At 39.4% G+C, this 72,089-nt stretch overlaps 2 protein-coding genes across 2 annotated transcripts; both read right to left on the bottom strand.

The window, feature by feature from the left end:
- Positions 1 to 41,803: 41,803 nt before the first annotated feature.
- LOC129235394 (uncharacterized) lies at positions 41,804 to 50,737 on the bottom strand. The gene is made up of 7 exons (XM_054869209.1): positions 50,479 to 50,737; positions 46,188 to 46,360; positions 45,376 to 46,113; positions 44,953 to 45,186; positions 44,419 to 44,863; positions 42,996 to 44,348; positions 41,804 to 42,931 (listed from the first exon to the last, which is right to left on the bottom strand). The coding sequence occupies exons 1-7, from the start codon at positions 50,516 to 50,518 to the stop codon at positions 42,126 to 42,128; spliced, it is 3,789 nt and encodes a 1,262-aa protein (XP_054725184.1). The 5' UTR covers positions 50,519 to 50,737; the 3' UTR covers positions 41,804 to 42,125.
- Positions 50,738 to 63,441: 12,704 nt separating this feature from the next.
- LOC129236066 (uncharacterized) lies at positions 63,442 to 67,772 on the bottom strand. Its single transcript, XM_054870254.1, has 7 exons — positions 67,733 to 67,772; positions 67,486 to 67,658; positions 66,674 to 67,411; positions 66,292 to 66,525; positions 65,758 to 66,202; positions 64,335 to 65,687; positions 63,442 to 64,265 (listed from the first exon to the last, which is right to left on the bottom strand). The coding sequence occupies exons 1-7, from the start codon at positions 67,770 to 67,772 to the stop codon at positions 63,460 to 63,462; spliced, it is 3,789 nt and encodes a 1,262-aa protein (XP_054726229.1). The 3' UTR covers positions 63,442 to 63,459.
- Positions 67,773 to 72,089: the final 4,317 nt, after the last annotated feature.

Genomic DNA, 72,089 nt, shown 5'->3' with positions numbered 1-72,089 from the left:
AGCAACGGCACAAATTATCGCAAGGCATCGTTCCCTCGACAGTCGGTTCTACGTTACCGGAACGACCCGGATTTATATCCAGCCAAGGATTGTCACTTCAGCAGCATTCTCCACATATATATGGGGAATGTTTATGCTGCTACAACAACAACAAAAACCGCAAGGCAATACCAATAAATCCGACGCCGGAATGGATAGCACTTTCTAGTACGCACAAGCACTACCCAGGAAACGGAATTAAGCGCCAAAAAGTAGGCACCAAATGAAAACGCCAAAAAATTGGGACCAAAAAACCCCCCTAACAGTAGGCACCAAAAATCTATTTCTTACAAGTTTGCTCCAACAAACAAGCGCCAAAGAGTAGGCAGTGTTATGTCTCACTTGAAATTAGCAACCACAAAGAAAAATTCAGGAAAAATAGTCTAAAGTGTATCTAAGATATATACAAGGTATAGCTTTCTCTCTCTCCTTTTCTTCTGCGCTATATCTTTTTTCTCTCTCGCCGAACGAAAATGCCCAAAACGTAGCATGACCTTGAAATTTTACTCTCCATTCACGCTCGTCCATCGACGCCGAAGAAGTTTTACTTCAAAAAATCTGCAAAAAGGTTACTTATTTTTTGTATGTTCGACAATAATTCTCCCAAATAACGAAACTTATCCGGAATTTCGATGCTTTTCTTTTTGACCGCTTGAAACTGCTAAAAAGTTTTACTATTTTCGCTTATACCACTCACTACTTTAGAAATGTAGGTCTAATTTTTTTTGCAATCGGTACTGTGGTTTTTTTTGCGCACTCTATAAGTGGGGCTTACTCAACATTTCGTTTGCTTAGAATCTGCTGAGAGGGCTGAGGGAGCTGAGGAGAGCTGCAATCCGATATATAGAGTTTTTTTATTATGTGTCCCTCTGCAAATGTTGATCTGTTGAAACAAAATGATTACAAAAAGTATTTGCCTACTGCACTCTTTTGAAGCTCCAACTTTTAAAAATACCAGTCTTTCCAGTTTACATAATCGACAACCTGTGCTGGCCGTGCCACTTGGTGTAAATGCTTTAGAACTAAGTTACAGGTAACACCAAATATTTTAAGCTCAACTGAGTGGAAAAACAAAAAACCAGCTGGCTAACCACATTTATGTGCGCAAATGAATGAGAATGTTAAATACATATGCACACATCTACATGCGAGTACCTACAAATGCAAAAAACATTTTATCTTTCATTTATTTAATATTCTTTTGCACATTCTTCCATAGCATTTCTTTGAATTTAAACAATCATTCTTCACATTCTTCTGCACGAATTCGGCAAATTGAGGTCCTAATTGGTGCAATGCAATTTATGTTAGCCTTTTTTAAATATGCATTACCCAACATTCACCACATTGCTTATTTCAATAATTTTCTCCCTTTCTAATGAAATTTTCGTGCATATTTTCTTTTTATTTTATGTTTGGGTTTCGTGTTTATGAACAAAGCATTTCAATTCACTAAGAGGGTCGGCATTTAGGCGCGCGGTTGGCGGAAGTCACACATGTGCACTGAAGGCAAATCCGCTTCCTTGAATTTTTGTTAGAGCTATGAATATTTTTTTTTTTGGTCTGTCTGGTGAATAATGAAGGAAAAAATAGTTCATGATTTTTCGCTTTTACTTCAGTAATTTTGTTGCTTTCTACAGATGTATAATTCTACATATTTTCCGAAAATTATTGATGAATGTTTATTTATTATTACTCAATCACCATTCAGCGTTTTTGAAAAAAAAATTCTTTGTAAAAGTTTTAATAGATAGTTAATGGTTTACATCCATCTTGGATGTTTGGCCAAGCTCCTCCAGCTACCGTCTTTTTCCGAAAATAAGACTCTGTCTTACTTTCTTTTTTGGCCCAAAATACACGCTAGGGCAAAAATAAAAGTATATTTATTTATTTTTTATTTAATATTTATTTTGCACAGAATACAGAAATTTAACTTTATTCAATTGCAGCCATGCCATCTTCTTCTGCAACATCGTCATAAATAAAATTCTGAATTGTGTTCTGATTTTCCTCGAAATCCATTTCCTATTGAATCATTGGTTCCAATCTCTCATATATTGCGTTATAGCTATCGTTAAATGAATATTTCTTGTCTAAGTAGCCTGTTCGTACTGCATTGGAAGCATCACTAGCAGTTATTTTGTCCCATGCATTTTTTACCCAATTCAAAACTTCTTGTAAGCTTGGTTTTACAAAACTACAATATCTCAATAATTTTTCACCATTTTTTTTTCAATATACTCATTAATTTCCATCCGCAAATGATCCTTGAATGGCTTGTTTATTGCAATGTCAAGTGTCTGGAGGTAACCAGTCATTCCTGCCGGAATCATTATTTGATCAGTCTTCTGCTCAGCAAGAAAGTGTTTCATGTCTTTAGCGCGATGAGTACTGGCTGAATCCCAAACTAGCCTATTCCGACCCTTTAACAGTGGTGGCAGCATAAAATCAACCCACTTTCTTATAACTGCTTCGGTACACCAGGCTTTTTCACTTTCAATGAAATAAATTCCTGAAACTCGCCGCATCTGGTATTTATTACCTTTCGTGATTAAAAATGGCGATACTTTCTTGCCATCTAGACGATCGTACATCGTAACATCGTTACCGGTAGAAGGAACGTAAATTGACGAAGAAGCTTTGTGGTGAACTGTCGTTTGAGCTCCTTGGCTTAGGAATACCGGAATACTTGGAGAGTTGATATTTCGAAAAATCGATGCCATCAACAAAAAGTGCACGCTTAACAACTTCATTGTCTTCCAGTTTAAACAATGTGGTTGATCTCCTTAGAGACAGTTTATATCGTTTAATGCTTTAAATTCTTCTGTGGATGTATCAAATTTAATTGCTGTTTCAAGGGCACATTTTTTAATATCAGCCCTGCGCACAACCAAAGCCATTGCTCTCCTTCCTGCAATCCATTCCCAGATGCAATCTTCCAACTCAGAAAATAACGGCTGTCGACCTGATCCAACTCTGCGTTTGTTCTCATTTCCTAGGTCCACCAGTTGACACTGGTAATCGTAGTCTGCATGCATTTACGAACCATACAGATATCCAGCATCTTCTCTTTACAGAATGCTAATGCAAATCTATTCACTTTATTTTTAAATAAAACCACTTATGAGGAAATAATCAGACTTACAAGGCTGAAATGAATGAACGTTGTATCCCTGCACTGTCGCTTAATGTAGACTGCTGCCTTATATTGTGTTTTGAAGATAAATTCCAAGAATTCATTTAAAACGAGCTGTACAAATAAACAATTAATTTCTCGGAATATTTTGTTTCTAACATTTCTATGAAATACGAGTATTAGGAAAGCTAAATATATTATTACTTATGCTTAATAAATACACAACTTTTTTAACGAATTCTTTTTGTCACATTATTTTAACTAGGGCTTATTTTCGGAGGATGTCTTACTTTCGGAAAAATACGGTATGTAATGGTGTTATGGTGTCTCGATTTTTATGAGGTGCTTTTTCATGGCAGAAGTACTCTGGAGGTACAAATAATGAATAACCAACCCAAACTCAAATTAATAAGCTCCTCATAAAAAATATTTACCGCTCGGTGTCAGCTTAAAACTGCAGGTTCTTCCATCTGTGGAACATCATCAAGACGCCCACCACAAATAGGACGAGGAGCTCGGCCAAACACCCAACAGAAGTGTATGCGCCAATTATTTATTTATTTTATTTTCTAGGTTTGGGAAGGATTGTAACACGCCAAGTAGCGCTGTAGTTGAAACACTCCAAAAAATCGATTCGTTCTTAGGCTGAATATAAGCGAGTAAAGCGAATGGGCCTGATTGTGAATGAGGGCAAAACGAAGTATCTGCTGTCATGTTGACCTTCACGTCACTGTTGACGAAATAAATCAAATTAGATTCGTAACTGATTATACATTCCATAAATAAAATTACATCGTTCTTGCTCAACTATGGCTTAATTTAAGTATTTTATTATGCTTGTTTTTCATATCCTCCGACATGTCTGTCGGTTGCAGTAAAAAAACGATTTTAATAATATTTTCATTTACTTTTATTTATAGCCACAATCTCCCACTCATCCAGCTAAAATGTAATGTAAAAATAAAACAATTTTTAAAATGTCTATGATACTCTTTGATGGAGTGCCACTTGAGGATATTTTACTCTGCCTTCCGAGTTGAAAACAAAAACTCGTGCTTTGGGGTTTTCTCCAAAAGCGTTACTGTTTTTGCTGTTCCCTCTCTTGCTTTTAGTTGCTCGATTGTTTCTAAAATTTCCGTCATACTCGTTTATGAAATTTCGTGTTTATATTATTTGAGTACTTTGACAAAAAAACGTAAAATAAAAAAAAGTAAAATAAAAAAAAAGTAAAATAAAAAAAAAGTTAAGTAAAAAATAAGTAAAATAAATGAAATAATAAAACTTTTATATTTGCCATTTTGCAAAACTCTTCTTCTTCAACTTTTTCGCGTTTTCCCCTAAGCGTTCGTCTCACATTTGTTTATATTTGCGGGAATTCCGACAACGACTGTTGTAGGTATACCTTCGCCGCTCTACAGCTCTCGCCATCGACCACACGGTAGGCGAACGCCATCAAGCGTAAAATTTCTTCTAAGTTTGCCAATTTCAAGTTCAAGTAGCCATGCCAGCCAACCTGTAGCTTGTTAAGGTTTTTGTTATTTTGTTGTTGGTTTTACTTGAGTTATTTTCTTATTGAGTTATTGTTGCTACTTGGTTGGTTGGCGGTGACACGTTGTTATTACAAGTAAAAAAAAAAAAAATGTTGAAGTATTTTCGCAAAATATTTAGTTGTTAGGTTTGTGGGTACTTTCATAAAACTTTTTAATTGGAAATGAAGAAAAAAAAAAAACATTTTTTGTATACGTTGAATTGTTTGCTTGTTACTTTAGCGGTCGGTGCCATTATTGCTTATTTTGAAAAAGTTCACAATCGTTCAAAGATTTAGATAAAATGATATTTTATACTTAATATTCCTTTGCAAGTGCTGTTTTCAATTGAAAAATGTCGGTACGGAAATTCACGTTTTGTAATCAAAATTAATTACTGCGTTTTCTTTCTATTTACGCTATAAAATTTTTTTTTTATAAAATTAACTAAGACTGCGCCAGATGCCAGATAAAGAAATAACGCAATATGCATTATTTGATTTTTCACATATCTTTGAATCCGAAATAATATTTTTTTTTTAAATAAAAAAAAAAAAAATGATTTTAAATGCTTTAAAAAATGGAACTTCTGACAACAAATCATTTGCAAATCGCGATATTACCCATATAGCTAAAACAAAAAATAATTGGCGCACAAACTTCTGTTTGGTGTTTGGCCGAGCTCCTCCTACTATTTGTTGTGTATGTCATGATGTTGCGCCACAAATACTTTTATGGAGAGATTTTTCATGGCAGGAATGCACAAACGCCATTGCTTGCCGAGGGGCGACCGCTATTAGAAAAAACTTTTCCTTCAATTTTGTGTTTCATGCGCGGAGATTCAAACCCACGGCCTACTAATGCAATATAGCTACAAGAATTTACATATAATCGTGTTAGATACCCACTTATATGCTGTTCTGAGTACCAAACTAAAATAGGCGTGAACCGATTGTGTTGCTCACTTCACTATTGACTATGGGCTATTGTGATCACCATAATAAATTTTAAGATACCTAAATGCAGCGAAAAATGTAAAATCGTGGAATTTTTCATTGAAAACACAATTAACGAAGCTGATTTTCAGAAATGTAACGCATATATGATAGTATTAGCATTAAAATTCGATTTGACATTTGGTTTTTTACATCATCACTGAGAATATTTGCAATAGGGCTTCAGTGTAGCAAATTTTGTCAAGATTTTCAAAAAAATATCTACCACGAGTTTTGTTGTTGAAAAAGAAATTATATGCGACGTAGCGACTTCACACCTTTAATGCATCCTATTATACATTTTTCGTTAACATCATAAAGTTTTTCTGCCGCATGCAAGGTTACTAATATTGTAGCCGTGGCGAAAAAGTTAAGGCAACACAACGTGTTGATTTTGGGTCTATTAGTAATAGGCCAACTTTATGAAAGGTTTTCGAAAAGCCCTTGTTAGGGGATGGAAAGTTGGCATTGTGTGCTGAGGAGTGTTCAATATTAGCAAAAACTGAAGGGGTCCCGGTGGTCTAGTGCTTGAAAATTTAGGGTATTTTCAGGAATTTTTTTTACAATAAAAAAATGAAAAACAATATTTAAAGTTTTAAGGCTTATTATTTAACTTCTTTTACATACAAAAATGCAAACAAAAATTTATATGAATAATTTAAAAAATGGCGCTGAAGTTGACCCTCCCGTAAAATTGGACCTAGACGGTGTTGTCCATGACACACAAAGACGAAAAAAATTATTAATCACTATATGTAGTTATGCCCTGTATTAGAATAAAAAAAAATTGACGAAATGGCGCGATTTGGAATTTGACACTCTAAAAATCGATTTATTTTTTAATACAAAAAAAAAACACGAAATAATTGAAATAATATTATGATTCTAGTACGGGCGATAGCCATTGACGTTGTGAATAACATATATATATATATATATATATAATTGGCGCGTACACCCTTTTTGGGTGATTGGCCGAACTCCTCATCCAATATGTGGTGTGCGCCTTGATGTTGTTCCACAAATGGAATATCATACATATTACAATTTCGGACGATTCGGTTAAAATTTTTATTTTTTTTTATAACACCAGGCCGAAAAAAGTAGTTTTGAGATAATTGAGTTTAAAGTTTTGAGAGTGGATATTTTCCATTGATGCCGCCGCGTGACGAATTTGACTCTATCTGCTAAAACGGCTGTACCATCGAAAATACTGGGAATACCCTTCCAAAAATTTGACAGTGTATTCCTAAAAGCTGTGAAAATGACAAAAAACAACAATTGAGTTTTTGAAAATTCTAGACCACCGGGACTTTTTAATACATCATTTGATGTCAGAGTGAGCGTCGAGCCCGGTAGTTACTCACACCTAGCGAAAGGTAGTCACGCACAAACACATTTGGCTTGATTTCATTTCTGGGGTTGCCTCGGCTAGTTGTGCGCGAAGTAGTGCCAAATTTTTCAAGGTCGTATTGATAATTTTTGATCCAAACCGTCTCTGAGTTATAAGAGATTTATCGTAAGAACAAGTTTATTGTTTTCAGAATCATTAAAATGCTTTCCCTTTGGCATTTTGATAAAAATATTTAAAAGCTTATTATTAAAATAATTTGTTACTTGAATTGTTAAAAACAACTGAACTAAAAACCAGTTATTTTTTAGCCACTTGAATGTTTTCGGCTTGCTTATTCAGGTGTGTTTAAATTCAACGATTTATGTATAACAACAACAACGAAACTTGAGTTTTTCATGCAATCTAAATTTCCGTTAGTTCGACAAACCATATGAGTTTGAAGTTGATGTGAACAATGCATTGAGACAATAGCGAGAAGGTAGTAAAGCTAAAATCAAGAGTGCGCGTATACGAATATGTGGCGTTGTATATTGAGAAGAAGAAGTAAACCTCTCTGACTGATATGGAGGACATTACCATCTTAGATTTCTTAAGCGAAGTGCCTCGGAATGAGGCGTGATCACAATAGACCTCTCGCCTAAAATCGAAGTGTATACCTCTCTTTCACATTTAACAACGCGTGATCAGATTGGAGGTACTTTTCCCAATAGGGTTGTTTTGAAAGATCACGAGTTAACGCTATCAAACTAAGTACATAGTTTTTTTCATCATCAGTATTTATTGACATTTCATCATGGTAAAACTTACGTCTCAACAACGAAAATTGTAAAATTGTACTACAAAAATCAACGCTCTGTAAAAAGTGTTCATCACGCGCTCAGGACAACTTATGGTGTTTAGCGAAACTGCCATATTTGAGTTGAAGAGCACTAAGAACCTATTTCCGAACAGCCATTACACCCATTGAAAACAACCGTTTGGTGCGACCTATGAGCTGGAGGAATCATCGGCCCATATTTCTTCAAAGACGAGGCTGAAGCCAATCTAACAGTGAATCCCGAACGCTATCGCGCCATGTTCAACGACTTTTTGTTGCCGGAAATTGAAACTCGTTATCTGCACAACATTTGGTAGAAACAAGACGGCGCTACTTGCCATACAGCCTGTGAAATAATGGATTTACTGTATCGTCGATTCGGTGTAAAATTTATCTTGAATCTGTGGATTCGCCACCAAGATCGAGTGTATCTCACCTTTGGATTTTTATTTGTGGGGGTATGTAAAGTTCAAATACTTTGTAGATAAAACAGCTTCGGTTGAGGTATTGGAAGTTAACATTACTAAAGTTATGCACAAGATACCAGATACTGACCGAAGCCCTCCAGCGAGTAATTCAATATCGGTGTTTACGAATGGCCGAATCACGGCGCAGTTGCGGCCAACATTTGAAAGTGATTATCTTTAAAAAGTAAATGCCATGAATGGTTCTACACAAAAATAATAAATATTGCCCAATAAATTTGAATTTTCGTTATTTATTTCAATTTAAAACCCAAAACCTCTAAGTTAATCACCCTTTAGCATCGGTATTCGGTCCACCATGTAGAGAATACCTCCTGAAAGTGTTTCAAAAGTTAATAACCTCCTACTGCTTGATATTAAAACATTCGACATAAAAGCAAAATGGAATAATGCAGCAAAAATTGTTAAAATTTTCAGCCAATTCCTGCACACTTTTTGGCTTTGCCGTTAAGCTCATTCGGCAACCACTTTTGCGATGTCAAATTGTTTTTAATACTTTAAGACCTCTTAATTATTAAATAAACGAATAAAACCTGGGCACAAATACAACGAAATATGAAGCATATATTTGTATGTAAGAGCGACCAATGCGACAATACAATAAAAACATAAAAACACGAGAAACAAGCGCTGGAGCAACAACGAACAACAAACAACTTGAACAAATTTGAAATCCTTTCCTCCAGAGAATTTATTTTCTTTCCATAAGTATAAGAGTGAGGAGCAAAACAAAAACCAAAAAAAAAAAAAAATAATAATAATAATAATAATGTCGCCTGTTGTGAGCAGGGGAATTTTTGTGTTTGATTGTATTTCGTCTCAAGTGCTGCTTAGAAAAAGTGGAAGCAGAAGAAGTCATTGATTGCTTGAGAACCGATTTAATTTCCTTCGATTTTGCTAGATTTCATTTTGTGCATATTTGTGGTTTTATTTGTATGTGTGTCGAAGCGGCTGGTTGCGAGTTTTCTTTGATTGCGATAATTTAGTCAACAATCAAATTTAACAAAAAAGAAAAAGTTTCAGTAAATAAATATAAAAATCAATAATACAAGCACAGGCAACAATGGCGGCAATTGTTGCAAATGTGGCAGCAAATTTGGGCAACGACAATAATTTTTCTGTTGCGCTTGTTGAGCCGGCGGACTAAATGACGTGTACGAGAGAAGGTGAGTATAAAGAAATGGCAAAAAACCGTTCTAAGGCTAACAACCTGTGAGTTGGTGAGAGCAGCATGAGGTTATTGGGGGCCTCTTTTGTTATATATTTTTTATGAAAATGAATGGTAGGCATAGAAAATTAAACTTAAACGATAAGGTATACTTTTTTGTTGAAATTTCTCGCACAAATTATTTCATTTTATTTAAAAATTTGAAGCACACCGCTTAAATTTGACGTTAGGAAATAAATATTCATATTTATATATGTGGTTGTAAGCAATAATCACTTAAATCGATGGCAATCACAGATAAAAATATTTTTTTTTTTTTTTTTTAAAACCTTCCAAATTAGATCTATACTTTCCTAACTATTCAACAGAAATTTGAAATTTTTCCAGAAATATGGAAAAAATGAAAAGTAGTACTAATCAGTAAGGGAAAGGGAGAACCAACATTAGCGTCCACTTATAGACCGCTATGTATGCTGGATAGCGCAGGTAAACTCTTTGAGAAACTGATAAAGCATAGACTTAGTAAAACCGTGGAGAACAGTGGCGGCCTGTCCGACAGTTCGCATGGTTTTAGAAATGGCAGATCTACCTTAGTAGCCATCCAAGATGTAATGGCTAGCGTAGAACATGCTCAGGCAGATAATCGGTACTCCAAACGGTTATTACTACTAGCCACACTGGTTATTAGAAATGCTTTCAACAGTTTAAATTGGGACGACGTAATAGAAGCCTTAAAGGTAAAATTCGAGATCCCGAATAATCTATTGAAGATTATTCGTAGCTATCTAAGGAATCGCGTGCTCTTATACGAAACTCGAGAAGGATGCAAGACTAAAATAATAACAGCAGTTGCGGCCTAATGATCAATACTCGGACCTGAACTTTGAAATATAAGTTACGACGAAATCCTTCGAACGGAGATGCCTGAGGATGTGCATTTAGTGGAGTACGCAGATGACATTGCAGCTGTAATAATCACCCAAAACACTGACGAAGCCAAAAGGAAGTTAAATCAGGTGATGATCCGAGTTCAGACATGGTTAGAAGACCATGGATTAAAGCTGGCCACAAAGAAAATAGAGCTAACCCTTCTAACGAACAGACGTATCCCATTAGAAGTAGACATACAAGTACTCAATGCCACTTTATCGATAAAAAGAGTGATCAAATACCTAGGATTGCAATTAGACACAAGGCTAACTTACTGGGCGCACATAAACCATGCTGCCACAAGAGCTGCCAAGTAAGCGGCATGTTAAGTAAGCTCATAGCAAATCTTGGAGGTCCAACGCAGAACAAGTGAAAACTTTTAATGGACACGACGAGCTCGATTCTCTTATACGGATGCGAAATATGGGTAGATTCGCTAAGGGTGCAATGCCGGTGGAAAACTCTGCAATCTGTGCAACCACCTGCGCTCTCAGAGTGGCTTCTTCATATAGAACTGTATCTGAAGCAGCGGTTTTAGTTATCAGCGGAACCATCCCCATAGATATTCTAGCACAAGAGCGCAAACGGAGATGGGAGGCAAAAATCTCAGGAATCTCATTACCACACTTCTCCGATATCAGAGTTCAAACGCTCACAATGGAACTCTGAACGGCATGGTAGATGGACAGCGAGACTAATACCTGATCTAAGAAAAGGGGTAGAAAGAAAGCACGGTGATGTTAACTATTACCTCACACGGTTTTTGTCCGGACATGGTTCCTTTCGCAAGAATTTGTGGCGAATGGGAAAAGTGAGCCTACCAAACTGAATATATAGAGATACTGAGTATGATGATGCGGTGCACACCTTCTTTAAATGAGAGAGGTGGAACATAGAGAGTACAGGTCTGCAACGAGCTATTGGAGTATGCATCTACACCTGAAAAAATAATCGAGAAAATAATGATAGGCGAAAAAAAGGAACGTGAAATGGAAAGTTATGCTGAAGAGCATTGAGCATGGGTTTCTCAAAACAGGTGACCCTGGTCGCAGGGTGAGGAAGTAAGTGCCCTTCTTAGGACGACGTCTTGGACGTTTACCTCGAAGCAATGCGGAAGCAGTCCCGGGGTGAAGGGAAAAGTCCAATAGAAAAGGAGGGATATTTTTAGTATAATCACCACACAGCGACGGATACTATATGGTGCGAAGGCATTTTTAACCCAACCTCACCTCCAAAAAAAAGCCAGAAATTTGTGATAATTTGCTATTTGTACAAATTAAAATTCAGATGGTAACACTTGAATAAACAAAACATTGTTTTTGGACTTTTCCTTGATGTTCATGTTGCTACATTTATGCCAATTTTTTATTAAATTCCTTTTTCTAAACTTATGAAAATTTCCACAATTCGAAAGCGTTGTTCTGAAAAGTGCTAAGCGTTAAAGTGGCGAATGGAAGGCCGCAGACGAGCCACCACTCAAAAAATCGCGTTTGGAGAAATAAAAAACCAGTTGACGTTCATTTGTTTTTGAAGGACGATCCAGTCAATGATCTGAAACACTCTTTCGCTAAGCTTTTAGATCACGCAAAAAAGTGTATCGAGATCAGGGGCGACTATTTTGAATAAATAAATTCGAAATTATCAAAACAAAGCTCATGTTGTTTCTATTTTAGCTCAGTCTTGTTTATTTTGGACTTCACCTTGTATAACTGGCTTGCTTGTGAAGCAATGAAATAACCTGTGGAATAAGAATTAAAACTCATATTAATATCAAAATATGACTACAAAACTTTATACTATAGATCTTGCTACTGCAACTGCAACTGCTCATATTTTTCACAGAATTTTTTCACAGAATTCAAAGATTCGAGAGTCAAAATATGACAGAATGGGCAAAACATTATTGCCTGCTAACTTTCTTGGCAAAAGTTGTGATTTTTGTGCTTCTGAGTACTTCTTCTTTAGAATTTGCTCTGAAATGAAAAATAGCCTTTCCAAGAGAATATTACGGACAGGGCGAAAAGTAGACAACTTAAAAAATAAATACAAAATAAGCAACTTACATCACCTGTAATTATCGCTTCATTGGTTTTGATTTACATTTACAAATTTTTCCTAATAATCTTAATTTAATTTGTAGTTCCAAACAATATTTCGCAAGGTGTTTCCATTTTGAAATGCTTCTTACATACCTTTTCCATTTACTAAAGATTTCTCCTACGCTGCCTTCGACTCATTCGGGCGCTTTTCCTAACTGATACAGATCGTCTGATACAGATGTCCGCTAATAAATTCAGCATAAATGAAACAACAATTCCACTACAGCTGGACGAAAGCATTTTGAGGTATATCATTTAATATTTTACTGCCAAGACGGCGCAAACAATGCCACATTGAAGCCAGTCATGCATGGAGTAACGGTAGTAGCTGTGTTGAAATTGCTGAAGCAAATATTTGGTGGTAATTTGTTGGTGGCTAATGAATGTGAAAAAGCGCGCTTGCTATTTCATTTCATACATAAATAACTATTATAAATTGGTGGCAAGCAGTGCGACGTGTGTGGCAAGCAGCAACGCAACTGCTCAAGTACTAATGGCTGTGAAGCGAAATTGAATGAAATGCTACAGATGATTTGGTTATTTCTGCGGAGAATTGCGCACAGACTGCTGAGTGTTGATGATGAGTTGATGACTTGCTTGGTTGTTGGTGGGTTGGTGGTGATGCCTTTGCATTTTGTATATTTAAGAAAGTCAGTGCGCTCTTAGCAACTCCTTAATTTGTTAGTTACTTAAAAGTTGCCGTGCTGCTGAACATTAACGATTTCCGTCGGAATTTAGTGCGTTTAATGGAAAGCTTCACACTCGTCAGCCATGCATTCCCAAATATTTCGCTTCGTAACCCTATCCTTTTCAATTTCCATTATCAAAAGCGCCTCAAGCTTCTTTAAGGTAGCTTGAGAGTTGTGCCATATTCGGTGGTCTGTGGAGGAGGCAATTCGAATTGGTATATCGTCCGTGCTTAATTGCCTGAGGAAGAGCGTACTTCTACTTTTCGCACGCCATGTCCTCATGCGGTTTACTCAGTACTCTAGAATACTTTGTTGTCTAATAATTCTTGCGCCGGCAGCAGCAAACTAGTGTGGGAAGAAAATTCAAGTTATTTGTTGTGTTTTTGACGTTGTTTGCATTTCGACGCGAAAATATTTTTCAGTTAATTATGATGGAATTTCATAACGTGATCGTCAAGTCAACGGGAGTTTACACGGAAACAAAAACAAAAAGCAAAACACGATAAATTGGCTTACTTCGTAGAGTGTGTTCGTGTATTTGTGGCAGTAACGTTGCTTGTATCCTAAATGACTGTTGAAGGAGTGTTGGCTATGCAAACAAATTATTGCCTCTTCGTGTGCATCTGAGTTGGTCTGGTCATTGTTATTTTGTTATGATTATTAAGTTGGAATTTTCGCAAATATTTTTGTAATTCTGGCCTGAAATGTCTGCTTGCGTAAGTTATTTTCATTGTTTATTTGACTATAGCTGAATAATAGTTGTTGAAATTATTTCAATGCGTTCTCACTCTGTCGAAAATAATTAAGATAGAAGAAGGCTTCTAGTATTTCAATAGCTGTGTGGGTTGGTGCGGACTACCATTCGGAGTTTAGAGAGAATATTGGTTCGAATCTAGGTGAAACACCAAAATGAAGAAAAAGTTTTTTTCTAATAGCGGTCGTCCCTCGGTAGGCAATGGCAAACCTCACAGTGAATTTCTGCCATGAAAAAGCTCCTCATAAAAAATATCGACCGGTCGGGGTCGGCTTAAAACTGTAGGTTCCTCCATTTGTGGAACTTCAAGACGCACACCACAAATAGGAGGAGGAGCTCGGCCAAACACCCCGAAGGGTGTACGCGCCAACAATATATTATATATTAGGTGCGCAACTATAATAAGTTCTTGCTGTTTTTTTTTATGAAAATATAACTCTATTCTGAAAAAATAGTTTCAAGTGAATCATTAAAAATATTTTCCATTGCTGGCTACTACTTTTTCCCATCTTTCTGGTTGATCTCATATACCGTCGCGGTAAGACTGTTCATCTTTTGGGGCTACCCATGGATCAAGTCATTTTTTGATGTCTTCATATGAATGGAACTGCTGGTCAACTATGTAGACTATGTGCCATCCATCGGAACAGGTGATAATCGGACGACGCAATATCTGGAGAATATGGCGAGTGGGGTAGTATTTCCCATTTCAGTGTTTCCAGGTAGGTTTTAACGGGTTTGGCAACGTGAGGCCAAGCGTTGTCATGCTGAAGAATCACTTTTTCATGCCCCTCCGCGTATTGCGGCCGCTTCTCGCGCAGTGCTCGGCTCAATCGCATCAATTGAAGTCAATACCGATCTTCAGTGATGGTTTCGCTTGGTTTTAACAGTTCATAATAAATGACACCAACTTGGACCCACCAAATACATAGTATAACCTTCGCAGCGTGAATATTCGGCCGAGGCGACGGCGTAGAAGCGTGACCAAGCAGTCTCCATGACTTTCTTCTCTTTGGATTGCTGTAATGGATCCATTTTTCATCACCCTTCACGATGCGATGAAGAAAACCCTTCCTTTTTTGCCCTGGAGCAGTTGTTCATAGGCGAAAAAACGACGTTCAACATCCCTTGGTTTTAACTCATAAGGAGCCCAAGTCCCCTATTTCTGAATTATTTCCAAAGCATACCATCGCTTGGAAATGGATTGGCGGGTAACTCCTAATACTAAAGCAAGCTTTTCCTGCGTTGAACACAGATCCACATTGAGCAATTCCTCCAAGTCAGCGTCTTCGGAGGTTTTTGGCCTTCCTTCACGCGGACGGACATCAACGTTAAAATCACCGTTTTTGAAGAGACAGAATCAATCTCGGCACGTTGTTTCACTTAAAGGAGCATCTCCATAAACTTTTTGTAGCTCTCGATGCGCTTCAGCCGCCGTTTTTTTTTAATCAAAGAGGAAAATCAATACTTCCCGCAAATGACGACTATTCGGCACAAAATCAGACATTTTCACAAAACCAAAAGTATATGATACCAAGTCGAAGTGGAGAGTAAAATAAAGTATCTGCTGCCAACTGACAAAGGGACCTCGCATCTTGGACAACACGTCACTGTTGGCAATCACGAATTTGAAGTGATGAAGAACTTTGTTTATTTATGTAGGTACCCGGGTTGACAGCCAGAACTATGTCAGCTTAGAGATTTCAGGAAGGATAACTCTTGCCAACAGATGCTACTTCGGGCGCAGTAGGCAATTGGGAAGTAGAGCCCTCTCTAACAAAACGAAAGCAACGAGGTAGAAAAGCCTTATCATCCCCATCCTCTTAGAAGCTTTGACGCTGAAGACAACTGATGAGACAGCACTGGGAGCGTTCGAGAGAAAACATTTCTAAAAAATCTTTGGTCTTCTTCGCGTAGGCGAGCATGAATTCCGTATTCGACGGAACAGCGAGCTGTATGAGCTATACCGAGATGTGGACACAGTGAAGCGTATTAAAATACAGCGGCTGTGCTGGCCGGACCTACAGTTTTAAGCCAACTACGAACGACAAATATTTTTTTGAAAAGCTTTTTCATGGCAGAAATACACTCGGAGGTTTGCCATTGCCTGCCGAGTGCGACCGCTATTAGAAAAAACTTTTTCTTCATTTTTGGAATAAGAGGATGAGATAGTAGGGAGTAGTATAGAGAAAAATAGTGAGGTAGCCTAAGCTCAACACAATGCTTGACTGGGTTTATGGGTTAGATTAGATAAGGATAAATGGCTGCTCTCTAAAGGCCTCCTTGGGCAAATAATCAAAATTCGTCCATTGTGATGCCACACCTAGGAAAACAGAGAGAAAAGAACCAGACAGAGAGGAAAAGGCAGAAGAGGCTTTGCATTGGAGGGCGACGACCAAGCTACTGATGAAATTCACTAGGTGTGTTTTATTTTAACCAGCTATGTTCGCATATGTAGCAAAAAAGTGAGAACCCAGATGACTCAATCTTAGCCTGATGGAAGTGAGGCAGCTGAGAAGAAGGTGCTGAGATGATCCCACCTAATCCTCCAGACAGCTTCTGCAGAAACGACTTGAAGAAATTCCTAGTCTCATGACATGGATACCTAACGGACAATGCCCTGAAATGACACCCACCAAATTCAAATTCATAATTCATTCATAAAACTTCTCTTGAGTGCCCCGTAGCCAGAAGGATATAGCTACTTTGCACGTTTGGGTCGTAGCCCAGCGTTCGCTGAGTTGACGCGAGTCCTGCCTTTCCAGTAGTAGATCAACAGTTCTCAAGGCAAGCACAGTCCTCTCAGTTCGCAGTTAACCCGCATCTAGGGTCACCTGCCTTGCCAGCTGATTAGCTCAGCAGCTTCCCGTTATGACACTGTGACCGGGAAGTTTGGGTTACTAATTATTAAACTTCTACTGGTTGAGATTGTCATTAGTTTGGCCGGCTTAAATTTAGAAACAGCAGTAGAGATCCCACGTGCGGCAGGCCGAAGCTCACAAAGAGCTGTGGTGCCAAAGATGATGATGATGTTCCCACTCGGAGGCTGCCATAGCCGAATGGGTTGGTGCGTAATTAAAATTCGGAAGCGCAAGTGTTTGAAACCCCGGGCTCGAAACATTAAACGATAAAAAAAAACCTTTTTAATAGCGGTCGCCCCTCGGCACGCATAGCAAACATTCGAGTGTATTTCTGCCTTATTCCTTATAAGAATATCTGCCCTTCGGAGTCGGTTTGAAACTGTAGCCCCTCTATTTGTGGAACGACATCAAGATGTATTCCACTAATAGGAGGAGGAGCTCGGACAAACCCTCAATAAAGGGTATAAGCGCCATTTATTTTTACAAAATATTGTCACTAAATACTCCATTACAAGAGTAGAATAATTTAATGAGAAAGAGGAATGAAGCCTCTGAAGATCATTTTGTAGTAGTGATGATATCCTGCACCTAAAACGCATTAAAATAAGGCAGTTCACTACAATTTTTCCACTTAGTTTTAATAATCTAAGATGGATTACTTAATTTGTATAGGGCATAGGCATAGCGTCCCAAACCTACTTGTTGAAATTACTTTCGAAATAGTTTTAAGGTTAGATTTGATTTTTGTGGCAGTTGACTCACTTAGGCCATGAAGGTCCGTTGTGCTACCACTGTGTTTATTCCAACACCGAATAATTCCGTAAGAGAGTTAAAATAGTGTTTTCTTATCAACCTTACTGAGGAAGTATTTTACTGTTTCTTCCTCTGGCACGTCTCTACAACTTTTGCAGAGTTCGTGAGAAAATACTCCTAGCCTAGAATAGTGCCTACGTAATACCCAATGAGCAGTAACACAAGACACGACCTTCGAAATATTGTTTTTTGAGAGGTTGAGAAATTCCCCAGACTATTTGCAGTCAAATTAGCCTGGTTGTACCACAAGAATTTTCTTCTCTCCACGACCTAGTGGACTCCTGGAGAATATTATTTTTTATGCCTAATTTGCAAGTTGCCATAGGAGTTCCAATATTGCCTCTGTTCTCAAGCGGTAGAAGATTAGTACCCTTCAGGCTATTTCATCGCTCTTGTGATTTCCTTCAATATCTCTATGTCCCGGAACTCATATAAGGCTGACCTTGAAGACGGTGCTAATATCAGTTAGTGCTGCCAGGCATTCCTGAGCAATCTTTGATCTTAGTATAACTGCCTCTATTGATTTGATGATCGCCTGGCAAAGCCGATGGGAGACTGAACCGAGTGGCAGATGGACGGCGAAACTTATTCCATCAATTGACAAATAGGTCCAAAGGAACTTCGGGGAAGTGAACTACTTCTTAACTCAGTTCCTCCCGGGCCACGAATACTTCCGGATATACCTGTACCGCATGGACAAGGTAACCGATTCCAAGTGCATATACTGCGAAGCGCTGAGCGATGACGCTGAACACACATTTTTTAGTTGTAACAGATGGCTCGCGGAAAGAAATGCTCTAAGGGAGCAGATTGGCGAGATCGCACCGAGCAATATAATCAGCAAAATCCTCGAACGCGGGGACAGCTGGAGCGCGATAAAGAAATACATCGAAAAAAGTTTGACCTCGGCAGAATGCAACAAAGTGAAGCCGCACAGATAAAGACACAAGAAGACGAGCTTATAGCATGAAAGCTGGCTACAAATATGGTGGACCCAGACATGGGTGAATAGCATTGGTCCTTTATGGATGCCGTTCTAGGCCCTCCCGAAGTAATATAGGAAGGAGAGGAGGGAAGGAGAGGAGGGATCGTTTTAGTGGTCACATCACACGACGAAGTAGATGACGGTCGCTTTAAGTGCGAAGGCATTTTGAACCCTACGCAGTTTTTAAACGGCTTTTGCAAGCAGTGTCTGGCTGAGGCAGTGGTCGTCCTTTCTGTTAGGTAGCTGCCAGTGCACTCTGTTAACATGCAGGATTATGAATATTTGAAGCTAAGAATTTTAAAATGAAAGCAATGACGAGCACCTGTTAAAGTGAGCTAATCGAGGTAATGTACGATTATCTAAGAACTTCAAATGGAAAAGAATGGGAACCTATAAGTGGCTTCGTTCGGTAACCTAAGAAGTGAACTTTGCACTTTCAAATTGACATATGCCACAGCACAGATTCATGTCATCTTTTCATTCGAATTGGAGCCCTGATTAATTGTATTGTAAAGTTCCGTTTAACAACTTCTTTTACAGGCTCATTTATTCCTGGTTTTGCATTCAATATTCGCTTATTCACTGAAACTAGATTCTATTTCATAAGTTCTGTGCAAAATAATGAACTGTGTGCGGAATTTCGGCTATAAACTGGGCATTTTATTAACGCCAGTAGAAATTTTGTAATTTAAATGCAAATTGACGAGCAAATGACAAACAAGACAATTAATGTGCGAATGCGTGCTTTTAACTCCATGAGCATGTGTTGGTGTCGTAAACAAGTGGGGACATAATAACGTCGCAATCGTGTATTTACTCGGTAGGCTAGTTGGACAAAAAGGCCTCACACTGACACTACTAAACCTGATGGTTGGCCAGGTGCACCAAAAGAGGCAAACGGGTGGGTTAACAAAAATTGAAGGCAACGAGAGCACAAAGCGGGATAATAGTGTAAACAGAACAACAAAAACAATAATTGCAGTAATGCTACCAACTGTGAGGGAAAGTAAGCGTGTGAACGGCATGGGAAGGGGCGTAGAGTGCTTTGGAGCGTTTTCAAGTGGAATTAACTGGTGAAAAATATCCATACCATTACAGGGGAGCTGCGGTCTGAATTTCAGAGGCTCTGGCACGCGTGTGCGGACTTGAGTGCGAGACAATGCAATGCCCATACAACAAAGCAGGAAGAATTGATTGGGAGCTGTAAGACAAATTAAATATAAACATTAAACAAATAAGCGCAACAAACAAAAACAATATATTTACTAGTTATAAAAAAAGTTACTATAATAAAGCTAAATGTACAACAATGTTAAGGAGTCTTCCCAGAAATGGGTTGGGTGTTGCGGAAGGAAATTGCGGCATGTCCTTGCCAAAAGAGAAAGCAAACTCAATGGACCATACAATTTATTTGCTCACTCAGTTGACGAACCTTACCCCAATGTTGTTATTGTTAATATTTATTTGTCACACTTTTTGTGTCTATTTTCGCTCTGATGAACGTTGATGAGGTGACGAACGGAAAGTAGGCAGCGAAAGTAGAATAGGCAAACAAAAGCAAGTACCCAAAGCAAAGGCAATGAAACCGACGAAAAGTGCTAATTATGTTAATTAATGACTGTCAAAGCGACAGCTGAGTGATTCATTAAGGAAGCGAGGATACGGTAAGTATTTGAGAGCAGTCAGCCCTTGAAGTAACCGCTCGACCGGCTCAGGGGACAAGAGATGAAGGAGAAGTGATAAAAATGAAATGAAATCAAAAGTGAAGGAATATATAAATATATGAGCCGCGTAACCGGTTGATAATAATACTGGGCGCGGTTGCTTTGAAGTAGATGAAAGCTGGTAGGGACACAAAATTGGATAAAGTAGTAAACTAAATTGAAGGCAAGTCTAAAGGTTCAAACATTTATGTGAACCGTATGTGGAATGTAAGTGGAACGTGAGGTAAAACTCAAAGGCGGTGTAATTTAAAGCGCACCCATACATAACGACGACAATTTAAGATGTGGAACCTAAGTAGCCACTCTAAAATTACGCACCGAGGCCCCAGGTATTGATAAATAATGACTGGAAATTGGTTGGATTTTTAGTTGTGGGCCACATGTGGAGTTCAAGTGATTTACGTGAGAATTCTCTCTACAAAATTAAGCACATCCAAATAAACGCAACTGTATGCACTAAAACACCTTTAAACCTATGTGGAACATGAGAGATTTTTTGCATAAAGCATAGAGTTTGCGCATTGCCAAACAAAAGTTTTCTTTGGAAACTTTTACTTCCACTTCCAATTGAGCGAGTTGCAGGCAATCAATACGCTTCCTAAGCTTTTACTCAAAGTACTCACCGAACTTGTGGATTTCGTTTTTAAAAGCCTTGTGCCATACACCGCTGCCTGCCCTGTGGATACCGAAAAGCAACATGCCTAAAGGCGCAACTGCTCGTTGAATAGCTTTGGTTGACTTTCCCATATTGCTGACTGCTGCTATTTGGCTTTCATCCTTGTTGTTGTTGTTGTAAATGCTTTGACTTTTCTTTTTTAAGTGCCAATGCGGCAGTGATTGACCCACAGAGCGCGGCATATGACAGTCTGCTGACGAAGTTCAGACAACGGCTCTGTTATAGTGAGGTTAAAGGCTACCGGCAGCGCTTAAGAGTGAGCTGTGTGTGTGGTGTCGGTGTTATTGCTGCTTGACGCTCTTGGGTAAAATTTAGTCTGCATGGGAAAGCCGTTGCATGAGTTTCTATAATAGTAAACGTATGTACATATGTGTATGTATGTATATACAGTAAGAACTTGATAATCGATAATAATAAAGAGAACTCGAAGCATTTGCGGCTTGTAAGGATTTCAAAAGATTTATATAAAAAGAAGCCTTTTATGAAAGAATTTTCTTCATCAAAAATATTTGTTTCGTTTGGCTACACAGCTTTATTTGCTATGAATTTTTAATAGCAGTCGCTCGAAACTCCTTTAGAAAATTCATGCAAAGGCTACATAAATGTGGTCCTATGTTATAGGGGATTAAGACGAAATGAATGTTTGGACCTTTCTTTAATTTTCTTGAAGTAAAATATGAAAAATGATAGATTTATGTTTATTAAGAAAACATAAGCCCCTATGGCATACGACCCCTTACATATCAGGCCAGTCCATAAGTTCGTGCGTTTTTTAAAGGTGTTTTTAAAGTTAATAAAAAAGATGTTTAAAGTATTTATTAATCAATAATATATTCTCCTTCATTATTTACAATGTCTTCCCAACGTTTTGGCAAATTTTTAATTCCTTGCTCAAAAAATTGTTTGTCATTGGAGCCAAAATACGCTTGGATATCCCTTTTAATAGCTTCTTTTGAGGAGTAGTTCTTGTTACTCATTTGTGATTGAAGTCCACGGAAAAGGTGATAATCACAAGGTGCAATATCCGGAGAGTATGGTGGATGCGGCATTAGCTCCGATCTGAGCTCGTTCAGCTTGCCTAATGTTTGCCTTGCGTTATGAGGTCTTGCGTTGTCGTGGTGAAACAAAACTTTGCCTCTATTCACTAAAGACGGTCGATTTTTTTAAGTGTCTCAGTCAGGTTTCGTAGCTGATGGGAATAATAATCAGCAGTTATCATCTGGTTTGGTTCCAGAAGTTCATAATAAACAATACCGGCCATATCCCACCAAATAGACAGGAGAATTTTCTTGGGGTGAAGGTCATCTCTAGGCGGTGGTGTTTTATCTTTATCTAACCATTGGCGTTTGCGAACAGGGTTATTGTAAAGGACCCATTTTTCATCACCAGTAACCATACGGTTCAAAAAACTTTCATTTTCAAGCCGTTGCAGCAGCTGAGAACACACATTCACTCCCTGCTGAAGGTTGGCGACGGAAGTTGCAGTTATCGAGATCTCACTGTATATTTCACATAGTTGAGGGTGTGTGTGTGTGTGTGTGTGCTTACTTCAATGTTTTATATGTACGTATTTCATTGTTTGTCTTTACGGCATCGATTTTCATCTTAGGTAATTGTGTTGTTGCTTTTATGGCCAGGATTTTAATTGAAATTCTCTGCCATAAGCTCGAGAACGGTAATCTATCTTTATCTCTCGTTTGAAAATTATGCGGCTTTCCTTTCGACAGATTATAATTACGATGCGCATATTTCATAAAAGTATGTAACGGTATACTTACATACGTATGTAAGTGTGTATTACATCTATTTACATAGTAGCCAAGTACGTGTTGGGATCTATGCTTGTGTTCGTTTATAAATCTAAGGGCCATAAAATTGTTGCTGAATAAAATTTGATAGTTTAAATATATCGTGTGTATGTGTATGTGCATGCATGTATGTATGCTCTGTTCACGAAGCTGCTTGTTTGGTGGGTTGCCGCCAATGAAATTGATTTTGTTGCCTTCTACGTATTTGGAAGTTTATAAAATGTTTTATTGGATTTTTGGGAATAATGAAAAAAGGATTTAGATTCTTATGAATCACAAGTAAACTACTTAGTGCGGTTCATTGCCTTAAATGTTTACATAAATTGAAGAAAAAAAGCAAAAGCAAAGCAAACCCACCGCAGGCAATGACTTTTAATTGGCTTAATTTAAGTTCTTTAAGATTACACCGTAAAGCACAAAAAAAAAAAACTAGTAAAAAAAAATAATAACAAAAATAAAATAAATAATACCAAGATTCCGGTAAAGGATTGTGGTAGAAAGGAGTAAAAAAAAATTATATATGTACGTGAAAATTTGAATTTTTTAGAGGAATGAATTGAATTTTGTACTTTCTTATATTTCATTTATTGATTTAATTCTTACGAACCTTACAGACTCATATGTATCGAAATATTATTATTTACTTAAAAATAATTCTTAAACGCTAGAACACGAGAGAGCTTCTGGATTATGAATAGTGAGACGCAATTCTCTAATGGAAAAGAAATAATTGCATAATAAAATGTAGTTACAGAGGGCTGTAAATACTATTTAACTAAATAAGAAGGATAGTAAATGGATATGAAATAAAATTTTAAAGTTTTGTGAAAAATATTGAATCCAATCTGCCAAGAACTTCGGGACAATCCACAAAACCATAAATAACGTGAGAAACAAACACCAAGGACAATGGGTGTACGCAGGTATGGGCACAAGCGCCCTCCCTAACTTCCAAAATTTCATTTTAAGGGTCTATGTATTTTGTTATCAATTTCCCATTCCCAAATTAATGCATTAAATGAAAACTTTAAAACTTTTTCAACAATGCTCTAGAGCCATTGGTTAGACCTGGGAACTGAAATTTGCTGTGGTTCTGTGGATATACCCAGTCCTTATCAGACCAATCATCGTTTATGCCTATACAGTGTTACTGACAGGCAGGTTGCACTAAAGGCCCTGGAGAACGCACAGCAAACCTCAAAGATTGTTCAAGAATTTAAGAAGAAGCTTAGGTCTGCTGCAAGACCGAGATGTGAAATTGCCGATGAATTGGAGTACTGCGGATCAGCGGTTACCTCATGGGGACCAGATCCAATAATGGGAATCAGTTCTGTAGGAATAATGCATTGGATCACCCATTATGCACATGTGCAATTTTCATAAAAATACTAAAACACTGCAGAGCAGCAAAATATTTTGTGACAAGTCCGAACAGAAAACTGTCAAACTTTCTTCTAAAACTTGCTAGAAAAGATGTTCGGTTGCTGTTCGGTTTTATTACAGAACCCAACCCATGGAGTCAGCATATGACCACCATTGGAATCATTAAGGACCCAATGTGCCTGTCTTGCCTGCGCGAGTCCTGCCTTTGCTAGATCAAAGCTTGATATTTTGGGTTCCGATGTCATATAAATGAGTAAAATTCGTTCTCTCAAACTGGAGGATATTTACAGATTTGCCTACGAATCCGGAACTAGGACTAGCTATATTTTTCTCTGTTTCTATTCCTATCTCTTTCTTTCTGTTACTGCTCTTTTTGACGATCAACCCTTTTACTTCGAATACAATGAGTTTTTTAGCTTGGGTGATTTAGGAGCCTCCAAATCTCTCGGTGTTACTTTGCTCATCGTTTTCAAATTTCAATAATTTTTTTTTTAAATGTGCTAAAGGAAATTAAAATCACAAGAAAAAATAAATCAGTAAATTAAAACAAATTGTGCCAGCAGAAAAAGAATTAAACGAGTATTTTATAAAAGATAGTCCATGAGCCACCTGTTTATGGCCTCGCATACCAAACGAGCTGATTAACATAATAAAAAGAGCGCCTGCTTACTGGCTGATGAAACTGCTGGTATTACTGGAGTAGAGCAACTATTAATTGGTATACAATTTTGTAACGAAAATGGAATAAATGTGAACGAACTGTGTGATTAACTCTGCATCGAACTTAAGTCTCCAAGGACTGGCAGTAGGTAAAATCGGAAATCCACCCGTAACCACTCGTACTCTTTGCAAGCATCACTTACACCTCGATTCAGTGCTGCAAGTTCAATTGCTGTTTTGCTGGAGTACCTTCATCCATAATCTGGCATCACAATTTTTTTCACTAATCAGTAAAAAAATATTTTTACTGCAATTTTTTTCAGTAATCAGTACAAGTTGCAAATTAAATTTCATTATCAATAAAATTTTACTGATTACTGCTATTTGTAATGCAGTAAATTTAAAATGCAGTGTGCCCATCTTATTGAGTCTCGTGGCCGCCGTGGCCGAATGGGTTGGTGCGTGACTACCATTCGGAATTCAGAGAGAGAACGTCGGTTCGAATCTAGGAGGAGGAGCTCGGCCAAATACCCAAAAAGGATATTGAGTCTCGTGGCACACTGGACTCCTCTCGTAAGTAGTTTTTCTCTGAGAGAAGTTTAACAACATACATTGCAACACACAGGTTATATATTATTAGGAGCATTCACTGATAGTCGCTTACCGTCTTCATGAGCTCTTGGTCCCCGAATGTCGTTATCGGAGTCTAACCAACCAGACGAAGAGCTTCAGCTGCTTCGTGAGACACGCGTTCTTCTTCTTTTTTTATTCGCGCGATAACCGCTTTGGCGATTTTGGTCGAGCTTAGTGAAGCGTGCCAATTGTTTCTGTCTCGTACTAACCAGCGCCAGTTGGAAAAACCAAGTGACGCCAAGTCCTTCTCCATTTGATTTTTCCAACGGAGAGGAGCCCTTCCTCTCTACCACCAACTGGTACCGCATCGAATAATTTCAGAACCAGAGCGTTTGTATTCATTCGATCGACGTGACACAGCACACGAAACCCGTGAATCTTTATTCGCTGGCTACGTCTATGCCGTCGTAAAGCTCATACAGCTCATTACTTCATCACGTGCGATACTGGTCATCATCAACGTACAAAGGTCCAAAAATCTTCCGTAAAATCTGTCTGTCAAGCACTCCAAGTGACGTCTCATCGGACATTGTCGTCGTCCAAGCTTCTGCTCCAGACGTTAGGACGGGCATGATGAGAGCCTTATTGAGAGTTACTATTGTTCGTCCAGATAAGACTTTAAGACTCAGTAGCACTTGTTGACAAAAGAGGAGGAGGATGGTTCCATATGTAGAAGTTCACGCAAGTGGGGAAAGCCTCTGATAGCCATTCACTAGGGAACATGGGACCCACCACGTAAACATCCTGCCCAATGAAAACGAAGTATTGGATTAACTATCTATACTGATGAGCACCACATGAACCTCCGCTTCACTTGCCCACTTAGAAACACTCATCTAATATCCCTTTTTCTCAGGTTCCATTCTGCGGAAGCGGCCTGTTTCTTGGGTCTACCGGTAGATGAGATGGCTTCACTGCACTTGACTTGGGCTTGCGAACTCCTACTACGACAACAACGGATCCATTACTTATGGAGAGCCGTCTGAGTTAAAATCAATATGCTAGAAAGAGTACTAAGCTAAGAGGTTTGAACGTTCCAGACATGGCTTCATATATGGCGACAACTGACAAGTAGGTTGAGAGAGCCTAATATCTGGAGGTCAGCCAAGTACGAGCAAAGGACAATAGCGGCGGCTCGACCTACGGAGGGAAGTGTTTTCATAGCAGAAATACACTCGACTGGAGATCATTGTCACAGCGGAAAGCAACTGCCTTTGATTTTTTTTTTAATTTTTTACCAAGCCTCGAACCCACTTTGTTTGGATTAACACTCAGTAAACACACAAACAAGCACTCACAGCTATGGCAGGCGTATTTCGCAGCCATTAACTTTATCAACTTTAACCATCTCAGATTTATCTCATTTCTTATAAGTGGCGTTTAAGTTTCATCAATAAACGCGCCATTCCCCCACTTTCGCACTGCTTATATGGCACACGAGAACTGCAATAGTGCGTTGCCTTCCCCGCATATGCTGGTGCTAAAATAAACATGAAATGTAGTGAGCAAAAATAAAGTTTTCAACTTAAAAAATGAAAATGAGTGCAATAAGAAATAAGAAAACCGTTAAGTGCCTCACAGGCTTGCTGGGGGTTAATAGGAAAGGCTTGCCTCTACATACGTTGAAAATGCTGCTAAGGTATTAAATAAGGTTATTTTTATCCATTCAACTATCAGTGACTTTTCTTAACCAACATTTCGCGCAGCAACATTTTCCAACGGGGTGACCTCATTAGTTAACCTCGTCGCATGCGTTGCGCAATATGTTTGTTGGTGTAATATGAAAATACGGTAAGTAAAAAGTTTGCTAAACGTCTGACTGAGGCTGGTGAAGAGTTTCGGAAAGGGTTGAACGCAAAAACGTCATTACACCAATACGTGCACACTGCCAGTTGCAGCTGCTGCTGCTGCTGCTGGTACATTTTATAGCCGCTATTAAATTTTATAAAATGAAATTAAATAAAATGAAATCACAACATTGGAAAGAATTTGCAACTGACAGCAAACAACATCAAAGGGATGAAAGAGGTAAAAACTCTAAACGAAACGGAAACGGACACATAAAATGGGGGAACCTGGTGATAAAAATGAAAATACGTCAATGCGTGCGAATGAGCGCCAGTCACACAACTATGTACGAGCATGCACACACAAGCATTCAGAGAAATACAAAAATAGTTGTTAATCGTTAAAAAAGTGCAAAAGGGACGAGCAAGAAGTCGCAGCAGTTGTAGCAACGTTCGAATGAAGCCTCAGTGGCAGCGTTGTGCTAATGCAATACATCCGCATTAAACGCATTACTGCCACTTTCTGGCTTCCAACTTCCACTCTCGTGATTTCCTTTGCTCTCCCGCCCATTTTGCGCATCCGCCCCTTTTCGCCGCCTCACGCTAAGTGGCACACGCATCAATTTTTGCTGTATCATGTCAAGAATTTACAGAAACGTTGCTTTTAACGACCGAAAGTAAAGCCAACTAAGGACTGGGTGAAACAGGCAGACAGCCCATGGAAGCGAGGCGTATGATTTTGCGTGCTGTACATACTTGTATTTACCTACGTATTCCTACATATATTTTTGTACGCACTTGGCTTGCAGGAAGCTTATTCGTAGACATATTGCAACAACATAAAAGCAACAAACACATCAGCGCAAATGGAATGTTTAGAAAGGTGGAAGTTTCTACTGAAGCTATGGGCAAAAAGCAGAGGTTGTAACCCCGACTAGACCGCTACGTATGTATGTAAAAACTATCGGCGCCGGGTTTAATAACGAGAGCGTGATTAATGTTTAATTTTAAATGAGATATTTAGTATGTAATAAAGCAATTTAGAAGTTTATTCAATTTCTAGTTCCGAAGTAGTTAATAAATCTGGTAACCCGCTTATCAAACCGGATCTGTGGCGTCCGGCCACCGTGTACTACAATATGATGCCAAAGACCCACTGCGCTGCACTTTAGGAATTTTTGAAATTGTCGACAATATAATGGAAACCGTCCTTCAAACCGTCATATAAGCACTTCTTCTTTTCCAGGTTGCTACACTGGATAATGCAATAAGCCACATGGACCAAATCTCTATCTGCGAATCGGAGTAAAAACGACACATTTCTGAACCGGATGATGCCTGGTTACAAATATTGGGTGACTTACGACAGGCAACAGTGGCATTGGTTGAATCGCGGTAAGCCGGAGGAAGCTGTGGTCAAGAAAGGATTGACGAGTAGGTATGCTGTTCGTTTGGTGGGATTGGCAAAGAGTTATCTACTATGAGCTAATTTTCCACCATCCAACGCTTAATTCGCATCTATATGGCCAACAGATAGATCGCCTGAAGAAAACAATCGTCTAAAACGGGCAGCTGTAGCCAATGGGAGAGAGATTATTGCCATCCAATAGCATAACGCCAGAGCAACACATAGATTGTGACTTCGGTAAAAGCTCCGGCAGCATAGTTGGGAAGTTTTTGTGCCTTTAACTCATAATCTGGTTGTGACAGAGGCTCTTGTCCATGAGGCACGATTTTTCTGGTAAAAATTTTTCTCAAGAGAAACTTTCGAAATTGCTTCAGAAGTTCACTCGAGTGTCTTCAGTCCATGTGCGACCAGACGAAGAGCGCGGCCATTCATGTTGTCCCATTTTTTTTTTGTTTTTGTTTTTTTTTTTGGAAGAAGGTTGAAATCAAAATGTCAGAAACATCTCAGAGGTGCCATTACACCAATGGTATGTGGGACACGCTCCCATTAATACTTTAACAATCTTTCACCTCGGCTAATTCTACCATGGGACCACAAAAGTATAACTTCTGGGTACAGCTGCGTTATAAATATCCGAAGGCACAACAGGTCCAATTTCCTCTCCTGCAGCCATATGTAGGGTATACACTGTCGATAGTCCCAATTGCTCCCACTGAGTTTATAGGTGGTTCCAATGTAAAGGAGACATCGCAAAAGTTGAAGTAGTGTTATACGAGGGGTGCCTTTTATATTTCGGGATTAGAGAACAAAAACAAATTTTAATCCTCGAAAATCACTTTATTGTGTTTCAAAATATTCTCCATGAAGATCTATACACTTTTGCATGAGTTTGAACCAATTGTCGAAGCACTTTTGCCACTCTAAATGAGGTACCTCCAAAACATGCATTCTGAATGCCGCAACCGCTTCTTCAGGTGTCTCAGTTTGTTTTTTACGTACGGGAATAAAAAGAAGTCATTTGGTGCCAAGTCAGGACTATACGGCGGATGACCCATTAATTCGATGTTTTGGGTGCTCAAAAATGCAGTTGTTTGAGCCGATGTGTGAGAGCTCGCATTGTCCTGGTGAAGAGTGAACCGTCTTTGGCGATTGGTTTTCCTAATTTCTTGGAAGACAACTGGCAAACAAATGGTTGTGTACCACTCAGAATTTACTGTTCTGCGTTGTTATAGTGGTACGGTTGCGACATGTCCAGTTTTTCCGAAAAAACAGGCGACCATTTGCTTGGAAGTGCTTCTTGCGCGAAACACCTTTTGTTGGATTTGGCTCATCTTGAAACACCCATACAGTCGACTGCTATTTACTTTCGGGCTCATACGCGTAAATCCATGATTCATCACCTGTCACGATGTCATAGGCGTGTTTCGGAGCCCCGCGATCGTATTTTTTGAGCATTTCTTTCGACCAATCGACACGAGCCTTTTTTTGAGCGATTGACAAATTGTGTGGGATCCAACGCGAACAAATTTTTTTGACAGTGAAATGTTTATGCAATATAGAATGTATGCTGGTCCGACTAATGCCTAAGATTGTCTCAATCTCACGATAGGTCACATGACGATCTTGCAATATCAGTTCGTCTTGGAGTGAACTACGACCACGATTGAATTCACCATACCATCGATAAACACTGGTCCTTGATGGAGCTTCATCGCCAAAAAATGAATTAATTCATCCATGCAATGTTGCTGAGTTAATCCACGTCGAAAGTTGTAAAAAATAATCGCACGAAAATGTTCACGATTTAATTCCATTTTTGGACCGAGATGAATCTTTTAAGTTACTGTAAACAACACAAATAGCGCTGGTATTTCAAAACGTTCTGAGTACGTAAAAGCCAAAAAATGTCAAACTTTGCGATACGGCTGTCGGTACCAGATTGCAACACCAGGGTTGCCAAATCCTGCCAAATAAAAGGCACCCCTCGTATTAACTCACTACTGTCTTGTGTTCTTTACGATACTGAATTAAGTGTTTCACTCAAACGTCTGTGCTTGTTGTCGGTTCGTCAGAAACTGTCTGCCTTCTCTGTTGCTGCATCGCTTTGCGTTCCCAATCAATATGGCAAAACCGCGTCAGGATTTTACCTGCAAACGTTTGCGCTGCCTTCCACTTACCGCTGGTTGCGCACATATCTCGTAAGAGGGTGCTGGCGGATGGTTGATGACCCAGGGCTTGTTCCAGGATAGCTCGTTCCTCCCTCAAGCAGTCGCAATAAAACATTACGTGTTCTGTGTTTTCGTCAGTATTCGGGCAGTTTGGACAGCCTTCCTGAAAACAGCCTTGTCCGCTGAGCAACTGCGAGAGGGCGATAGTCGGTGTCTCCATGTTAACCACTCATCAACACGTGGTATGAGTTTGTAGGTCCAACGTCCGCTTTGTGACTCATCCCACCACTGCTGCCACCGGCCTACTTTCAGCCGTCGTCCAGCTGCTTTTTGTAGTGGTGTGGGACGCGCTCCTGAAATATTTCATCTGTCAAGAGGTTCAGATATATCTTTCTGGCTATTACGCAGATTGCATCATCAGACATCGTTCTATATGCACAAGCTGCACGCAGCGCCCCTTGTATGTCTGCGTGACTTGCCGCAGATTAGACTTTTTGGTCCCCTATCGCTCACTGAGTTGACGTGAAGCCCACATTTCCAAGAACAGACCGCGGTAATTAAAGTAAGCGAGCCTCTTCAGCCCAGAAGCTTCCGGTAGTGCTACTGTGTCCAGGTGTCCTTTCGAGGTTTATGTATATTCGGAAGTGACCGAAATGGAAGTCAGGCATTTTCCGACTAGCTTCGAGCGCACCCTGAGCTCACTGACGCTTGTTGTTGTAAACTTCTTATTTATTTGGTTTTTTTGGATCAATCTTTAAATCAAAAATATGTCGGCCAGGAAGGAGATACATCGAAAGGCGTCTGCTTTTTGCGTCGCCAAACTGGCTCAATATCTTGCAAAAGAAGAAGTAAGCCATTGAGATATGCCGTGGTAAGTTAAGCAAAAAGAGAAGTGAAAGCACTGGAGAATATAAAAACTATTCGCAAATGTAAACCAACTTACCGCAAAGACTATATAAAAATGTAAAATACTTACAGCTATGTGACGTTCATCATAATATTCAAAAACTTTTTGGAAGGAGTAACATCTGCCACTACCGCTTTCGAAGTACCAAGGGAAAAGTCGGAAGTCGCATTTGGCGGTTTGGATTGTTGCCCAAAATGAGTTGCTGATGGGTGATAGCCGATGGCTGCCGCTGATGGGGCGTGTTGATGTGCCGCTGCCTTCGCGTGATTGAAGTTGTTACTGCAAGAGTTGCACCCCAAAACAAGCCACTCACGGGAATATTATAAAATATTGTAAGTCAGCTGATGCGTGCAATCGCAGCCGTCGTCGTAGTTGCCGCTGTTAATGCTGTTGCTATTTTTCTTCTTTCTGGAAGCCGTAATGCGCCGTAATCATAGTGTTGCGACGCTGCAAGTTTGCCAACACGAATGAAGTGTCGAAGCGTGGAAGTGTGAGGAAGCAAAATGTTAGGGAAATAAAATTAGGAAAGCAACAAACAAAAGGGTGAAAAAGTGTTTTCAAAGAAGCCAACTTCGGAAAGAGAGAAATGCAGCATAAGGTACGCGTTTGTCGAGCGCAATCGGGAGTTGCTGCGTGCATCATTTACTGGCGCGTTGTTGTGCAACACAAAGTTTGCGGTACATAATAATGGGAAAACTTTGATGCAATCTGTCGTAGCCAACGCGCACCCTTATGCTTTTCTTTCACTTTCTCCTGAACTGCCTCCTTCGTTCTGCCTGCCGCTGCAGTGTGCGTCGATCGATATCACCAGTTTGGGTTGCATGCCACATAATGGTATACAATTGGCGGTGGTTTAGCAGCTGCACGCAATGACTGAGTTGCTGCGGTATCAAAGAGTTTTTGCATTTTTAGTGCTTTGAGTCACATTTAATAATTATGAGAATTTTCATTTCAACTACGCTGTAGATTTTAACCAGTGGCTACATTTTGCATTCTCATAATTTTAGGAAGGTGCATATTAAAGGGAGGCGTACTCTAGAACTGTATATGACACTTATCTTTTAAACACTTGCGCGTGTTTCATCCTTTTTCATCAATGAAGTGCTCTGCAGCTTTACATTGCTCTCGATTACCAAATTCGTAACATCAATTCGTGCGGTGGTTTGCATTGACTGCCAACGGGTAACCTACAAACTTCAGAATTCCATGTAGAAGGGGCACACCTCTCTATAGTGTAAGCAAGGTTAGGTGGTGAATACTCTGGATGCCCTTGGGTTTCCAAATATCTGCTCGGCGGTTTTCGGATAGAAATTTTACCAAACATTTAAAATTAGTAGACTCCAGGATAAAGATAAGAAGTATTTCTACCGGAAAATTAGGTTATTCTCGTGGTTTTTCTCCCAACACTCGCTGAGTTAAAATGCAGCACATCTTTTCAAGAGCAAATACCTACAGGGTAAACCTTACCTTCCCTTTGCACAGCAACTCCATCGCCCGAGTCGCTTGTATAAGCAGGTAATAATGACACTTTGATCTGGCACCCATATGAGCTTGATGTCAAAGTATTGAAATGCGACTCGCGCCAAAAGCCACTGCTACTAACACGGCTAGTGCCGAATGTAGGGGGGGCACAGGGCACCAGACGAAGACTCCTCTTCACAGTTACAGACTCCCTCTTATTTTATGCCGCACTCATATGGTCCCAAGCTCGAGATATACGCCTGCGCGATGCCAGACAGGTCTATAGGAAAGGAGCTCTGTGAGTAGCTTCTGCCTATAGGACAATATCCAAAGATGCAATCTGTGTCATAGCTGCGAAAATTAATGTGGACATACATGCATTCGAATTATAACCCCTCTTTAACAGACCAGGACCTTCAAGGGAGCAGGAACGGGAGCAACGAAGCTTAACGCTTAATGAATGGCAACGAATATGAAACTCATCCTCCACTGGTTCCTGGCTGCACGAGCTCATCCCGAACGTCGATACAGGACTGCAACGGAGATTTCGAGAGATTGATTTCTAGCTAACACAGTTGTTGATACTTTTAACATTAACTGAACAGATTTAGGCTAGCAGCTTCACCATATTGCCCTACTTGCCCTGATTAGCTCGAAGACGCGAAGCGAATTCTATTCCGCTATTCTTGGCTAGCAAGAAGATGCGCGGAGTTAACTCTAGCGTGCGGTGTACAACCGAGTGTGTCTGACCTAATAAACATCATGTGCAGCACAAAATACTACTGGGATGCGGCGTGCAAGTTTGGTAAGTTGGTGATTCGGCCGCTAAGTGAGCTCGATCAAGAAAGGCGAAGAAGGGAACGGTTTCAACAGCAGCAGGTAGAGTCTGATAGCTTTAACGCCGGAGACTGCATTTATTTAAGAGCAAAGTTGCAGTGGATGTCAAATAGAGACGAACTGACCACAATAACAGACTACCGAGTTTACCACTCTCGACTAAATTATACAGTGACGAGACGGTATTCTTCATGACATGGCATTATCGATGTTCCTTTTGGCCCTATCTGCAGTAGAATCAGTGGGAGGCTATCTTCGACGTATTACCATCATACGTCTAGGGGATGTATGTTCCCATTGTGATTCCTATTACGGCTCCACCTCGATGTAATGTTTCTGACATTTTTATCCTCCTCTGCAAAAAAAAAAAAATTCCTCTTGTATTGTCCATGGGCTTATAATACATAGTATCTCAAAACCAAGAAATTAATTGAAGCGAGAAACTCCGCCTTTTTCCAATGATTCCCTAATTTATGCCTTTCTACTCCGCAGTTTAATCTCAATCGTGCACTCCCGGAAAATTTTCTGTCAAGGATTCGGGTCTATACTTATACGAAAGCAATGGGTCTTTGAATATTTTATATATCCTCGCAAATAAGACGAGTTTCGTCGTGTAAAGATTTACACAAAGGGCGCAATTCGCGGCCCATTTGCCAGCTAAGTTGAAGTACGTCTGAATCAGCTCACACACTAAAGCGCTTATTCCTTTTAATAAATTCCAAACCATCAGAATAAGCAACCACTCGCCAGCCTCTTTCGTCCAGTAATAATGATGCAGAGTAAAGATAAGGTAATAACATCTCAAGAAGCAACTGGGATTTAATGATGACATTCGGTAAGATGATATTAGAAGCCTCCTCAATATCGAAGAAAACACCGACAACAAATTCTTTTTTGCAAAAGATGTCTTTCACAATCTTGTGCCAAGCGGATTCGTCTCACATACCTTTATGGCATGTGTGGAATGCTGAGTCTGCAGTTCTCGCTTTGCCAGCTACGCAGCTACGCGATGATATCACTAAAGTCATTCAATTTTAGAAGAAGCTCAGAATTGAACTGGATGACAAGGTAAACTGGAGTATACCTGCATTTGAAAAGGAGGAGTGTAACTTGTACTGATACACAGATAGTTCGAAGGCACCATTCTGAGCGACAATCAGGTGGCACTCAAGGTACTGTCATTCTGTGAGGTTGATTCCTCACTGGTCTTCGAGTGTATCGAGAAACTGAATTTTTTAGGAACGCATAATCGGATCTGAATCATTTGGGCCCCAGGACATAGGAGTATAACTGCGAATGAAGTAGCGGACGCCCTGACTGGAGAGACTGTAGTCTCGTTGCCAATAGGACCCGAGCCCTTCCTTCCCATGTGAATGTGACAAATGCTCCAAGGAATTTCATTTCTTATATGCAGATCAATTAGTCTTTCTATGCTTTTTTGCAGTAGGACAGAAAAATCAATTGGACCAAAATCCCTAGAGGAAACATGCGAGCTCTTGTTTCACTTTGCTTAAAGAACCTGAGAATGTGGCATTAGAGAAATATAGAAGATGAGCTCGCCTTTAGCGGCATGGCAAACTAATAGTAAATGCATTCTCAATTGGTAGGTTTGACAACAATGAGCTCGTTCATGTGCCACTTAGTGTAGTTTATATTTACTTCACGCAAGGCTTCCGCTCTTACATATGGGAGTACATATATTGATAAAGGGTGTCTATAATACAATCACCATAAAGTTTTTATGTGGAATCACTAATGAATTGTAATGAGTTGCTTAACAAGAAACACTTCCTTAATTTCTAGCAAACACGCAAAATCGTCCCAACAATTAAGATTACACATGTCCCCATGTAATTGCGTAAATACGTATGCGTATATGTATATGGGTGTATGTGTTCATATAAATGATGTGAATAAGGCGAAGAAGAGTAAAATGGCATGATACGCAAAGGGGCACTGAAAATTGCTTTGTACGCTAGCTTTCAGCTGTGAGATGATACGGAATATATAATATTTAAGCAAATTTTATAACTTATAGGTTGTTTGAAAGTGTGAAGCGTTGAAGTGTTCAAGAGTAAAGCTCTACTCATTAAACGGTAGATGGTACCGCATTTTCTCCACAGCATTTCCAACTGCGATCCGACTTGTGTTTGAACCGATGGAGGTGACGCATCCTTGCCCGTTCAAAACCTGCGTCAGGTAAAAACCAACTTATCCGTGTTTTCCTTTTAGCCAGCTTCGCAAATCTGGAATGCAGAATGGAATGTATCCAGCGGCCCATCGATGTGTCATTCCATCTATGCTGCCAAGTTTGGGTACCAGTTTTCCGTGCTATAAAGCATAGCGTTTCACAAATGCCAAACAGGAACACCGTATAGGATTTAGTTCTTCACAACGCCTGCTAGAACTTGGCGTCGCCATTGCTTTGGACCGCGCGCGTTTAGTATAAGACGCGATAATGCTGCTAAAATCGCCGATGCTTTTTCGGTCATATACTCCAGGTGTATCTTGAAAGATAGCCTCCTGTCTATCAGGCATTTCACTGCTGGCAGTGTTGTAATGCTATGAATGCCAACTGGTCTAGTTACCACCTCTACTTTTCTCCGGCAAGATATGAGAAGGAACTTCGTTCTTTGCTCGCCTAGTTGAAGACCGTTTTGCATCAGCTATGAGTTAACAGTCAGACCATAGCTGATTAGCTTTTTCACAGATGTCACTTAGTTTCTTAGCAGTAATGACTACAGCGATATCGTCAGCGAAGACCTTTAAAACTGTAGCTCCCTCCATTTGTGGAACAACATTAAGACGTACAGATAGGAAGGGGAGCTCAACCAAACACCTAAGAGAAGCAAATTCTTAATATTTTTTTTATTACAATGATGGATCAGATAGAGTGCAAAGGCAGCCGTTAAAAGCACGGAAGCACGCAGCAAGGTCGATTTGATGTTTATAGAATATAAGATGGATGACATTTGACTATTTGTCAAAAAAAGGTAATTTCATCCTTCAATTCAGCTTCAATCTCAGTTCTACCTAACAAATAGATTGCACTAGTTTCATTGCATTCACCTCTTTTTCAGTCAGTTCTAACCTTAAAAAGACAACTGTTAAAATTTCATGATATTCTATTCATTAGTTCGTGAGTTTTTACTATAAGAACAAAGACGACTGACATCCAGAGCATACTTAAATTATGGAGGGAAAACTTCTCGATCCTGTTAAATAGTGATAGCTGCGCATGTCACAGAGAATGTGAAGATCCCGACACCACAGTCGTTGACCACGGAACTGTCCGCTACCCGAGGTGAGGTGACGAGGTGAGAATAGCGATAACGCAATTAAAGAACAACAAAGCCGCGGGCGCTAAGCTATTCTAAAATGACGCCGATTGGAATTTAAGTATGCTCTGCCTAATGCATAAGAAGGGTGATCCTGCAATCTGTGCCAATTATCGCGGGATTAGTCTTTTAAATATCGCCTATAAGGTTCTAGCGAGCGTACTGTGTGAAAGGCTGAAGCCCACCATCAACCAACTGATTGGACCTTATCAGTGTGGCTTTAGACATGGAAAGTCTACTACGAGGGGTGCCTTTTATATTTCGGGATTAGAGAACAAAAACAAATTTTAATCATCGAAAATCACTTTATTGTTTTTCAAAATATTCTTCATGAAGATCTATACACTTTTGCATGCGTTTGAACCAATTGTCGAAGCACGTTTGCCACTCTGAATGAGGTACCTCCAAAACATGCATTCTGAATGCCCTAACCGCTTCTTCAGGTGTCGAAAAACGTTGACCTCTCAGTTTGTTTTTTACGTACGGGAATAAAACGAAGTCATTCGGTGCCAAGTCAGGACTATACACCCAAAACATCGAATTAATGGGTCATCGATGTTTTGGGTGTTCAAAAATGCAGTTGTTTGAGCCGATGTGTGAGAGCTCGCATTATCCTGGTGAAGGTGCTCCGTCTTTGGCGATTGGTTTTCCTAATTTCTTGGAAGACAACTGGCAAACAAATGGTTGTGTACCACTCAGAATTTACTGTTCTGCGTTGTTCTAGTGGTACGGTTGCGACATGTCCAGTTTTTCCGAAAAAACAGGCGACCATTTGCTTGGAAGTGCTTCTTGCGCGAAACACCTTTTGTTGGATTTGGCTCATCTTGAAACACCCATACAGTCGACTGCTATTTACTTTCGGGCTCATACGCGTAAATCCATGATTCATCACCTGTCACGATGTCATAGGCGTGTTTCGGAGCCCCGCGATCGTATTTTTTGAGCATTTCTTTCGACCAATCGACACGAGCCTTTTTTTGAGCGATTGACAAATTGTGTGGGATCCAACGCGAACAAATTTTTTTGACAGTGAAATGTTTATGCAATATAGAATGTATGCTGGTCCGACTAATGCCTAAGATTGTCTCAATCTCACGATAGGTCACATGACGATCTTGCAATATCAGTTCGCGCACAGCATCAATGCTTTTCGGAACAACAACTGATTTTGGACGACCTTCACGAAATTCGTCTTGGAGTCAACTACGACCACGATTGAATTCACCATACCATCGATAAACACTGGTTCTTGATGGAGCTTCATCGCCAAAAAATGTTCATCCATGCAATGTTGCTGAGTTAATCCACGTCGAAAGTTGTAAAAAATAATCGCACGAAAATGTTCACGATTTAATTCCATTTTTGGACTGAGATGAATCTTTTAAGTTACTGTAAACAACACAAATAGAGCTGGTATTTCAAAACGTTCTGAGTACGTAAAAGTCAAAAAATGTGAAACTTTGCGATACAGCTGTCAGTTGCCAGATTGCAACACCAGGGTTGCCAAATCCCGAAATATAAAAGGCACCCCTCGTATTGACCAAATATTCACAATACGCTAAATCTTAGAAAAGACCCATTAAAGAAGAATAGACATACACCATCTTTTCATCGACTTCAAAGCTGCATTCAACAGTACGAAAAGGAGTTACTTGTATGCCACGATGTCTGAATTTGGTATTCCCGCAAACTTAATACAGCTATGCAAGATAAGGTTGCTCAACACCAGCAGCACCGTCAGAATTGGGAATAAACTCTCCGAGCCCTTTGATACCAAACGTGGTTTCAGACAGGGTGACTCGCTGTCGTGTGACTTCTATAACCTGATGTTGGAAAGGATCGTCTGAGCCACAGAACATAATCGCTCAGGCACAATATTTTATAAGGGCGTACAATTGTTTGCAGGGGAAGAGGAATGCCTCCTCGGCGTTGCAAAGATTAGGGGAAGAAGGATTTGGCTTCACTTTGTGTGCCGAACTGGTGCCGGTTAGCACGAGAAGGAGACGATTAGCGCGCTTTGTTAAACTCGGCCAAAATCGCGTAAGCGGTTATCGCGCCAATTAAGAAGAACAGAAGTTCATGAGTTATTGTGCTAAGTGTGACTCTCCTTTTTTTATTCTCAAAGCAAATAATCAAAAAGCATTTCATGTTTTAATTTTACACTGCTTCTTGATGGCGAAAAAAATACCATTCAACTGAATTGCGTTGTTCTTGATAGAAATTACGTTAATGAATAAAACTAATTTTGTGAGGCCGGGGACTTTTCAGCCCATGCGTTAACTGCAAATGTTGCTTTCTATTTTAGTGTTATTGTTAAACGAGATGACTGTATAAAAATACATATTTTTCATCTGGAGGTCGCTAGAATAATAGATATCAAAACTCTTCCTTGAAAAATGCTTAGAAATGTGGAATTCGGTCAATAACCAGGCCCACCTCCCATATAACGGTAATTTTCGAAATAGAAAAAACGTGATATCTCTGTTATAAATAAATCAAAATGACTAAAGAAATATTACTAAAGTCAAATGTTGGAAAATGGGTGGTGCCACGCCCCCTTTTTCGAACATATGCGTATCTCGCCGTAACTTGGTACACGTATTACTTCCCACATTGCTCAGGTCGAACATAAATATTATTGAGACCACACCCACTTTTTATATGCTAAAGGCTAGCACTAACTTCAGAGTCGCGAAGAATTTATTGCCAAATGAGAAGAAACATCAAACTTATGAGCATCGCCTCAGGAGCAATTGGAAATTTTTGGTAAGAAAAGTGTTTTTAAAAAAATCATACAGAAGATTTAATCTATACTCTTTGTGAAGATGTTTCACTTCAAAATGCTATATCTTCGGAGTATTGGAATGCAGGCTTAATCTTAAATGTCTTGTGCACTTCAAATATATGAAAAAAAAAAATGTTGCTGGCATGTTGCGCGGTGTTTGTTGTCAACTGAGTACTGCTCTGCTGTGAGACACATATGAACCTTCACGCATGTTTCACGGCAATGGAATTTGTATGGATTTGCGAAAGCGAACTATACTTTTGGTTAAATTCGTTCGTCCGCCTAATGTTACAAGCTATAGCTCTCTTTGCCTCCGAGTTCGTTAAATTATGTATTAACTAACCCTTAACGGCCGAAAGGGCCTGCTACGGGGACATATTACTTATGCGATAGAAAACGAAAGGCCCCAATGCGGGGACATGAAAAGAATTCAGTTTCCATTTCATTTATTTATCATCGTTTTAGTTTGCTTAAAAAAATTATTGAAACTTTGTACATCTCTGGTTTGTTGTCCATATAAAAGAATAAATCAAGTAAATATATTGAATTCATATCTAAATAAATCAGTTTAAATGTTTAGTCTAAGTTTTCATTCTTATAAACGTTTTAGAATTTCACCTAATTATCCGTCGTCTTATGAACGGGTATTACAAAAAAAATAGTTTAAAAAAACTAAAAAACACGCTTTTATTGCTAATCGAACTAAAAAGTAGAAAATAAATTTTAATGACAAAGAGACCTATAATGAAATAATAGCAAATCGAACAATCAGTCATAGTCAACTACCTCAGGGCAGAATTATAACAAAAATTAATATACAAATAGAATAATTCAAATTATAGTTAAAAGCGTGGGATGCTTGATATAGTAAATATTACAATCATTCTATTGGCAACTACCTATGTACAGAGGGTTATGAAAGTGAAGCAAAATGCATCCTACGCTTTTAACTCTAATTTGAATTACTCTATTTGTATCTTAATTTTTGTTATAATTCTGTTCTGAGGTAGTTGACAATGACTGATCGTTCGATTTGCTATTACTTCATTATAGGTCTCTTTGTCATTAAAATTTATTTTCTACTTTTTAGTTCGATTAGCAAAAAAGCGTGTTTTTTAGTTTCTTTAAACTATTTTTTTTATTATGAATGAAAATTATTGTTATCATTGCCGTCCGTGAATTAATGATTCGATATATTCGTGTTATATTTAATTCCTTTCTTATCGACTGTGAGTCTAAAGCTATGCAGTTATCGGCCGTGATAAAGAAGTAATCGGGATGAAGAACTTATTTCGTGGAGGGAGCCTGAGAAACTGATTTGTACTGAAATAAAAGTGTGTTAAAAGAAAGCTCTCGGCCGTTAAGGGTTAAGTAAATATTTCTACAGCTATATACCTACCGTCTCATTTATTTCTATTTATTTACGTATACTCAAAAGTTTTAATAACTTAATATTGCCATCTCGCCTTAGTTGATTTATTTTTGCTTTCAATATTTTTCAAAGGAACCTGAATTTTAAAAAGGTTCGAAAGCTAGAAAACTTAAGTAGACAGTAAAAAAAGATGCACATCTCTCAATTAAGTCCCGTACTAACGCTTTTATTTTGCCATTATAATTTTTTGATAAAATGTAGGCAACAACCCCCATTTAAAAATCACTGTAAGCGATACATTCGCTTCCCAATTTCAGTGGAAATTTTCTCAATTTTTTTAAATTTTGTATAAAGTTTCGGTTAGAGCATGAAGATTATTTCTTTTCTAAAAACAAAATAATGCTGCTCGAAAAACATGGAAAATATTGCGAAAAGTGTCTACACATCCCGTTCTGTTATATATATATATAGGCAGTTATCGTACACTTTGGTATATATATATATATATATATATATATATCCACTTATTATTCCAAAGAAAATGAAGTCGTATCGGTGCCAGCATTCAAAGCGATTACCTCAGGCGTTGTAGGCGCACCCAAACGTACCCACTCACGCTTCAAACCGGCATCCTGCCGCGCTGATTGTAGAGCCTGTTGCACCGCGAATATAGAACTGACTGCCAGACAGGCCGGTGGCTCACTGGTAGCCTTAGAGCGCATGAATCCAGCAGGGTTGGGACTCTTTTGCAGCAGTTCTACGCGAAAATCAATGGGTATGTCCTTGGCACCTGGAGGTTTATAATTCCAGGTACGATTAGTTATCAACTCTCCGGTTTGACGATCATATACCAAATGCTCGGTTAGCCAGTAGCCAAGCAGCATAACAAATGAGCCCTCAACTTGTCCGATATCAACGTAGGGACTCAGACTTTCACCAGCATCCTCTAGTATATCCACGCGTTCAATTAAATGGTTTCCAGTTAAAATGTCTAACTTTATTTCGGTTAGCGCCAAACCAAAAACAGAGTAGTCCTGCATGTCACCCTGCTTATAATGCTCACTTGCGATCATATTTATTTTTCTAGTCCAGGCTTCTTCCACAATTTTCGGCCAGCTGGCATTTTTATCGAGCGCTGCCTTGACTGGCGCCAGGCGTTCATTGAGCGTGTAGCAGGCCTTCCGTACAGCGAAACAAAGGCTGTCGCTGCCCACTGAACCGCCGGTAGTATCCGAATTGACGCCATTGATTGTGTCGCTGTACTCGATTTTCACAAACGATACTGGTATGCCAAGTGTGTAGGCGGCAACTTGCGCAATTTTCGTGTTCATACCTAAAAATAAAGAAAGAGTACGTTTGTGTTTAGTTACTTATGGAAATGGCTTACATAGACCCACCTTGACCCATCTCTATGCCGCCATGTACAATGATTACAGTACCGTCCACGTGGTATATGGCTACAGTGGCAGCAAATTGTCCCAACAAATGCATTGGGAACTCCATTAAGGCCAACCCAATTCCTCGCTTCATCCAACGATTCTTCTCATTGAATGCTTCAATTTGCTTTCGTCGTTCGCTATACTCAGTCGACTTTAAAAATCGTGGTAACAGTTGAACCATTTTATTTCCAAGTTTTATATTGATTAGACGCGCATCAGCGGGATCTATCTTTGCCTCAAATGCCATGTGCTCTAATATGTTCTCTATCATGGCAATAGCTTCGAGTGAACCAGGTGCTCGACAAAACGATGAACTGGGTGCATCCGTAATGACTGGCTGCCCCGATATGTGCGAGTTCAAGTTGTTGAGTTCATAGCAATTTCTCGCCGCATCGGCTGTGAAAACTTCGACCGGATTTTCATTCAATGTGCAACCGGCATCTTCGTAATATATATTCGTAAGCCCTACAATTTTCCCATTGCTTTTGATGTGAAACTCATAATCGGATTGGCAAGCCCAACGCTTGCCAACTGAATTCATCATCGACTCGATAGTCTGCACAAAGCGTGCAGGTTGACCGAGTTTGTAGGCGACTAATGACGCGGCACAAGCGACTTGGTTGCCCCTTGTGATTTTAGCACCATATCCGCCGCCGACCCGACGCACTTTTAATTGTACATCATTGACCTTCATTTCCAACATTTTGGCGATGACAGACTGTGTGTGATCCATCCATTGAGTGGCGGTCCATACTTCTAGACCGTTTTCTAACGGTACAGCTATGGTTGTATGAGGCTCCATCGTAAAGTGATACTGAGCTCCAATTTCGAAAACCCCTCTTGCTGAGATATCTGGCTGATCTGAGAGTTGAATCTTATTTTGCGAAGATGCAGTCCGCTTAACCCGCGCCATTGTTTGTGCTTCGAAGACATCGGCCATAGTGGGAAGAATTTTAACATTGGTTGGACGATTACTGTAGATAACTTTCACTTTCGTAGCGGCACGGTTTGCAATGTCACTACTAATTGCTACAACTACACCCAATGGCTGATTATAATATTTTACGGTACCACTGCAGAATATCTCCTCAACTTCATATTGAAATGCTGCGTCGCAAAAGGTGTTGGTGCCTGGGATGTCCTTGGCTGTATAGAATGCAACCACACCCGTCATTTCCAAAGCCTCGGTAGCGTCGATCTGTTCGATATTTGCGCCTACTTTAGTGGCATTGGCAAATGCACAGTGGACAGCATTGGAAGTGGTGATAACGTCGTTCATATAGGTCGCCTCGCCAGCGCACTGAAGTAATCCTAAAATTAGATGTTGAAGGGCATGACTTTTTACCACAAAAGAATATTAAAAAATATGAATTTAACACACCGTCCAGTTTCTGTATAGGTTGTGTGATGGGATAATTTTTCTCAATCGTTTCAAATGTTTGTAAGCCAGATGAAAGTGAGCGCTTCAGAACGTCAGCTCCACTTTTATATTCATCTCTAACCTTCTCCGCTGGCGCAAGCCTAAGCAAAGTCTTATAGAATAGTCCACAAGCCAGCGCCTTGCGGTACTCGGGGCTGGGATCTGGTAACACATCATTGGGTAAAACTTCCGCATTTAGTACTTTAAATATTTGCGCTACTGTTTCCTTATCGAATAAATTGTTTCCTGCTAGGAGCTTTTCGGTACCAGTGGCGTGCACGAAATCGGGATTGATGCCGCCGAAGCAAATGCGTGCCGAGTTAACTAAACCCCATGTCGCTTCATCCATTTCGAGTAGAAAGGCGGCATTAACAAAGGCATGCGCGTTTTGTGCTCTTGGTGTGATCTGTGGTGTGAATGCGGTTGAGAATACCATAATTTGGGTTGAGAATCGCACAATTTTTATCAAATGAGCTGAGACATAAAGACACTTACCTTGTACGAGTGATAAACAAATCTCTCTTTTGGGTACGATGCCAATTCAAATGCAATAATGACCGCTTTACCGGAGGGTGATTTAAGATATTCCAGCAGTGGCATACTTTTCGATTGCGCTGGGGACTCCTGAATAACAACTTGGGCATTGAGTGTCTCGAATGAAAGAAAAACATCGGAGGGAAATTCCGGATGTGCCTTTTTTATGCTGATGTTACCCGCAAGAGTGCCCATCTTGTGATTTATTTGTGATTTGAAATAAGAAAGGATTTATATAAACTGAGCTGGAGAATAAACAGTTGAATTCAATGAAAAAAATACATCTCTCCCTCTTAATCTCTCTCCCGCTGACCCTCTCTGTCTTTCTATCCCTCTCTCTCTCTCTCTCTCTCTTTCTCTCTCTCTGCCTCAATAAATACTCACATTGCGCACCGGCACATTGGCGACTAAATCGAAATGTTGCCACAACTGTTGGCAATACTCGAAGCCAGACCGTTGCTCAACTTTTTTGAAAATTTCCATAGCTTCCGTCAGACTTAAGTTAGCACCCAACGTAAGCTTTTCGCCATCAATAGTATACCGTTTCAACTCGGGCACTGCATGCAGGTCGATAAAATGCTTGATATTCGGCGATCGTCTGTAGACGCCATGCGCTGTATTTCCCGCCACGAGTATATACTGTTCGTTGCCCACTTTGTCGAGTGCAGCGAAAACTTCGCTGAGCGACCGTGGCCAATACCATTGCCTGCCATCTGCATAAGAAAAAGCAGTAAGTTGTTGATGGCAGCTGCCCACGCATTGTCTACCCGCCATTGGACAACCGACAAACTCGAAATCTTCAATGTCGCCACAAACCTCAGGCAACCCAATATTGCTATCCACGGCAAATGATTTCATGGCATCCAAAATGGGCCGATAACCGGTGCAGCGACAAATATTGCCACCAAATGAGTTCTCCACTTCCTCCATGGTAACCTGACCGCCTTTAGACTCCAGCAGTCCATACATATTCATTACCATGGCAGGTGAACAAAAGCCACATTGTGTGCCATTCAGCTTGGCCAAACGCTTTTGAATTGGGTGATAACCAATTCGTTTGCCGCCAATGCCTTCGGATGTGGTGATCTGCCAATCCGCACAAGTGTTCAACAGGGTCAGACACTTAAATGGTCAACAAGTAATGCATTTTCAAAATAAAGGAAATCATAGGCATCTGTAGTACATAAACGACTCACCGAATTGAGCGCCCAAGTGCGAGTCTCGCCGCTTGTTGGATGTTTGCCTCTTGCGACGCAAATGCAAGCGCCACAACCACCCTCCAGACACATGAATTTTGTTGCTGTTAGTTGAGCGTGTTCGCGAATGAAGGTGTTCAGCGTGATGTCGGCCGGCAAGTCGGACAAGTCCACTGCGATAGCCCAAGAAAAATCGAAATTATGTTATGCACTGTAATCTGTTGTGACCGGATCCAATTTTCTAGCAATTTTAACCTTCATGTGCCCGGGATATAAAACTTACGTACCCGATCGGCTTACTACATTTGTAGTAACTACGTAATTGCATGCAAAACCAATGGAATGTTAAGAAAAAAAGACTTGTATGGTGTTTTTTTTTACTTGTACGTGTGTAATAACCTTTTTATTTAAAAATATTGAATTCAGGTGATAATTTTAATACAAAAAATGTTTTAATTTTTAGGAGTTGAACAGCATTTTCCCAAAATATATATTTCGGTATGTGCATTACACACTGCTTTTTTGCACCAACTACAGATTTTTCATGTGTTCTTACGGCTTCCTATTTCTCAGTATTGACAAGGTACAGGATATTTTGGTTGTTTATCGTTGGAAATATCAGGTAAAATAGATGAATCAACATTAGATGTAGCAGAAAGGGATCGATCCAGTGCCATTTCGATAGCTTTACGTGTTTGATGGAATCGCAGCACCCGGGGAACTTGAGAGCGCTGTTCAATTGCTGGCATAAAAAGCTGCTTAGACAAACTCCGCAAGAACTTTCGTCGCGCGTCTGTGCGACGGTTATATGGATTGTTTTCCGAGTAAATGATGAATGATGCAAGTGCACTTATGTCCAGCATGTTATAAAACATGGCCAAGGGCCAACGCAATGTTTTACGTTTCGTTGAATATGCAGAAAGCATTTTATCCATTGCGTCGACGCCTCCTTTGTTTGCATTGTAATCAAGGATGTATTGCGGCTTGTTTTTCTTTTCAGCTACAATTAAATTTGTCAAAGGTGTGCTGGCAAGTATTATAACTGATCTGCCTCTTATTGGAACATAAGATACCAAAGAAAACTTTCCATCGAGAAACCCGAAAGTGGCCATAGCACATCCACATCTTCGTCATTTGATTTATTTACACCTGCTAGTAACACAAGACCTATAAATGCTCTTAGTTCAATTACGGTTAATTTCTCCCATATTCTTTTATCTCCAGTGCAGTTTTTCTCGTTCCAAGTCTCATAGGCTTTTCGTGCTTTTTCATTCGTATCTACTAGAATTTGTTGAAGCATTGATGGAGTGAATATCATCTCAAAGGCGTCAGACTCAATTAGACCCTGGGTAGCCCGAGTTGGACTCACAACAGTGCTCCGAAATACGTTATGGCTACTTACGCGAACAGCTTTGCTAGGAAAGTTCTTAAGCCATGCAGTTTGATCTTTAGCGATCAACGCATCATATCGTTGGGTAATGGGCGGTTCGCCTGAATCAAAATCATCCTCGAAATCTGCTTCGAATATTGCACCCTCTTCTTGCTCATCATTGCGAATGTCGTCCTCTTCGTGTTGCGACAAGCTGAAGTCAACTATAAAATACTATTTTGCATACATTTTATTTGGTTACTACAAATGTAGTAAGCCGGCCGCAAGATGATGTTTTTTTCAAGTAGGGTCTAGAGGTCAGGCAAATAATAGTTCCAGTGTTATTATACTCTTAATTGACTTTGATTTGATAATCAGGAAGCTACTAAAAAATTCGGGCATTGTTGTTTCGGAAAATTTTTTTTTATCTCACTTTTTTTCACAATTTACTACAGATGTAGTAAGCCGGGCACATGAAGGTTAATATATTTGCTTTTAAATGCTCGTAATTGTTTTTGGAAGAGATTGCTGGGCCCGAATTTCAATGTTTTTTTTATTAAACCCAATCTCACCCTTGAAGAGGGGGACCTTTGGTAAAAAATGCAAGAACACTTAAAAAAAAATTTGGTGTATTCAAATTAGGTTTGGAATTTTTGTATTGCAGTTCTAAACGACGGTATTACATCAGAGCGAGTACCTGAATTTTTAACCGCTCTTAAAGAAGAACGAGAAAGTGCGTCGAATGTTCTGTTTCATTGCCCGCGGTTCGAAAACGAACGTCAAACGCTTCATTCAGCTTTTAACGGATATCCGTAGGAGAACAATCTTGTCCAAGACATGTTCGAAAGTAAATACGAGATGTGCTGTCGCAGAGATTATAATGAAAGAGCTTCGGCGTAACGAGTTCGCACGCAGATCTGCCGTGGCCTATGGACATACCATAGTAGAAAGTGATGCGCAAGGCAATAGGCAATATCGGACAGAAATGACGACAACGAATGTTTAAGTATGCACGTGCGCACAACGCCCTCCGGACATACTGTTTAATGGTGAAGTTCCGGGAGGATATGAAAAAAGAAAACAAATCCTGTTAAAGGGTGAAATCACACCCTAACTGCCTAAAAACGTAGAACCTAATTTTTTACATTCGTTATCCATTTGTCCTTTTGGTGTCAAATTGAAGGTCAGTTCAAAATTTTAAAAATTTCTATATGGGTTGTTTTTGTAGTTGCGTCAGAATTCGTTGCCGGTTTGTCCTTTCGAGGTCAATTCTAGCTCTGTATCCAAAAGAGTTTATTTCAAGGCAGTTAATAGCCTTGAGATCGGCGAAAACATGCCTGAATTACGATGAAACTCCTTACAAACACAAAAGCCAGTTAAAAGTTTGGATAAAATTTATATTTTTTTTTTTCACATATTTAAAAATCGAATGCGTTAGAGTATCTCCGCTATCAGACTTACCTCTGAGAGAGTGAAACTTATTAAAAGTGTCTAAAACTTATTAAAAGTCTGAATAATGGCTTAAAAAATGAACAAAAGAAATATTTTTAGCTTACTGTCAGATGCCTGTTTGTATGAAAAATCGCTCTACAAATGTAACTACACAATTTAAAGTAGATACATTTAAAGCTATATCAGTGAATTAATTGCTTCCTCATTTATCAATATTTTTTTTTGCCGAACGTTTGTCTTAAGGCAAATCAAGAGTAACATAACTTCGCTTCTGATTGGTACCCACAGAGGTGTTCATCTGGCAAAGGAATAAAAAATTCCGACTCTGCAACCTTAAACACATATATATACATTTTTTGGTGAATATTCTAGGTTTCTTCATGAAAAAAAGTCCTTAAGGGGGGCCTCTTATCAGTCGGCTTCAAAAAATCGTTTTTTTACAGCAATCGATAGATATATTATAGGAGAATATGCCCTCAAAATTTTATAGCGGAATTCAAAGTCATTTCGGAGTTACAGGCCTGTGTACCGTCCCTCGTGTGAGTATACTGTCTACCTTCTGAAAATTTTGAAACACGTTTTCTCAAAGCCATGTTTTTGAAAATGGCGTGTGAGATTAAAGAAAAAACGACGGAAGTTATCGTTTCAAACCGATAACCTATATAAAGATAACTAAAATGCGCAACTAATTAAGTAACAAAATACTAAAAAATGTTAATTCATTTTTTAATGTTATTTAACACCTGTTTTGAAAAAAATAGCGAAAAAAGCACTTTTTTCAATTATTAATTGTGTGTTCATTTTTTCATGTTTTTATACAAGAGTAGTCTATTATATGCGGGAAAGCCTGTTGAATAAGACAATATTTTTATTTTGTGCTTCAGGTGAAAACTACAACCGCAATCTTACACGCCGTTTTATTAGCGCGCAACGAGAAGCTGTGCGAGCTCCCTCATATGTCCGCCATTTTGTTTTTTTATTTATGTTAAAAAATTGTTTATTACTCTTGAATCATGCCTTCAAATAAATGCAAAATACTATTCCTGAGTGTCGCTTTTTTCGCCTCGAAAAAAAATTGAGAAAAAACACATGTTTTTGAAGCCACTGATAAGAGGTCCCCCTTAAGCTTTTAAGTAGTTGGGGGATGACTTCACGCTTTAAGAGGCACTGGAAATTTGCGTACTTGCTCCGATGTTTTACCATCGATTGGAACTGCATTACAAAAAATCCAAACCGAATTTGAATACATATTTATTTTTTTTTTTAAGTTTTTCTGAGTTTTCACAAAAGTACCCCAGTTCAAGGGTGAGTTTTGATTTATTAAAAAAAATCAAATTTGGGCCTATAACTTCTCTTCCGAAATACTTTAAAAGCAGTGAAAAAAAATATTAAAATCGGTAAAGAATTGCCTTCTCTAGGATTTTTGAACAAAATTGGTCGAAAAATCCGCATTGTGCGGCGTGAGCTTACCGTTATAAGACGTGCCATTGATGACAAAACAAGTAGCCATTTCTTCGCCGCTTTTGGATTCCAAGTCAGCGGATTTTCAAAATATTTTCTCTAAGACGAAGTAGGCGATAAAAGCTGAATGATTAAAAGTTAGATTTGCCTTTGGTTTTTATTTATTTATTTAGTTCTCGTTTCTCTCGATATTTAAAGTTGCGGCACAAGTGATTGTAAACCGTGAGTTCCGATGTTCGCGAAGTGACTAGCAAATGCCATTGCGTTCATGCTGCTAAAAGTTAACAAAAGGAGGTTCGACTGACAGGAATGACTTATGATGACTGCAGAAAATTTATGTACCGCCATAATTGAGATAAAGCGTTAGCTTTTTAATTAATTTTGTACTAATGAAAAGAAAACCAGTTCTCTTCAACGACAATGGGTTACTCCTTTCAAATTTTATGAGCGGCTGAAACTTGTATTCCGATCTATATTGGCTAGTTTTGTTATCAGTGTAATAGGCATTTAAATACATTTTGTGTTATAGGTAGACATATATTTATGTACATATGTATGTATGTTAAATATTGCTATTTAAAAATAGAGTTGTTTTTAAGTTTTGAAGTAATCATTTTACGGTAATTGAAGTTGTGCATTCGCATAAACAAATGTACTAGAAACGTCAATGCCGATTTGTGTATATCTCGGGGTTTCGGTGCCTTTTAAATATCTAAATTCCGTGGTTAGTGGATTTGAATATTTGTGTTGATAAAAGGTTGTATTCCCTCATATATAAACACCCTTTGGAAAGTGTTTTCTTCTTCTTCAATGTCGTTACATGTAAATTTTCCAATCTACTGGCATGCCTGCCAATCAGACAGAACCCCAAGAAGATTTCTCATGCCCTTCCTGTTTAGTTTCAACATTCCGTTTTGTGTGGCAAATGCTCCATTCTTGCCACGTCATCCTACTTGTTGCACAGGTCAGGAACTGAGTCCATAGCCCGTTAGCAGCTCTGATAGTGTGTTTGCCTATAAGCATCGTACAAGTTGGCCTGAATTGGTCTGGTTGGATCGGTAATGTGGTACCCAATCTTGCTAGTTCATCTGCTTTGCAGTTGCCTTCTATGTCTCTATGACCCGCCACCAAGAGCAGGTTTACTGTAAAGTACAGCGATAGTTCTGTCAAAACGTCGATCCATTCTTTTACTGTCTGCGAGTTAATATTGGGTGATTGTAGTGCTTTCAGGGCTGATTGGCTATCTGATATATATTTATTTCTCTTTTGGTGAGAACACTTTTATTTAGGACTAACAGGCGTTCCCTTATAGCCAGAATTTCATAGCTTGAAATACACTACAGTTATCCGGTAGCCGGAATGAAATGGTGGCACTGATTTCCTCAGAGTGAAGGCTTCCGCCTACTTGTTCACTTAGCTTGGCAGCATCAGTATAGATACTGATTCTACTTCTATTGTTCATTACCCCGTTGTCATACTCTTCTCTCGTTGGGAAAGTTGTGCTAAAGAATGAATTCACATGCAGCTATACTGAGTAACAAAAGTCTATCGTTTGATTTAAGAAGGGATATTCATCTAGTATTCTTCCTGTTAGTGGTTAGGTAAGAAGATTCTCTTAACCTAAGTGCCGATTTCTTGGGGTTAAGCCCCATTTTGCTCCCACAACTCTTTTGCATGCATAGAGTGCTGTGGCTGTTTTTTCACTCTATCATCAATCGTTTGTTTCCACGAAAATTTCCTATCTAATAAAGGGGTTTCCAATAAAAGTTATTATTGGTGGATGGATTGCGCTATAAAGAGATGATTAACGATTTTTTATGGCCGGAATTGGATGCTACTGATTTGGACAACGTTTATTTTCAACAATGGCGCTAAGTGCCCCACAAGCAACAAAACCATTGATCTTTTACGGGAAAAGTTTCCGCATCGTGTTTTCTCTCGAAGAGGTGATCACAATTGGCCACCGAGATCTTGTGATTTAACACCTTGTGACTTTTTTCTTTGGGACCACGTGAAATAGAAGGTCTACGCCAACAGCCCAGGGCCGATTCCAGACCTCAAAGATGGAATTCGTGAGGCTATCGATGACATAGGGCAGCCACTTTTTCTTTGAATATCAAAATGCAACCTCTTATTGGAAAACCCTTTATTAGTGTTAGATAGCTTAGTAGAAATCTTATTGTTCTTTGATAAAAAGTTCGCGTTAGCTCAATAGTGGCTTTTCTGTCAATTTTATGAAAAATAACTGTCCGCGTCAGGCCAACATAGTGTCTGCTTAAGGGCGAGTAATTATTAAAACTGGTATAGGAAAAAATGTCCGTTCAAGGGTATGTCCGTCTAAAAGAGAGGTTAGGAGAGGAGAGGTTTCTCTGTATATAACTAGCATTTAATTGAATACAACTAACTATTTAAAGATGAAAATGAAAATTTAACAGATTTAAGTAAATATGACTTAAAAAATGTATTTAAATACATAAATATGCATATATGAGCGCCATCATAGGTTAGATTAGGCTTGGCAGCCGCATAGTACATAGAGACAGCGATGCCACTTAGACCATGAAATGGGTCCATTGTGAGCCACAGGATCTGGGCTACATTTCTCCTTTCATATTGAAGCATCCTGAGCTGTAGACAAAGCGTAAAAGGTTGTTGATACCTAAAGTGTACATATTATCTATATTCATTAAGAAGTAGGATCTTAGATATCGCTAGTACAAAAAAGGTGTTGAATGGTTTCCAGCTGCTCATTCCTGCAGCTACGACAGAAATCATAGATGTAAACGCCTAATCTCCTTGCATGATTTCCTATAAGACAATGGCCCTCACCCTACTATGGTCCTAATTAAAAGTCTACTAAAGTTTATAATATTCTTGGACAGACGCCTTGGCCATGTTTGCCTAGCAATTTCACAGGTATTGGCACTAATCCATCTTTGATTTACCGAACTGATTAGTGCGTCCTTAATAAGAAGCTTACAAGTTGCGAGAGGTCCTACTTACAGTTCAGTCATACTTTAAAAACTCCCTGTTTGCATAAAATAAACAGGTTGCGCATCTATTTGTGTTTAGTTTATCAGTTATTTAATGCGTTGTGTCAAAATGTTTCCGGTTCACAAAAAACAAAAAAACAAAAGCACAAGAAATCACGCATTGGGCTTACACTTAATTTGTTTTCAATTGAAGAAAGTGTTTTTCGGTACGAGTCCCTAAATTCGGGATCAGCAAATTAGCGATAGTAGAGGCGCCCTAATTAGAGTTTTCTTTGAAGTTTTATTTTAATGCATTGCTCTTTAATCACTGAAAAAATAATTTCCATTATTTGTTTTTATGCCAAAAGAGGAGAAGAAAAGTTCGAAAATAACAACAGTTTCCAGACATCAAGCAATACTTCACTTTGACACCTGATAAGACACTATTGGGATAACAAGGTTGTTGTTTTTTACATATTTTTCGTATATTTTGTTAATATTTCACTCAAACTCTGCAATAACCAGTAAATTAACTCTGCTAGGCGATGCTATAACCGAGATATTCGACGTAGTTTTATATACAGGGTGGCTGATGAATTTTGCTACATTAAGAAACTCAAATAACTTTTTTTTAGTGTATGGAATTCATTTATTTTTTTTCAAGTTGAAGGTCATTAAATTTTATTAAATGTAGCTTAACTAGTTTTAAAAATAATTGAATTTAAATGCCCCCCATGCTCGTTGACACAAGTGCGGCATCTTAGTAAAAAGTTGTTCATTGCTGCTTTGAGAGTTGCGACAGGAATAGCCGCAATTGTTGCCCGAATGGATTGTTTTAGTTCATCCAAATTTGTTGGCTTTGTTTTATAAACTTCTTGTTTACATAAACCCCACAAGAAAAAGTCAGGTGCAGTAAGGTCAGGCGACCTGGGGGGCCAACGAAATTCGGAGTTTCTTAAAATCAGTTTATTGGGAAATTTTCGTCGCAACTCTGTCATAACAGTCTGGGCTATGTGAGACGTTGCCCCATCTTGTTGAAACCACACAGAGTTGAAAGGAATTCTCTTTCGGCGTAGTTCGGGATAGAAAAATTCTTTCAGCATTTTCAAATAACGGTCTCCAGTAACCGTAACGGTGTGACCATTTTCTTCAAAAAAATAAGGCCCGACAATACAGCGTGAAGAAACCGCACACCACACTGTCACGCGAAGAGGATGCAATTCCGTCTCGTGGAGTATCTGTGGGTTAGAAGTACTCCATATTCGACAATTTTGTTTGTTCACATTGCCGTTTAAATCGAAATGGGCCTCATCAGACATGAAAAGGCAGTTTAACATGTTTTGGTCTTCTTCCACCATTTGCAGGATCTTCTGGCAAAATTCCAAGCGAATCGGCAAGTCTGCTGCATTCAGTTTGTTAACCATTTGAATTTTGTAGGGAAATAAGTCTAAATCTTTGTGCATTATGGTTTGCAAAGACTGTCGGCTGACACCAAGTTGAGCAGATAAGCTTCTTGTTGAAACCCTTGGATTGCTTTGTATAGCTGCAGCTACAGCAGCGATCGTTTCCTTCGTCCGAACTGGTAGGTTTCGATGATAAGGCCTTCTTGCGACTGTTCCTTGCTCAGCAAAATTATTCACCAGTCTCATTATGGTCCATCTGCTCGGGGGATCGCCGCCAAACATCCGCCTGTACTCTCTCTGTACCAAAACTACGGACTCCAGTGCGTGATAGCGGCGGACTATCCAAATTCTTGTTTGCGTGTCCCAGTTATCCATTTTAATAAATTTTAAAGATCAATCTGCAAATTAAAAGAAAAATGGAACAGATAACTTAAAAAGAAAAAAAGTTATTCAATTTTTTTTGGTAGCGGCTTTCATCAGCCACCCTGTATTTAAACAATTTTTTATTTCCACCATGACCTTATAAATTGAATTATTAAATAAAATGAACAAAGTGACTATTACCGGCAGAAATTAAGGAAAGATATACCTCTTACTCCTATATTGAATTTCAGAGAACAAGTTTTACGATCGCTTGAATAACGTGACGCATATCTATATTTGAGCGATTTTATTTGAAAGTGGTGTAAATGGTTTTTGTTTTATATGGAGGCACTTTATTTATTTGTTTATATAAATAGTACAATACATAGTGAGATTAAGGTCTTTTAATAGTACTTCAACAATATTATAAACAACTGGAATATTTTTAACATACAAGTTTCTTAATCAAAATTTTACCAACTATAATAATAAGAAGAAAAGAAGCAGTAGGAAAACAAAAGAAGGATTTAGAAAAGAAAAAACAAAAGTAGTAATTAGAAAATAAAGAGAGAAATTGATTGCCCTAATTCAATGCAATCAAACACTTTTAAAGCAATTGTAGACTTGTGCCCTGAAGTTAAATCTGTTAAGTCCAGCCTTCGCAGTGTCGGGTAATGAGTTCACACTTTAACAGCGTTAAATAAGAATAATCTAGATGATGCTAGGTAATTAAATTTTGGAACGATGAATTTGTTGTGTCTGCGAGACCTTACTGGTATCAACTTCTCTGTCAGATAGGGAGGAGACCTGAATAATGTAAGTTTGCACAAAAATATGCAATTTCTAGCAGACAAATAACTATTAAGGCAACAGCCCAGTAACCTTGATCGGAAGGCAGAGATATGGTCATATCTGCCAATCCCATATATAAGCAAGATTATGGCAAGATGTGGAGTCGAGTTTGCTATATACCAGCTCAGAGTTGGTAATTAGAGGCATAATTAGCTGGAGAACTAATTTGCGCCTCGTTATCCTGTGGCGTGAATGTTGCAGAGACTCTCAGCTTTCGCAGCTTAGCATAAATATTCCCCACAACCCTATTTATATGGTCAGCACAGGTAAGTTTTGTATTAAGAATAAACCCCAAATTTTTTACCTTGTCCATAAAGGTAAAGGAACTAGTACCTATCCACAATTTAGGGATATTGTCAACATGCACAACATTATTACATATAGGTAAGACATATGACTTTAACGCGTTCAGAGATAGAGTTTTCATTAGCCCATACAGAAATAGCAGACAAATCACTGTATATTTTGAAACATAAATCTTCAACGAGACCAATACGACTGGACAAGTACAATTGTATATCATCAGCATACGCATGGACATTCACATACTGACAAACGGTAAAAACATCATTGACAAAAAGACTGAATAAAAGTGGACCAAGGATAGACCCTTGCGGAACACCAGTGTGTACGTATCTAGACTGAGATGTTAATTTACTGGTCTTGACCTTCTGCTTTCTGTCACCAAGGTAGCTGGCCATGAGCTTCACCGCACTGTCTTTGAAGCCGAAATACAGGGTCAACGATACGAAGTGTTACCTATTCAAAACATCATAACTTTTTTGTGTGAAATTAGTTTTTATTGATTTCAAAGACAAAATTGTTCGAAAATGATTACAATTTTAACATATAATATATTCACTTTAGCTCGATATGACCACCTATTGTCTTGACTATAGCCTTCAAACGGTCAAAACATGAGTTGCATGCTGCACGAATGTGATCTTGAGGTATTTTAGCCCATTCTCGTATAATCGCTTTTTTCCACGGCTCTAAAGTAGCTTCTAAACCATATTTCCGATAATAAGTCGCATTCGCTTTGACACCAGGCTCGATAAAAACGATTGGAGAGCGTCCATCAGCGGTAACTGTGGCCCAAACCATTACTTGCGATGGGAAATTGTTCGAGTGGCCATACATAGGCTCAAATTCTCGTATGAGCGTTCGGTTATGTAAACACGATCGTTTTGAGTGTTGTTGAACTTCTCAATTGAAAAATTTGTTTCATCAGAAAACACAATGTTAGGAAATTCGCCACGTTCGTGCAAGCGCAACAACTCCTTTGCTCTTCCGCACCGAACTTTCACCCCAGCAAAAGATCGAGTCCATATTGCGCTCATTTTTCAATATGTGTCGAATGCTGGCTTGCGATATTTTCAGTTCTTTGGCAACTTTTCTTCCACTTCGACGTGGATTTCGTTCAAGTCGAGCCTTCACTTTCCGAACCATTTCTGGGGTTGTTGCGGTTTTTTTGGCCCACCTCCATAGCGTTTTGCAGTGCTACCAGTATCATTGTAACGTTTTATAGTGCGATACACAAACATTTTATTCACTTTGAGGTGACTGAGCTCACGAATAATGGCTGGTTGTGATTTTTCAGCCAAGTATAACGCAATCACACTATTACGTTTGAACTCCATCACAGAAAAAAAATTCAACAAAACTGAGACGCAAATGCTTTTGATGGCTTATAAAGAATATATTGAACTGTGATTAGAACTATTTTGACGTTGATGTCATGAGCTGTTTTACAGATACAATTAGTGTGAAGTTGGTAACACTTCATATCGTTCACCCTGTAGTGTTTAAGCTTCAAACATAACAATTTGTGATTCACTGAGTCAAATGCTTTAGAAAAGTCAAGTAAACAAAGTAGAGTCAAGTCTCTGTTGTCAAAACTAATTCTAATATCGTCCAGTATTTTAACCATTGCTGTCGAGCTACTGTGACTTAGTTTGAAACCAGATTGTAGTGGAGACGATTGTCCTGTACAAATGATTAAATTTGCGTAGCCATCAAGTTTTCGCAAACTTTGGAAAATGTGGGCAGTATGCTGATAGGTCTATAGTCACCAGCATAAATACAATAGCATTTGTCTTTTTTGCGACTGGGAAAACTATAGCCTTTTTCCATACTGCTGGGAAACATGAACTAGTCAAGAAATGATTTATTATATGGGTAAGGGGCCCTATTATATATTGGATGACTATACGGACGAATTTTAGCGCGATGCCATCATCGCCTACAGCATTAGACTTTATTTTGGACAAGGCTCTCAGGACATCTACCTCACTAACTCTCATAAATTGAAACTGTTCTTTTAGAGTAGCATAAGGTGAGGACTCTTTTAAAATAGGAGCACAATTTGTTTTCTTGCCAACACTAATAAAGTAGTCATTAAGTTCATCAAGGTCAATCTCACATTCGGGACTTTCCTTGCCATGAATTTTAAATTTTTTTAGGCTGCGCCACAGTTCTCTTGTTGGAAGTGACGGATCAAGTTTTGAGTAACTGTACCAACGTTTCGCTTGTCGTATTATTGCAGTGGTTTCATTTCGGATTTCCTTGTACCGGCGCCAAGAAGTATCCGTCAAGTTTTTTCTCCACTTAGCATAACACTTGATGCGCTTTCGAATGACAGCTCGAACTTTCGAGTTGTACCAAGGATATGAACTTTTAAAACATTTACAGAACGAAGCGGAATGTGCATGTTAAATAACGAGGATAGGTTACGGTTGAGGAAGTCAAGTTTATTATAAACAGAACTAAGAAACCAACATTCATTCCAATTTAGAGAACCCATGTCTGAATACAGAGAATTAACATTCAACGATTTAAAATCACGATACTCGTAGGTGGCACCTAAATTTAGACGATTCATCACAACATCTAAAGTACAAAATATTAAGTCATGGTCAGAGATAAAGTCAACTTTGTCGAATTTAAGAATATGTGACAAGTCACATGTTATAAAATAATCAAGAAGACTAGGTTGTGAGTTATTTGAATATCTCGTTGGTGTAATTCCGTTAACAACACAACAACACAACTGCTGTTGCCAACTGGTCGAATAGTTTACTACTACTAGGCTCGTTTTTTAAAAGGTTAACATTAAAATCACCACACAACAGGATACGTTCATAATTTAAGACAGATTCAGACAGGTCAACAAATAGAGTACCAGTATTGCTCACTTTTGTTAGGATTGTAAACACATGCAACTAAAATTTTATTCATGCCATCAGATACTTCAGTAAATAAGTATTCATTTTCACAGTTATTTGACTTTGCTATCAGTTTAAATTTCAACCTTTTTTAGCAGTACACTGCAACTCTCCCCCTTTTCTATTAATATTATATTACGATCGTTTCTCAATAAATTGTACCGAACTCAGTTTACCGAACAGACCTATAAATTTGATTAGAACTGAACAAAAACAGAAACAACAAAGCACAAGCTCGCAAGAGTATATATATATGTGTGTTTGCAAAAATGATTGACATAAACAAAGATTGAACAGCAATAAACAGAAAAAATGCAAAAGTTAGAATAACGGAGAAAATTAAGAAATAATACAAGATGTGAGAAGGTAAGAGAAAAGCAATAAAATAAAGGAAGAGAATAAAATAACAGAGAGTATGTAGAGCATTAACATAGATACATATTAGACATTCTCAGCATTAAATGTCTATCAAGGAGCATTAGTCACTAGTCATTTGTCAATATTAGTCACCTTAACTGGTTTGCATTTAGGGCGAATGCGTACATACACATAACCACGAATAGTGAAGGCGGCTGTGATTTTTTGTTCTCACCTGAGCTGCATAGCTAAGCGCATTAGTTTGCTTTTTGTGAGACATTCGTGTATGTGTAATTTGCCTTCTGATTTGAGTCTAGCATCGCAGAGTAATAGTGGCCTCTTTTTGGCTTTGCCATAATTAGCCACTGATTTGAATAATCTTGAGCGATCAACAGAAGATGATAATTTAATTACAGGGTAGGCCATTTAAAGCGGGCCCATCTGGCAACCCTATAACTTTTGACAGGAACGTCAGATCGACTAATGACATAGCGCGTTGGAAGCGCCAGTCCAAGACAATTTTTACCATGGAGCAGTACACTCCAAAAGAACGCGCTGAAATAATTCAGCTTTACATCCAAAATAACTTCTCAATTGTGAAAACTCAACGTGCGTTAAAAAAAAAAATAAAGTTAAAAGTGCGCCATCCAAAAGCACTTTACAGCGTTTATACGCAAAATTTATTAACCACGGTAGTCTCAGCAATACCAGCCACGCATCCAGACAACGTACACGACGTTCTGCTGAAAATATCGAGGCTGTACGAGCCAGTGTTGAGGAGGCTCCGCGAACATCGAGTTATCGTCGTTCTCAGGAGTTAGGCATCGCCAGGACAACACTCAGGCGCATAATTCGCATCGATTTGAAAATGTTTCCGTACAAAATTCAAATGGCACAAAAATTAAACCCGGCTGATTACCCGAAACGGCTTGATTATGCCAAATGGGCCGTCGAAACCGTTCGAAATGAACCCAACTTTTGGAAAAAAATCATCATGTTAGACGAGGCTCATTTTCAGTTGAATGGAGGCGTAAACAAGCAAAATTGTCGCTTCTACGCTGCCGAAAATCCTCAATTAGTTGAAGAACAGCCTCTCTTCGATCAAAAAGTGACTGTGTGGTGCGGTGTTTGTGCGGGAATGGTCATCGGACCGTTCTTTTTCGAAAATGAAAATGGAGCCTCTGTCACCATCAATGGAGAGCGTTATCGTGCCATGATACGCGATTTTGTTATGCCAATCATCGAAGAAAATGACATGGAAGGCTACTGGTTCCAACAGGACGGGGCTACATGCCACACTTCACGCGCTACAATCGATTTTTTGAAGCCATTGTTCCCTGGAAGGTTGATTTCGAAAAATGGTGATTTTCCGTGGCCACCGAGATCACCAGATTTGACGCCACCGGACTTTTATTTGTGGGGTTATCTGAAATCCAAGGTATACATCAACAAGCCAAGGACTCTAACTCAACTTAAAAACAATATCCGACGCGAAATCGCCGCCATACCGGCCGAAATATTGGCCAAAACGATGGAAAACGCCGAAAAAAGGACACATTTGGCCATCAAGGCCAGAGGCAAACATTTGAAGGATATCATTTTCAAAAACTAGCTGGAACAAATCTCCTTGAATCAAAATAAATGATTTTTCATATCAACACAAAAAAAAATGTTTTTTTCAATGTTTTTTTTCAGAAACAAATGGGCCCGCTTTAAATGGCCTACCCTGTATAACAGTAGACTTGTGGCGCTGGCATGTTAAGCGTATGACAAAGGCTACCAAAAATATTGTCAATATTCTCACCTTCCATGTGCGGCAAGCCGTTGATGATGAGATCGGTGGAGACAGCTTGGTTTTGGCACTCATTCAGCTGAGTCTTCAGTAGCGCAATTTCATCCTGTAGTTGACCATTCAGTTGGATTTGTGCTTCAGCTTTCCCCACGCGTTCTTCCATTATTTTTATGGCTTTCCCCAGATTCGCCATCTCAGCCGCAATTTCGCCAAACCGCTGCATCACTCGCTCTTCGGAAGTTTTCACTCTTTCGGAAATCTCTTCGATAATACTCCTTCTCTGCAACTCGAGTTGTTCCTCTATCCGCTCAAGCCAGAAAGGAGGTAGCGAGCTCCCTTCTTTCTCCCCTTTAGAGAGAATGCTCGCGCTGCTTTGCGGAGTGGATACCGTTTGGCGTGTGACTTTTCCTCTTGAAGTCATTTCTTGCTTGTTATAATTTGCAAAATTTTCTACTTTACTTTGCTTTACTTTGTATTAACGCACACAAAATTATTTCGCGACCATAGAATTGGAATATTCAATAAGTGTTCAAAGGGACACGTATCAGAGACCTGCATGGCTCACTGTTTTCTTGAGTTGTTCATACGCTAAATTTCTTGCTCACATTCAGTCAATTGAACCAAAATATTTGGTCAAGTGCAGTCAGCTCATGCAGGCGAACGCGTAGTTCAGCTCAGTCAACACGTATGATCTAATGTCTTCGGCTCAAATCTAATCATTGAACCAAAAGCAGCATTGAATGAAATTAGCATCGGCCTTTGCGTTCAAACGATCAAACTTGTTCAAAGAAGTAATTGTCTTTATTGTAAATAGCACATGTTCGAGCAAACGAGCGTTGGCGTACAATATACGCTGTAAATTGTGTTTTGTATTTGAAAGGATTAGTTGGTTTCAGCCGTTGTAAAATAATATCAAACGATTATTATAAGTTTTAAGAAAAAAAAAAATATATGAAAATATAGTGTTTTTGCTTTAAAATTTTGCTTTTACTTTGCTATTGTTACATGCAAAAACTGAAACATGCAAACCGGCTCATTTGGCTCTATTGCCCTTTTATTCTTGCTCAAAAAATGAATGTACAGCCGAACAGCAAATACCCGAAGCGGCTGCTATGAAGACGGTTGGTGATAACATCGGAGAGCTAAAACGCAGCACATGATTTGATTAAGCTGAAATAAACAATGACAATAACTTATTTGAACAAGTTCGATCGTTTAAACGCAAAGGCCTGTTTTTTTGTTCAAGCGAACAAAACCGGTGCAGTTCTCTGACACGTATTCGCTAAAAACAATGCAAATAATCTGGGCACAAACGCAAGTAAATCAGAAATAACTGCAGCGCACAAAAAGAACACGTCTACTTAAGGTTTTGCGTGAATAATTTAAAAAATTCGGTCCCGATAGATACGTTCCTTAGAAAAGCGTGCAAAAAACCTTAAATTGTGTAAAAAAATACTTGCGACACATTGTAAATTCGGGGATATGTAGTAATAATGAAATCCGTATTACATAAAACAAAAACAATTACTTTTTATTACAAGAAAAATTAAAATCAGTGCACAGTGAGAATTCAATCCATAAGTGCAAAATATAAAAACTCAAAATGAAATTAGGAATAAAATTGATTTTGCAACTATTCCTCGCTAATTGATAACATGCGCACACGCTTATTACGGACTGTTCCAGAAATGCTATCATCAGTAGATATGTGAGATATGTCTAGCACAATTGTCGGGTTTGATTCAAATGAAGAATTTCATTCGTTATTAATGCCCCCTGCTGGTTGTTTTGATGTTATAAAGTTTGTAATTAGCGGCTGTTTGTTTTGGTTTCTCAAGTTGCTTATATAATTTTTGATATCCAGCTACACAAAACTTAACATTATGTTGAAATTTTAATGAACGCTCCATATTTACATTTAATATTGTAATAAAATAGAGTCACCCGAAAAAACGATAAATATTGAAAAAAGTGTCTATGCATTCAGTCACGTTCGCCAGTGTAAGAGAGCTGCCTATATCCACTTATTATTCCAAAGAAAATGAAGACGTATCGGTGCCAGCATTCAAAGCGATTACCTCAGGCGTTGTAGGCGCACCCAAACGTACCCACTCACGTTTCAAACCAGCGTCCTGCCGCGCTGATTGTAGAGCCTGTTGCATCGCGAATATAGAACTGACCGCCAGACAGGCCGGTGGCTCACCGGTAGCCTTAGAGCGCATGAATCCAGCAGGGTTGGGGTTCTTTTGCAGCAGTTCTACGCGAAAATCAATGGGTATGTCCTTGGCACCTGGGGGTTTATAATTCCAGGTACGATTAGTTAGCAACTCTCCGGTTTGACGATCATATACCAAATGCTCGGTTAGCCAGTAGCCAAGCAGCATAACAAATGAGCCCTCAACTTGTCCAATATCAACGTAAGGACTCAGACTTTCACCAGCATCCTCTAGTATATCTACGCGTTCAATTAAATGGTTGCCCGTTAAAATGTCTAACTTTATTTCGGTTAGCGCCAAACCAAAAACAGAGTAGTCCTGCATGTCACCCTGCTTATAATGCTCACTTTCAACCATATTTATTTTTCTAGTCCAGGCTTCTTCCACAATTTTCGGCCAGCTGGCGTTTTTACCGAGCGCTGCCTTGACCGGCGCCAGGCGTTCATTGAGCGTGTAGCAGGCCTTCCGTACAGCGAAACAAAGGCTTTCGCTGCCTAATGAACCGCCGGTGACATCCGAATTAGCGCCATTGATTGTGTCGCTGTACTCGATTTTCACAAACGATACCGGTATGCCAAGTGTGTAGGCGGCAACTTGCGCAATTTTCGTGTTCATACCTAAAAGTAAAGAAAGAGAGAGCAGAGTTTGTGTTTAGGTACTTACGTAAATGGCTTACATAGACCCACCTTGACCCATCTCTATGCCGCCATGAACAATGATTACAGTACCGTCTACGTGATATATGGCTACAGTGGCAGCAAATTGTCCCAACAGATGCATTGGAAACTCCATTATTGCCAACCCAATTCCACGCTTCACCCAACGATTCTTCTCATTGAATGCTTCAATTTGCTTTCGTCGTTCGGTATACTCAGTCGACTTTAAAAATCGTGGTAGCAGTTCAACCATTTTATTTCCTGGTTTTATATTGATCAGACGCGCATCAGCTGGATCTATCTTTGCCTCAAATGCCATGTGCTCTAATATGTTCTCTATCATGGCAATAGCCTCGAGCGAACCAGGTGCACGACACCACGCCGAACTGGGTGCATCCGTAATGACTGGCTGCCCCGATATGTGCGAGTTCAAGTTGTTGAGTTCATAGCAATTTCTCGCTGCCTCGGCTGTGTAATCCTCGACCGGATTCTCATTCAATGTGCAACCGGCATCTTCGTAATATATATTCGTAAGCCCTACAATTTTCCCATTGCTTTTGATGTGAAACTCATAATCGGAGTGACAAGCCCAACGCTTGCCAACTGAATTCATCATCGACTCGATAGTCTGCACAAAGCGTGCAGGTTGACCGAGTTTGTAAGCGACTAATGACGCGGCACAAGCGACTTGGTTGCCCCTTGTGATTTTAGCACCATATCCGCCGCCGACCCGACGCACTTTTAATTGTACATCATTGACCTTCATTTCCAACATTTTGGCGATGACAGACTGTGTGTGATCCATCCATTGAGTGGAGGTCCACACTTCTAGACCGTCCTCTAACGGTACAGCTATGGTTGTATGAGGCTCCATCGTAAAGTGATACTGAGCTCCAATTTCGAAAACCCCTCTTGCTGAGATATCTGGCTGATCTGAGAGTTGAATTTCATTTTGCGAAGATGCAGTCCGCTTAACCCGCGCCATTGTTTGTGCTTCGAAGACATCGGCCATAGTGGGAAGAATTTTAACATTAGTTGGACGATTACTGTAGATAACTTTCACTTTCGTAGCGGCACGGTTTGCAATGTCACTACTAATTGCTACAACTACACCCAATGGCTGATTATAATATTTTACGGTACCACTGCAGAATATCTCCTCCACTTCATATTGAAATGCTGTGTCGCAAAAGGTGTTGGTGCCTGGGATGTCCTTGGCTGTATAGAATGCAACCACACCCGTCATTTCCAAAGCCTCGGTAGCGTCGATCTGTTCGATATTTGCGCCTACTTTAGTGGCATTGGCAAATGCGCAGTGGACAGCATTGGAAGTGGTAATAACGTCGTTCATATAGGTCGCCTCGCCAGCGCACTGAAGTAATCCTAAAATTAGAGGGTGAAGGGCATGACTTTTTAATATACAAGAATATTGAAAAATATAAATTTAACACACCGTCCAGTTTCTGTATAGGCTGTGTGATGGGATAATTTTTCTCAATCGTTTCAAATGTTTGTAAGCCAGATGAAAGTGAGCGCTTCAGAATGTCAGCTCCACTTTTATATTCATCCCTAACCTTTTCCGCTGGCGCAAGCCTAAGCAAAGTCTTATAGAATAGTCCACAAGCCAGCGCCTTGCGGTACTCGGGGCTGGGATCTGGTAACACATCATTGGGTAAAACTTCCGCATTTAGTACTTTAAATATTTTCGCTACTATTTCCTTATCGAATAAATTGTTTCCTGCTAGGAGCTTCTCGGTACCAGTGGCATGCACAAAATCGGGATTGATGCCGCCGAAGCAAATGCGTGCCGAGTTAACTAAACCCCATGTCGCTACATCCATTTCGAATAGAAAGGCGGCATTAACAAAGGCATGCGCGTTTTGTGCTCTTGGTGTGATCTGTGGTATGCATGCGGTTGAGAATACCATAATTTGGGTTGAGAATCCCACAATTTTTATCAAATGAGTTGAGACATAAAGACACTTACCTTGTATGAGTGATAAACAAATCTCTCTTTTGGGTACGCTGCCAATTCAAATGCTATAATGACCGCTTTACCGGAGGGTGATTTAAGATACTCCAGCAGTGGCATACTTTTCGATTGCGCTGGAGACTCCTGAATAACAACTTGGGCATTGAGTGTCTCGAATGAAAGAAAAATATCAGATGAAAATTCCGGATGTGCCTTTTTTATGCTGATGTTACCCGCAAGTGTGCCCATCTTTTATTTGTGATTTGAAATAAGAAAGGTTTCATATATACTGAGCTGTAGAATCAACGGTTCAATTCAATGAAAATAATACATCTCTCCCTCTTCATCTCTCTCCCGCTCGCTCTCTCCCTCTCTCTCTGCCTCAAGAAATACTCACATTTCGCACCGGCACATTGGCGACTAAATCGAAATGTTGCCATAACTGTTGGCAATACTCGAAGCCAGACCGTTGCTCAACTTTTTTGAAAATTTCCATAGCTTCCGTCAGACTTAAGTTAGCACCCAGCGTAAGCTTTTCGCCGTCAATAGTATATCGCTTCAACTCGGGCACTGCATGCAGGTCGATAAAATGCTTGATGTTCGGCGATCGTCTGTAGACACCATGCGCTGTATTTCCCGCCACGAGTATATACTGTTCGTTGCCCACTTTGTCGAGTGCAGCGAAAACTTCGCTGAGCGAGCGTGGCCAATACCATTGCCTGTCATCTGCATAAGACAAAGCAGTAAGTTGTTGATGACAGCTGCCCACGCATTGCCTACCCGCCATTGGACAACCCACAAATTCGAAATCTTCAATGTCGCCACAATCCTCAGGCAACCCAATATTGCTATCCACGGCAAATGATTTCATGGCATCCAGTATGGGTCGATAACCGGTGCAGCGACAAATATTGCCACCAAATGAGTTCTCCACTTCTTCCATGGTAACCTGACCGCCTTTAGACTCCAGCAGTCCATACATATTCATCACCATGGCAGGTGAACAAAAGCCACATTGGGTGCCATTCAGCTTGGCCAAACGCTTTTGAATTGGGTGATAACCAATTCGTTTGCCGCCAATGCCTTCGGATGTGGTGATCTGCCAATCCGCACAAGTATTCAACAGCGTCAGACACTTAAATGGTCAACAAGTAATGCATTTTCAAAATAAAGGAAATCATAGGCATTTCTTGTACATAAACGACTCACCGAATTAAGCGCCCAAGTGCGAGTCTCGCCGCTTGTTGGATGCTTGCCTCTTGCGACGCAAATGCAAGCGCCACAACCACCCTCCAGACACATGAATTTTGTTGCTGTTAGTTGAGCGTGCTCGCGAATGAAGGTGTTCAGCGTGATGTCGGCCGGCAAGCTGGACAGGTCCACTGCGATAGCCCAAGTAAAATCGAAACTATGTTATGAACTGTAATATAGTGTAACCGCTGCAGCGTTGGCTTACCGTTATAAGGCGTACCATTGATGACAAAACAAGTAGTCATTTGTTCGGCGCTTTTGGATTCCAAGTCAGCGAATTTTCAAAATATTTGCTTGTAAGACGAAGTAGGCGATAAAAGCTGAACTAGTAAAAGTTAGATATGACTTTGGGTTTTATTTAGTTATTTGGTTTTCGTTTATCTCGATATTTCAAGTTGCGGCACAAGTGAGTATAAACCGCGAGGTTCGATGTTCGCGGAGTGACTAGCAAGTGTCATTGTGCTCGTGCTGCTATCAACCGCAACCTACTCGATCGCCACTTGCTTTTTAATAAAAGTAAACGGAGGCTCGACTGGCAGGAACGACTAATGATGACTGCAAACAAATTATGTAATGCCATAAATGAGATAAAGCGTTACCTTTTTATTTATTTTAAAACCAGTTCTCTTCAAGTATAATGGGTTACCCGTTTCAAATGCTATGAACGGCTGAAACTCTTATTGCGATCAATAGTGCCTAGTTTTGTTATCAGTGCATTAAATATTTAAATACAGTTTGTGGTGGAGATAGAGATACACATGTATGTATATGCATATGCACCTGTGCGCTGGTTAATTATAGCTATTCAAATGTAGAGTTGTTTTTAAGTGTTCAAGCTGTGCTTTCGTATTAACAAATGCGCTAGAAATGCCAATCCCGGCTGTCCAGCAATACCGCAATTTCGGGATCTCGGGATGTAGGTGCTTTTTTAAGTATCTAAACTCCATGGTTAGCGCATATGGATATCGGTTATGATCAATGGGATTTGAGTAGGATGTATTAGTTATTTTCGAAGTTAAAGTGTAGGAAATGAATGCAAACGAAACGGCACATGGTGTTTATCTCTCAAAACTTTGCATGAAAGTGTAGAGAATTCTAGATAAAATCGATGATTGGTGCACAAGACAAGGTCTTTCCGTCAAACCGAACAAATGTTGTTCATGAGAAAACGGAAATTGGATGGGCTTAGGTTTCCAGTACTCAAAGGTGTGACACTCAGCCTTGCTGACGAAGTTAAATATCTAGAAGTTATATTGGATAAGAAATTGACTTTGAAGACACATGTTTCGCTGAAGGTGGCTCGCGCATTAAAGCAATTGCAACCTGTTGTGGTCTTGTGGCTATACAGAAATTTTATTAGACCAATCATCACCTCGGTAGTTTGGTGACGACGGGCGATGGTTAAGTCCACACGTCAGCAACTATACAGACTGGAAATAAGTGCATGTTTATGCATTATGGGTGCCATAAGTACAGCCTCCGACGATGCTCTAAACGCTATGCCTGATTTGATCCCTTTGGATCTTAAGATATAGCAGAAAGCAATAAAAGGATTATGCAGATTCCATAAATATGGTTTCTGGAACGAAGACAAAACCTCTGGGCACTGAAAAATCTTTAAGACACTATTTGAGTAGTATCCTCTGCTTTTGGCACATAAGGAAGATCTTATGCTCATAGTTGCATTTGGAAGGAAATTTGCGTGAGCAATGAAGTAATCCAGAGTTCATTTAAAGAAATGTTATGGATATTTTCTTTACCGATGGGTCGAAGGATGCAATAGGTTTTGGAGTTGAATGGTACTTAAACGATAGTATTTAATATTATTACGCTATGGGAAATTTTTACCATTCTGAAATAAGCAGATTGGAGTCTTTAGTGACAGTCAAACTACACTGAGGGCCCTGGAGAACGCAAAGTAAATCTCAAAGATTATTCACGAATGTAGGATGAAGCTTAATTTTGTTACAAGAAAATGAAATCAGCATATGACCACCATTAGAATCATTGAGAACTTGATTTATCTGTTTTGTTTAGACGAGCTGGATAGCACTGAGCACTTTCTCTGTGAGTCTCCTGCCTTTGCTAGATCAATTCTTCGAATTTTGTGGTCCAATGTCGTTAGAATGGGTAAAATTCGCTCTTCCAACCGGAGTTTATTTTTAGATTTGCCAAAGAGTCTTGAAAATTCTCACAGGACTAGAATTGAATAGGATAGAAATATGATAGAATTCTCTGTCTCTGTTTTTTATTCTATCCTATCTCTTTTTCTCCGCCGCTTCTCCCATTTACTTCTTTACTATCAACCCTTTTACTTTCCAGAGCTTCGAATACAGTGGACTTTTTTGCCTCAGTGCTGTAAGAGTTACCTGTTCTACCACAATTTTGCAGCCATCACAGCCAGCTTAGCAAAGTGGCTACTTCAACCCACTAGGGAGATTGGCGGTTGTCCACAAAGAGAGAGGCTGCAAACGGATGAAACTGATGTTATCTGTCACATCCGAACGACTGTCGCAGATCCTCCTGTCATTAAGCAGAAGGGACTGTAGGCGGTTGGACTAATTGACGGACCACTTTCCACGGGCGAAGCACATGGATAAGGTAGGCATCTCAGACAGTTCACTATGCCCAGTATGTGGAGAGGGGGGGTGAGACGGCGGACCACTTTCAGTGCGTCTGCCTGGCCTTCGCGCGAAACAGACTTGAGGTCCTTGCTACTGATGTGTAAAGAAGCGACTAACCTTGGCTCCTTTGCTCCACGGGATCTACCCAGATTTCTTCGGAGGTGCAGTACACCGGACTTAATGGTGTCTGAGTGCTGTACTTGCCAAAAAAAAAACCTATGTATAAAAAATTCAAAATAAACTTAGAGATAAATGTAGGAATCGTGAGACAGATAAATAGGAACATAAAAGATGAGGATTAATAGTAGAAATTAGAGAGACAGAGAAATGGAACAAACCCCGAAGCTCGGGATTAGCAATTGGTAATAATAGTGCCGTACCTATTGCAATGTTTTTAAAGCTGTTTGTTTAATGCATTGTTCTTTAATACCTGAAAAAATAATTTCCATAAGTTGTTTGTATGACAAAAAAAAGAGAAAACAAGTAAGAAAATAATAATAGTTTCCAGACCTCACGCAATATTTCACTTTGATACCTGATAAGACTCTGTAGCCATTACAACTTGGTATACGACGTTAATATTTCCTTCAAAGTCTGTATTAATAAGAAATAAACTATGCTAGACGGTGTTAGGACCAAGATATTTGACAAATTTATATACAAAATGGTTTATTTACACAATGACTTTATAATGGCTTTCTCCTGGCAAGGATACAAGAATCAGTTCTTGGGCCCGGTCAGCTATGACGAGATATTCGATATAGAAATGCCCGATAGTACCTTTATAATCGGATACGCAGACGATATCGCCGCAGTCACCGCGGCCCAAACTTTGAAGAAGCTCGTAGAAAACTTAGCCAAGTCATGATACGGACACAAACCCGGCTAGATTCACGTGGCCTCAAATTAGCCACAGAGGAAACGGAGCTAATATTATATATATCAAGAAGTACGAATCCCGTTAGGAGTTAGCATGCAAACTTGCTCCTAGGCTTAAGACTGAACTCAAGATCAACTTTCTGGGCCACAATAAAACACGCAGCAGAGAAAGGCGCAAAGATGACAATCCACTCAGTAGACTGATGGCAAACATCGGGGGACTAGCCCAAAAAAACGAGAAATAGTGATGGCTACCACGCTCTTCGTTCTCTTATACGTAGCCGAACTGTGAGGCAAATGCGCTAAAGGCAAATCACCAGTGAGAATCGTGGCTGCCAACTGCGCAGTATCAGTGCCAGCTGCTGAAGTAATAAGAGGTTCAATACGGATCGATTTACTAGCCTTTGAGAGAAAGAAGGAAACAAACCTACAGGGTGGGAAAGGACGAAAAAAGAAGTCTATGTTAAGACCGCAGGTTAAACGAGACACATGGCAGATGGACGGCTAGGCTAATAAAAGACGTCGCTACATGACTAAGCTAGGCTAAAAAAAAAAAACGCCGCAACCCAAATACTTTCAGACTACGGGTGTTTCCAGAATATTCAAAATAGGGAAATGTGAATATCCCACACGCATATACGGTGATGCCGCCGACGATGACGCTGAGCACACCTTTTTCTAATGCATGCGTTGGGGACAAGAATGTCGAACGCTGGAGAATGCAATCGGTCACATAACCACTGAAAATGTAGTCGATGAGATGTGACGCAGCGGGGAGACATGGGAACTCATCATTGGTTTCGCAGAAAAATTTCTCCGGATGAAATGAAAAGTCGTGATCTGGACGCAAGCGCATAAGCATAGAACTTGTAATGAGGAAGATGGAACGCTACTTTGAAGTAATGCGAAAGCGTTTCCAGGGTGAGTAACGGTTCCCCACGAGGAGTCTTTTAGTATGCTGCTCCGACGGCAGCATTGATGCTGCATTGGGCCCTTTAAACCTACTCATTCGCAAAAAAATGGTATTATTAAACAAAATAAACAAAGTGACTATTATTG

The sequence above is a fragment of the Anastrepha obliqua genome, chromosome 1, assembly GCF_027943255.1.
Source record: "Anastrepha obliqua isolate idAnaObli1 chromosome 1, idAnaObli1_1.0, whole genome shotgun sequence".
In the NCBI taxonomy this organism is placed as follows: domain Eukaryota; kingdom Metazoa; phylum Arthropoda; class Insecta; order Diptera; family Tephritidae; genus Anastrepha; species Anastrepha obliqua.
This window is presented reverse-complemented; position numbering and strand designations above follow the sequence as displayed.

Excerpts from the sequence above, each read along its gene's own strand:
- LOC129236066 (XM_054870254.1), bottom strand. The coding sequence starts at position 67,772 with ATGACTACTTGTTTTGTCATCAATGGTACGCCTTATAACG. Across the intron at positions 67,659-67,732 it reads CAATGGTACGCCTTATAACG|TGGACCTGTCCAGCTTGCCG; the intron begins GTAAGCCAACGC and ends GGGCTATCGCAG. Across the intron at positions 64,266-64,334 it reads CGGCATAGAGATGGGTCAAG|GTATGAACACGAAAATTGCG; the intron begins GTGGGTCTATGT and ends CTTTACTTTTAG.
- LOC129235394 (XM_054869209.1), bottom strand. The coding sequence starts at position 50,518 with ATGGCTACTTGTTTTGTCATCAATGGCACGTCTTATAACG. Across the intron at positions 45,187-45,375 it reads CCAATGTGCCGGTGCGCAAT|ATGGGCACTCTTGCGGGTAA; the intron begins GTGAGTATTTAT and ends ATAAATCACAAG. Across the intron at positions 42,932-42,995 it reads CGGCATAGAGATGGGTCAAG|GTATGAACACGAAAATTGCG; the intron begins GTGGGTCTATGT and ends CTTTATTTTTAG.